The following is a 72089-nucleotide window of genomic DNA, read 5'->3' as shown; positions in this document are numbered from 1 at the left end:
ACATTGAAGGGCTCGAGAGGAAACCGGAAGTTCCCCTTCCAACCCAAAGGGGACCTGACTTCCCTGAAGCAACCCCAGCGAGTTCCTGAGGTCCCCGTCGCAACTCGAGAAGCACCCCCAGCTTCCCGCCGCAACTCGAGAAACACCCCAAAATTATCCCCTCCATGCGGATGAGGAAATTTGGCGATGCAGCATCTCAAGACAAATACCTCATTCCCTCTGGAAAGGCACAAAGGTACTTGACACCCTTTATTCGACTCAGAAAGTTCCCTCACACAGCCGTCCCCTTTGGAGAGGAGAACACACTTACGGACTCAATTCGAGAGGAGCCCCTGTGCACATTAAAGGACTCGAGAGGAAACCGGAAGTTCCCCTTCCAACAACAAAGGGGACCTGACTTCCCTGAGGCAACCCCAGCGAGTTCCTGAGGTCCCCGTCGCAACTCGAGAAGCACCCCCAGCTTCCCGCGGCAACTCGACAAGCACCCCAAAATTATCCCCTCCATGCGAGATGAGGAAATTTGGCGATGCCGCATCTCAAGAGAAATACCACATTCCCTCTGGAAAGGCAAAAAGGTACTTGACACCCTTTATTCGACTCAGAAAGTTCCCTCACACAGCCGTCCCCTTTGGAGAGGAGAACACACAAAGCGGACTCAATTCGAGAGGAGCCCCTGTGCACATTGAAGGGCTCGAGAGGAAACCGGAAGATCCCCTTTCAACACCAAAGGGGACCTGACTTCCCTGAAGCAACCCCAGCGAGTTCCTAAGGTCCCCGTCGCAACTCGAGAAGCACCCCCAGCTTGCCGCCGCAACTCGAGAAACACCCCAAATTTATCCCCTCCATGCGAGATGAGAAAATTTGGCGATGCAGCATCTCACGAGAAATACCACATTCCCTCTGGAAAGGCAAAAAGGTACTTGACACCCTTTATTCGACTCAGAAAGTTCCCTCACACAGCCGTCCCCTTTGGAGAGGAGAACACACTATACGGACTCAATTCGAGAGGAGCCCCTGTGCACATTGAAGGGCTCCAGAGGAAACCGGAAGTTCCCCTTCCAACACCAAAGGGGACCTGACTTCCCTGAAGCAACCCCAGCGAGTTCCTGATGTCCCCGTCGCAACTCGAGAAGCACCCCCAGCTTCCCACCGCAACTCGAGAAACACCCCAAAATTATCCCCTCCATGCGAGATGAGGAAATTTGGCGATGCATCATCTCACGAGAAATACCACATTCCCTCTGGAAACGCAAAAAGGTACTTGACACCCTTTATTCGACTCAGAAAGTTCCCTCACACAGCCGTCCCCTTTGGAGAGGAGAACACACTTTACGGACTCAATTCGAGAGGAGCCCCTGTGCACATTAAGGGCTCGAGAGGAAACCGGAAGTTCCCCTTCCAACACCAAAGGGGACCTGACTTCCCTGAAGCAAACCCAGCGTGTTCCTGAGGTCCTCGTCGCAACTCGAGAAGCACCCCCAGCTCCCGCCGCAACTCGAGAAACACCCCAAAATTCTCCCCTCCATGCGAGATGAGGAAATTTGGCGATGCAGCATCTCACGAGAAATACCATATTCAATCTGGAAAGGCAAAAAGGTACTTGACACCCGGTATTTGACTCAGAAAGTTCCCTCACACAGCCGTCCTCTTTGGACAGAACACAAATTTCGGACTCAATTCGAGAGGAGCCCCTGTGCACATTGATGGGCTCGAGAGGAAACCGGAAGTTTCCCTTCGAACACCAAAGGGGACCTGACTTCCCCGAAGCAACCACAGCGAGTTCCTGAGGTCCCCGTCGCAACTCGAGAAGCACACCCAGCTTCCCGCCGCAACTCGAGAAACACCCCAAAATTATCCCCTCAATGCGAAATGAGGAATTTGGGCGATGCAGCATCTCACGAGAAATGCCACATTCCCTCTGGAAAGGCAAAAAGGTACTTGACACCCTTTATTCGAATCAGAAAGTTCTCTCACACAGCCGTCCCCTTTGGAGAGGATAACACTTTACGGACTCAATTCGAGAGGAGCCCCTGTGCACATTGAAGGGCTCGAGAGGAAACCGGAAGTTCCCCTTCCAACACCAAAGGGGACCTGACTTCCCTGAAGCAACCCCAGCGAGTTCCTGAGGTCCGCGTCGCAACTCGAGAAGCACCCCCAGCTTCCCGCCGCAACTCGAGAAACACACCAAAATTATCCCCTTCATGCGAGATGAGGAAATTTGGCGATGCAGCATCTCAAGACAAATACCACATTCCCTCTTAAAGGCAAAAAGGTACTTGACACCCTTTATTCGACTCAGAAAGTTCCCTCACACAGCCGTCCCCTTTGAGAGGAGAACACACTTTTCGGACTCAATTCGAGAGGAGCCCCTGTGCACATTGAAGGGCTCGAGAGGAAACCGGAAGTTCCCCTTCCAACCCAAAGGGGACCTGACTTCCCTGAAGCAACCCCAGCGAGTTCCTGAGGTCCCCGTCGCAACTCGAGAAGCACCCCCAGCTTCCCGCCGCAACTCGAGAAACACCCCAAAATTATCCCCTCCATGCGAGATGAGGAAATTTGGCGATGCAGCATCTCAAGACAAATACCTCATTCCCTCTGGAAAGGCACAAAGGTACTTGACACCCTTTATTCGACTCAGAAAGTTCCCTCACACAGCCGTCCCCTTTGGAGAGGAGAACACACTTTACGGACTCAATTCGAGAGGAGCCCCTGTGCACATTAAAGGACTCGAGAGGAAAACGGAAGTTCCCCTTCCAACAACAAAGGGGACCTGACTTCCCTGAGGCAACCCCAGCGAGTTCCTGAGGTCCCCGTCGCAACTCGAGAAGCACCCCCAGCTTCCCGCGGCAACTCGACAAGCACCCCAAAATTATCCCCTCCATGCGAGATGAGGAAATTTGGCGATGCCGCATCTCAAGAGAAATACCACATTCCCTCTGGAAAGGCAAAAAGGTACTTGACACCCTTTATTCGACTCAGAAAGGTCCCTCACACAGCCGTCCCCTTTGGAAAGGAGAACACACAAAGCGGACTCAATTCGAGAGGAGCCCCTGTGCACATTGAAGGGCTCGAGAGGAAACCGGAAGATCCCCTTTCAACACCAAAGGGGACCTGACTTCCCTGAAGCAACCCCAGCGAGTTCCTAAGGTCCCCGTCGCAACTCGAGAAGCACCCCCAGCTTGCCGCCGCAACTCGAGAAACACCCCAAATTTATCCCCTCCATGCGAGATGAGAAAATTTGGCGATGCAGCATCTCACGAGAAATACCACATTCCCTCTGGAAAGGCAAAAAGGTACTTGACACCCTTTATTCGACTCAGAAAGTTCCCTCACACAGCCGTCCCCTTTGGAGAGGAGAACACACTATACGGACTCAATTCGAGAGGAGCCCCTGTGCACATTGAAGGGCTCCAGAGGAAACCGGAAGTTCCCCTTCCAACACCAAAGGGGACCTGACTTCCCTGAAGCAACCCCAGCGAGTTCCTGATGTCCCCGTCGCAACTCGAGAAGCACCCCCAGCTTCCCACCGCAACTCGAGAAACACCCCAAAATTATCCCCTCCATGCGAGATGAGGAAATTTGGCGATGCATCATCTCACGAGAAATACCACATTCCCTCTGGAAACGCAAAAAGGTACTTGACACCCTTTATTCGACTCAGAAAGTTCCCTCACACAGCCGTCCCCTTTGGAGAGGAGAACACACTTTACGGACTCAATTCGAGAGGAGCCCCTGTGCACATTAAGGGCTCGAGAGGAAACCGGAAGTTCCCCTTCCAACACCAAAGGGGACCTGACTTCCCTGAAGCAAACCCAGCGTGTTCCTGAGGTCCTCGTCGCAACTCGAGAAGCACCCCCAGCTCCCGCCGCAACTCGAGAAACACCCCAAAATTCTCCCCTCCATGCGAGATGAGGAAATTTTGCGATGCAGCATCTCACGAGAAATACCATATTCAATCTGGAAAGGCAAAAAGGTACTTGACACCCGGTATTTGACTCAGAAAGTTCCCTCACACAGCCGTCCTCTTTGGACAGAACACAAATTTCGGACTCAATTCGAGAGGAGCCCCTGTGCACATTGATGGGCTCGAGAGGAAACCGGAAGTTTCCCTTCCAACACCAAAGGGGACCTGACTTCCCCGAAGCAACCACAGCGAGTTCCTGAGGTCCCCGTCGCAACTCGAGAAGCACACCCAGCTTCCCGCCGCAACTCGAGAAACACCCCAAAATTATCCCCTCAATGCGAAATGAGGAATTTGGGCGATGCAGCATCTCACGAGAAATGCCACATTCCCTCTGGAAAGGCAAAAAGGTACTTGAAACCCTTTATTCGAATCAGAAAGTTCTCTCACACAGCCGTCCCCTTTGGAGAGGATAACACTTTACGGACTCAATTCGAGAGGAGCCCCTGTGCACATTGAAGGGCTCGAGAGGAAACCAGAAGTTCCCCTTCCAACACCAAAGGGGACCTGACTTCCCTGAAGCAACCCCAGCGAGTTCCTGAGGTCCGCGTCGCAACTCGAGAAGCACCCCCAGCTTCCCGCCGCAACTCGAGAAACACACCAAAATTATCCCCTTCATGCGAGATGAGGAAATTTGGCGATGCAGCATCTCAAGACAAATACCACATTCCCTCTTAAAGGCAAAAAGGTACTTGACACCCTTTATTCGACTCAGAAAGTTCCCTCACACAGCCGTCCCCTTTGAGAGGAGAACACACTTTTCGGACTCAATTCGAGAGGAGCCCCTGTGCACATTGAAGGGCTCGAGAGGAAACCGGAAGTTCCCCTTCCAACCCAAAGGGGACCTGACTTCCCTGAAGCAACCCCAGCGAGTTCCTGAGGTCCCCGTCGCAACTCGAGAAGCACCCCCAGCTTCCCGCCGCAACTCGAGAAACACCCCAAAATTATCCCCTCCATGCGAGATGAGGAAATTTGGCGATGCAGCATCTCAAGACAAATACCTCATTCCCTCTGGAAAGGCACAAAGGTACTTGACACCCTTTATTCGACTCAGAAAGTTCCCTCACACAGCCGTCCCCTTTGGAGAGGAGAACACACTTTACGGACTCAATTCGAGAGGAGCCCCTGTGCACATTAAAGGACTCGAGAGGAAACCGGAAGTTCCCCTTCCAACAACAAAGGGGACCTGACTTCCCTGAGGCAACCCCAGCGAGTTCCTGAGGTCCCCGTCGCAACTCGAGAAGCACCCCCAGCTTCCCGCGGCAACTCGACAAGCACCCCAAAATTATCCCCTCCATGCGAGATGAGGAAATTTGGCGATGCCGCATCTCAAGAGAAATACCACATTCCCTCTGGAAAGGCAAAAAGGTACTTGACACCCTTTATTCGACTCAGAAAGTTCCCTCACACAGCCGTCCCCTTTGGACAGGAGAACACACTTTACGGACTCAATTCGAGAGGAGCCCCTGTGCACATTGAAGGGCTCGAGAGGAAACCGGAAGTTCCACTTCCAACACCAAAGAGGACCTGACTTCCCTGAATCAACCCCAGCGAGTTTCTGAGGTGCCATCGCAACTCGAGAAGCACCCCCATCTTCCCGCCGCAACTCGAGAAACACCCCAAAATTATCCCCTCCATGCGAGATGAGGAAATTTGGCAATGCAGCATCTCACGAGAAATTCCACATTCCCTCTGGAAAGGCAAAATGGTACTTGACACCCTTTATTCGACTCAGAAAGTTCCCTGACACAGCCGTCCCCTTTGGAGAGGAGAACACACTTTAAGGACTCAATTCCAGAGGAGCCCCTGTGCACATTGAAGGGCTCGAGAGGAACCCGGAAGTTCCCCTTCCAACACCAAAGGGGAACTGACTTCCCTGAAGCAACCCCAGCGAGTTCCTGAGGTCCCCGTCGAAACTCGAGAAGCACCCCCAGCTTCCCGCCGCAACTCGAGAAACACCCCAAAATTATCCCCTCCATGCGAGATGAGGAAATTTGGCGATGCAGCATCTCAAGAGAAATACCACATTCCCTCTTGAAAGGCAAAACGGTACTTGACACCCTTTATTCGACTCAGAAAGTTCCCTCACACAGCCGTCGCCTTTGGGGAGGAGAACACACTTTACGGACTCAATTCGAGAGGAGCCCCGGTGCACATTGAAGGGCTCGAGAGGAAACCGGGAGTTCCCCTTCCAACACCAAAGTGGACCTCACTTCCCTGAAGCAACTCCAGCGAGTTCCTGGGGTCCCCGTCGCAACTCGAGAAACACCCCCAGCTTCCCGCCGCAACTCGAGAAACACCCCAAAATTATCCCCTCCTTGCGAGAAGAGGAAATTTGGCGATGCAGCATCTCAAGAGAAATACCACATTCCCTCGTGAAAGGCAAAAAGGTACTTGACACCCTTTATTCGACTCAGAAAGTTCCCTCACACAGCCGTCCACTTTCGAGAGGACAACACACTTTACGGACTCTATTCGAGAGGATACCCTGTGCATATTGAAGGGCTCCAGAGGAAACCGGAAGTTCCCCTTCCAACACCAAAGGGGACCTGACATCCCTGAAGCAACCCCAGTGAGTTCCTGAGGTTCCGGTCGGAACTCGAGAAGCACCCCCTGCTTCCCGCCGCAACTCGAGAAACACCCCTAAATTATCCCCTCCATGCGAGATGAGGAAATTTGTCGATGCATCATCTCAAGAGAAATACCACATTCTCTCTTGAAAGGCAAAAAGGTACTTGACACCCTTTATACGACTCAAAAAGTTACCTCACACAGCCGTCCCTTATGGAGAGAAGAACACATTTTACGGACTCAATTCGAGAGGGGCCCCTGTGCATATTAAAGGGCTCGAGAGGAAACCGGAAGTTCCCCTTCCAACACCAAAGGGGAGCTATCTTCCCTGAAGCAACCCCAGCGAGTTCCTGAAGTCCCCATCGCAACTCGAGAAGCACCCCCAGCTTCCTGCCGCAACTCGAGAATCAACCCAAAATTCTCCCCACCATGCGAGTTGAGGAAATTTGGCAATGCAGCATCTCACGAGAAATACCACATTCCCTCTGGAAAGGCAAAAAGGTACTTGACACCCTTTATTCGACTCAGAAAGTTCCCTCACACAGCCGTCCCCTCTGGAGAGGAGAACACACTTTACGGACTCAATTCGAGAGGAGCCACTGTGCACATTGAAGGGCTCGAGAGGAAACCAGAAGTTCCCCTTCCAACACCAAAGGGGACCTGACTTCTCTGAAGCAACCCCAGCGAGTTCCTGAGGTCCCCATCGCAACTCGAGAAGCACTTCCAGCTTCCCACCGCCACTCGAGAAAAAGCACAAAATTCTCCCCTCCATGCGAGATGAGGAAATTTGGCGATGCAGCATCTCACGAGAAATACCACATTCCCTCTGGAAAGGCAAAAAGGTACTTGACAACCTTTATTCGACACAGAAAGTTCCCTCACACAGCCGTCCCCTTTGGAGAGGAGAACACACTTTACGGACTCAATTCGAGAGGAGCCCCTGTGCACATTGAAGGGCTCGAGAGGAAACCGGAAGTTCCCCTTCCAACACCAAAGGGGACCTGACTTCCCTGAAGCAACCCCAGCGAGTTCCTGAGGTCCCCGTCGCAACGCGAGAAGCACCCCCAGATTCCCGCCGCAACTCGAGAAACACCCCAAAATTATCCCCTCCATGCGAGATGAGGAAATTTGGCGATGGAGCATCTCAAGAGAAATAGCACATTCCCTCTGGAAAGGCAAAAAGGTACTTGACACCCTTTATTCGACTCAGAAAGTTCCCTCACACAGCCGTCCCCTTTGGAGAGGAGAACACACTTTACGGACTCAATTCGAGAGGAGCCCCTGTGCACATTGAAGGGCTCGAGAGGAAACCGGAAGTTCCCCTTCCAACACCAAAGGGGACCTGACTTCCCTGAAGCAACCCCAGCGAGTTCCTGAGGTCCCCGTCGCAACTCGATAAGCACCCCAGCTTCCCGCCGCAGCTTGAGAAACACCCCAAAATTATTCGCTCCATGCGAGATGAGGAAATATGGCGATGCAGCATCTCAAGAGAAATACCACATTCCCTCTGGAAAGGCAAAAAGGTACTTGATACCCTTTATTCGACTCAGAAAGGTCCCTCACACAGCCGTCCCCTTTGGAGAGGAGAACACACTTTACGGACTCAATTCGAGAGGAGCCCCTGTGCACATTGAAGGGCTCGAGAGGAAACCGGAAGTCCCCTTCCAACACCAAAGGGGACCTGACTTCCCTGAAGCAACCCCAGCGAGTTTCTGAGGTCCCCGTCGCAACTCGAGAAGCACCCCCAGCTTCCCGCCGCAACTCGAGAAACACCCCAAAATTATCCCCTCCATGCGAGATGAGGAAATTTGGCGATGAAGCATCTCAAGAGAAATACCACATTCCCTCTGGAAAGGCAAAAGGTACTTGACACCCTTTATTCGACTCAGAAAGTTCCCTCACACAGCCGTCCCCTTTGAAGAGGAGAACACACTTTACGGACTCAATTCGAGAGGAGCCCCTGTGCACATTGAAGGGCTCGAGAGGAAACCGGAAGTTCCCCTTCCAACACCAAAGGGGACCTGACTTCCCTGAAGCAACCCCAGCGAGTTCCTGAGGTCCCCGTCGCAACTCGAGAAGCACCCCCAGCTTCCCGCCGCAACTCGAGAAACACCCCAAAATTATCCCCTCCATGCGAGATGAGGAAATTTGGCGAAGCAGCATCTCAAGAGAAATAGCACATTCCCTCTGGAAAGGCAAAAAGGTACTTGACACCCTTTATTCGACTCAGAAAGTTCCCTCACACAGCCGTCCCCTTTGGAGAGGAGAACACAATTTACGGACTCAATTCGAGAGGAGCCCCTGTGCACATTGAAGGGCTCGAGAGGAAACCGGAAGTTCCCCTTCCAACACCAAAGGGGACCTGACTTCCCTGAAGCAACACCAGCGATTTCCTGCTCTCCCCGTCGCAACTCGAGAAGCACCCCCAGCTTCCCGCCGCATCTCGAGAAACACCACACAATTATCCCCTCCATGCGAAATGAGGAAATTTGGCAATGCAGCATCTCACGAGAAATACCACATTCCTTCTGGAAAGGCAAAAAGATATTGACACCCTTTATTCGACTCACAAAGTTCCCTCACACAGCCGTCCCCTTTGGAGAGGAGAACACACTTTACGGACTCCATTCGAGAGGAGCCCCTGTGCACATTGAAGGGCTCGAGAGGAAACCAGAAGTTCCCCTTCCAACACCAAAGGGGAACTGCCTTCCCTGAAGCAACCCCAGCGAGTTCCTGAGGTCCCCGTCTCAACTCGAGAAGCACCCCCAGCTTCCCGCCGCAACTCGATAAACAGCCCAAATTTATCCCCTCCATGCGAGATGAGGAAATTTGGCGATGCAGCATCTCAAGAGAAATAGCACATTCCCTCTGGAAAGGCAAAAAGGTACTTGACACCTTTATTCGACTCAGAAAGTTCCCTGACACAGCCGTCCCCTTTGGAGAGGGGAACACACTTCAGGGACTCAATTCGAGAGGAGCCCCTGTGCACATTGAAGGGCTCGAGAGGAAACAGGAAGTTCCCCTTCCAACACCAAAGGGGACCTGACTTCCCTGAAGCAACCCCAGCGAGTTCCTGAGGTCCCCGTCGCAACTCGAGAAGCACGCCCAGCTTCCCGCCGCAACTCGAGAAACATCCCAAAATTATCCCCTCCATGCGAGATGAGGAAATTGGGCGATGCAGCATCTCAAGAGAAATAGCACATTCCCTCTGGAAAGGCAAAAAGGTAATTGACACCCTTTATTCGACTCAGAAAGTTCCCTCACACAGCCGTCCCCTTTGGAGAGTAGAACACACTTTACGGACTCAATTCGAGAGGAGCCCCTGTGCACATTGAAGGGCTCGAGAAGAAACCGGAAGATCCCCTTCCAACACCAAAGGGGACCTGACTTCCCTGAAGCAACCCCAGCGAGTTCCTGAGGTCCCCGTCGCAACTCGAGAAGCACCCCCAGCTTCCCGCCACAACTCGAGAATCACCCCAAAATTATCCTCTCCATGCGAGATGAGGAAATTGGTCAATGAGGCATCTCAAGAGAAATACCACATTCCCTTTGGAAAGGCAAAAAGGTACTTGACATCCTTTATTCGACTAAGAAAGTTCCCTCACACAGCCGTCCCCTTTGGAGAGGAGAACACACTTTACGGACTCAATTCGAAAGGAGCCCCTGTGCACATTGAAGGGCTCGAGAGGAAACCGGAAGTTCCCCTTCCAACACCAAAGGGGACCTGACTTCCCTGAAGCAACCCCAGCGAGTTCCTGAGGTCCCCGTCGCAACTTGAGAAGCACCCCCAGCTTCCCGCCGCAAGTCGAGAAACACCCCAAAATTATCCCCTCCATGCGAGATGAGGAAATTTGGCGATGGAGCATCTCAAGAGAAATACCACATTCCCTCTGGAAAGGCAAAAAGGTACTTGACACCCTTTATTCGACTCAGAAAGTTCCCTCACACAGCCGTCCCCTTTGGAGAGGAGAACACACTTTACGGACTCAATTCGAGAGGAGCCCCTGTGCACATTGAAGGGCTCGAGAGGAAACCGGAAGTTCCCCTTCCAACACCAAAGGGGACCTGACTTCCCTGAAGCAACCCCAGCGAGTTCCTGAGGTCCCCGTCGCAACTCGATAAGCACCCCAGCTTCCCGCCGCAGCTTGAGAAACACCCCAAAATTATTCGCTCCATGCGAGATGAGGAAATATGGCGATGCAGCATCTCAAGAGAAATACCACATTCCCTCTGGAAAGGCAAAAAGGTACTTGATACCCTTTATTCGACTCAGAAAGATCCCTCACACAGCCGTCCCCTTTGGAGAGGAGAACACACTTTACGGACTCAATTCGAGAGGAGCCCCTGTGCACATTGAAGGGCTCGAGAGGAAACCGGAAGTCCCCTTCCAACACCAAAGGGGACCTGACTTCCCTGAAGCAACCCCAGCGAGTTTCTGAGGTCCACGTCGCAACTCGAGAAGCACCCCCAGCTTCCCACCGCAACTCGAGAAACACCCCAAAATTATTCGCTCCATGCGAGATGAGGAATTTGGTCGATGCAGCATCTCAAGAGAAATACCACATTCCCTTTGGAAAGGCAAAAAGGTACTTGACATCCTTTATTCGACTAAGAAAGTTCCCTCACACAGCCGTCCCCTTTGGAGAGGAGAACACACTTTACGGACTCAATTCGAAAGGAGCCCCTGTGCACATTGAAGGGCTCGAGAGGAAACCGGAAGTTCCCCTTCCAACACCAAAGGGGAGCTGACTTCCCTGAAGCAACCCCAGCGAGTTCCTGAGGTCCCCGTCGCAACTCGAGAAGCACCCCCAGCTTCCCGCCGCAACTGGAGAAACACCCCAAAATTATCCCCTCCATGCGAGATGAGGAAATTTGGCGATGGAGCATCTCAAGAGAAATACCACATTCCCTCTGGAAAGGCAAAAAGGTACTTGACACCCTTTTTTCGACTCAGAAAGTTCCCTCACACAGCCGTCCACTTTGGAGAGGAGAACACACTTTACGGACTCAATTCGAGAGGAGCCCCTGTGCACATTGAAGGGCTCGAGAGGAAACCGGAAGTTCCCCTTCCAACACCAAAGGGGACCTGACTTCCCTGAAGCAACCCCAGCGAGTTCCGGAGGTCCCCGTCGCAACTCGATAAGCACCCCAGCTTCCCGCCGCAGCTTGAGAAACACCCCAAAATTATTCGCTCCATGCGAGATGAGGAAATATGGCGATGCAGCATCTCAAGAGAAATACCACATTCCCTCTGGAAAGTCAAAAAGGTACTTGACACCCTTTATTCGACTCAGAAAGTTCCCTCACACAGCCGTCCCCTTTGGAGAGTAGAACACACTTTACGGACTCAATTCGAGAGGAGCCTCTGTGCACATTGAAGGGCTCGAGAGGAAACCGGAAGATCCCCTTCCAACACCAAAGGGGACCTGACTTCCCTGAAGCAACCCCAGCGAGTTCCTGAGGTCCCCGTCGCAACTCGAGAAGCAACCCAGCTTCCCGCCACAACTCGAGAATCACCCCAAAATTATCCTCTCCATGCGAGATGAGGAAATTGGTCGATGCAGCATCTCAAGAGAAATACCACATTCCCTTTGGAAAGGCAAAAAGGTACTTGACATCCTTTATTCGACTAAGAAAGTTCCCTCACACAGCCGTCCCCTTTGGAGAGGAGAACACACTTTAAGGACTCAATACGAAAGGAGCCCCTGTGCACATTGAAGGGCTCGAGAGGAAACCAGAAGTTCCCCTTCCAACACCAAAGGGGACCTGACTTCCATGAAGCAACCCCAGCGAGTTCCTGAGGTCCCCGTCGCAACTCGAAAAGCACCCCCAGCTTCCCGCCGCAAGTCGAGAAACACCCCAAAATTATCCCCTCCATGCGAGATGAGGAAATTTGGCGATGGAGCATCTCAAGAGAAATACCACATTCCCTCTGGAAAGGCAAAAAGGTACTTGACACCCTTTATTCGACTCAGAAATGTCCCTCACACAGCCGTCCCCTTTGGAGAGGAGAACACACTTTACGGACTCAATTCGAGAGGAGCCCCTGTGCATATTGAAGGGCTCGAGAGGAAACCGGAAGTCCCCTTCCAACACCAAAGGGGACCTGACTTCCCTTAAGCAACCCCAGCGAGTTTCTGAGGTCCCCGTCGCAACTCGAGAAGCACCACCAGCTTCCCGCCGCAACTCGAGAAACACCCCAAAATTATCCCCTCCATGCGAGATGAGGAAATTTGGCGATGAAGCATCTCAAGAGAAATACCACATTCCTTGTGGAAAGGCAAAAAGATATTGACACCCTTTATTCGACTCAGAAAGTTCCCTCACACAGCCGTCCCCTTTGGAGAGGAGAACACACTTTACGGACTCAATTCGAGAGGAGCCCCTGTGCACATTGAAGGGCTCGAGAGGAAACCGGAAGTTCCCCTTCCAACACCAAAGGGGAACTGCCTTCCCTGAAGCAACACCAGCGAGTTCCTGAGGTCCCCGTTGCAACTCGAGAAGCACCCCCAGCTTCCCGCCGCAACTCGATAAACAGCCCAAATTTATCCCCTCCATGCGAGATGAGGAAATTTGGCGATGCAGCATCTCAAGAGAAATAGCACATTCCCTCTGGAAAGGCAAAAAGGTACTTGACACCTTTATTCGACTCAGAAAGTTCCCTCACACAGCCGTCCCCTTTGGAGAGGGGAACACACTTCAGGGACTCAATTCGAGAGGAGCCCCTGTGCACATTGAAGGGCTCGAGAGGAAACCGGAAGTTCCCCTTCCAACAACAAAGGGGACCTGACTTCCCTGAAGCAACCCCAGCGAGTTCCAGAGGTCCCCGTCGCAACTCGAGAAGCACCCCCAGCTTCCCGCCACAACTCGAGAATCACCCCAAAATTATCCTCTCCATGCGAGATGAGGAAATTGGTCGATGCAGCATCTCAAGAGAAATACCACATTCCCTTTGGAAAGGCAAAAAGGTACTTGACATCCTTTATTCGACTAAGAAAGTTCCCTCACACAGCCGTCCCCTTTGGAGAGGAGAACACACTTTACGGACTCAATTCGAAAGGAGCCCCTGTGCACATTGAAGGGCTCGAGAGGAAACCGGAAGTTCCCCTTGCAACACCAAAGGGAACCTGACTTCCCTGAAGCAACCCCAGCGAGTTCCTGAGGTCCCCGTCGCAACTCGAGAAGCACCCCCAGCTTCCCGCCGCAAGTCGAGAAACACCCCAAAATTATCCCCTCCATGCGAGATGAGGAAATTTGACGATGGAGCATCTCAAGAGAAATACCACATTCCCTCTGGAAAGGCAAAAAGGTACTTGACACCCTTTATTCGACTCAGAAAGTTCCCTCACACAGCCGTCCCCTTTGGAGAGGAGAACACACTTTACGGACTCAATTCGAGAGGAGCCCCTGTGCACATTGAAGGGCTCGAGAGGAAACCGGAAGTTCCCCTTCCAACACCAAAGGGGACCTGACTTCCCTGAAGCAACCCCAGCGAGTTCCTTAGGTCCCCGTCGCAACTCGATAAGCACCCCAGCTTCCCGCCACAGCTTGAGAAACACCCCAAAATTATTCGCTCCATGCGAGATGAGGAAATATGGCGATGCAGCATCTCAAGAGAAATACCACATTCCCTCTGGAAAGGCAAAAAGGTACTTGATACCCTTTATTCGACTCAGAAAGGTCCCTCACACAGCCGTCCCCTTTGGAGAGGAGAACACACTTTACGGACTCAATTCGAGAGGAGCCCCTGTGCACTTTGAAGGGCTCGAGAGGAAACCGGAAGTCCCCTTCCAACACCAAAGGGGACCTGACTTCCCTGAAGCAACCCCAGCGAGTTTCTGAGGTCCCCGTCGCAACTCGAGAAGCACACCCAGCTTCCCGCCGCAACTCGAGAAACACCCCAAAATTATTCGCTCCATGCGAGATGAGGAAATTGGTCGATGCAGCATCTCAAGAGAAATACCACATTCCCTTTGGAAAGGGAAAAAGGTACTTGACATCCTTTATTCGACTAAGAAAGTTCCCTCACACAGCCGTCCCCTTTGGAGAGGAGAACACACTTTACGGACTCAATTCGAAAGGAGCCCCTGTGAACATTGAAGGGCTCGAGAGGAAACCGGAAGTTCCCCTTCCAACACCAAAGGGGACCTGACTTCCCTGAAGCAACCCCAGCGAGTTCCTGGGGTCCCCGTCGCAACTCGAGAAACACCCCCAGCTTCCCGCCGCAACTCGAGAAACACCCCAAAATTATCCCCTCCTTGCGAGAAGAGGAAATTTGGCGATGCAGCATCTCAAGAGAAATACCACATTCCCTCGTGAAAGGCAAAAAGGTACTTGACACCCTTTATTCGACTCAGAAAGTTCCCTCACACAGCCGTCCACTTTCGAGAGGACAACACACTTTACGGACTCTATTCGAGAGGATACCCTGTGCATATTGAAGGGCTCCAGAGGAAACCGGAAGTTCCCCTTCCAACACCAAAGGGGACCTGACATCCCTGAAGCAACCCCAGTGAGTTCCTGAGGTTCCGGTCGGAACTCGAGAAGCACCCCCTGCTTCCCGCCGCAACTCGAGAAACACCCCTAAATTATCCCCTCCATGCGAGATGAGGAAATTTGTCGATGCATCATCTCAAGAGAAATACCACATTCTCTCTTGAAAGGCAAAAAGGTACTTGACACCCTTTATACGACTCAAAAAGTTACCTCACACAGCCGTCCCTTATGGAGAGAAGAACACATTTTACGGACTCAATTCGAGAGGGGCCCCTGTGCATATTAAAGGGCTCGAGAGGAAACCGGAAGTTCCCCTTCCAACACCAAAGGGGAGCTATCTTCCCTGAAGCAACCCCAGCGAGTTCCTGAAGTCCCCATCGCAACTCGAGAAGCACCCCCAGCTTCCTGCCGCAACTCGAGAATCAACCCAAAATTCTCCCCACCATGCGAGTTGAGGAAATTTGGCAATGCAGCATCTCACGAGAAATACCACATTCCCTCTGGAAAGGCAAAAAGGTACTTGACACCCTTTATTCGACTCAGAAAGTTCCCTCACACAGCCGTCCCCTCTGGAGAGGAGAACACACTTTACGGACTCAATTCGAGAGGAGCCACTGTGCACATTGAAGGGCTCGAGAGGAAACCAGAAGTTCCCCTTCCAACACCAAAGGGGACCTGACTTCTCTGAAGCAACCCCAGCGAGTTCCTGAGGTCCCCATCGCAACTCGAGAAGCACTTCCAGCTTCCCACCGCCACTCGAGAAAAAGCACAAAATTCTCCCCTCCATGCGAGATGAGGAAATTTGGCGATGCAGCATCTCACGAGAAATACCACATTCCCTCTGGAAAGGCAAAAAGGTACTTGACAACCTTTATTCGACACAGAAAGTTCCCTCACACAGCCGTCCCCTTTGGAGAGGAGAACACACTTTACGGACTCAATTCGAGAGGAGCCCCTGTGCACATTGAAGGGCTCGAGAGGAAACCGGAAGTTCCCCTTCCAACACCAAAGGGGACCTGACTTCCCTGAAGCAACCCCAGCGAGTTCCTGAGGTCCCCGTCGCAACGCGAGAAGCACCCCCAGATTCCCGCCGCAACTCGAGAAACACCCCAAAATTATCCCCTCCATGCGAGATGAGGAAATTTGGCGATGGAGCATCTCAAGAGAAATAGCACATTCCCTCTGGAAAGGCAAAAAGGTACTTGACACCCTTTATTCGACTCAGAAAGTTCCCTCACACAGCCGTCCCCTTTGGAGAGGAGAACACACTTTACGGACTCAATTCGAGAGGAGCCCCTGTGCACATTGAAGGGCTCGAGAGGAAACCGGAAGTTCCCCTTCCAACACCAAAGGGGACCTGACTTCCCTGAAGCAACCCCAGCGAGTTCCTGAGGTCCCCGTCGCAACTCGATAAGCACCCCAGCTTCCCGCCGCAGCTTGAGAAACACCCCAAAATTATTCGCTCCATGCGAGATGAGGAAATATGGCGATGCAGCATCTCAAGAGAAATACCACATTCCCTCTGGAAAGGCAAAAAGGTACTTGATACCCTTTATTCGACTCAGAAAGGTCCCTCACACAGCCGTCCCCTTTGGAGAGGAGAACACACTTTACGGACTCAATTCGAGAGGAGCCCCTGTGCACATTGAAGGGCTCGAGAGGAAACCGGAAGTCCCCTTCCAACACCAAAGGGGACCTGACTTCCCTGAAGCAACCCCAGCGAGTTTCTGAGGTCCCCGTCGCAACTCGAGAAGCACCCCCAGCTTCCCGCCGCAACTCGAGAAACACCCCAAAATTATCCCCTCCATGCGAGATGAGGAAATTTGGCGATGAAGCATCTCAAGAGAAATACCACATTCCCTCTGGAAAGGCAAAAGGTACTTGACACCCTTTATTCGACTCAGAAAGTTCCCTCACACAGCCGTCCCCTTTGAAGAGGAGAACACACTTTACGGACTCAATTCGAGAGGAGCCCCTGTGCACATTGAAGGGCTCGAGAGGAAACCGGAAGTTCCCCTTCCAACACCAAAGGGGACCTGACTTCCCTGAAGCAACCCCAGCGAGTTCCTGAGGTCCCCGTCGCAACTCGAGAAGCACCCCCAGCTTCCCGCCGCAACTCGAGAAACACCCCAAAATTATCCCCTCCATGCGAGATGAGGAAATTTGGCGAAGCAGCATCTCAAGAGAAATAGCACATTCCCTCTGGAAAGGCAAAAAGGTACTTGACACCCTTTATTCGACTCAGAAAGTTCCCTCACACAGCCGTCCCCTTTGGAGAGGAGAACACAATTTACGGACTCAATTCGAGAGGAGCCCCTGTGCACATTGAAGGGCTCGAGAGGAAACCGGAAGTTCCCCTTCCAACACCAAAGGGGACCTGACTTCCCTGAAGCAACACCAGCGATTTCCTGCTCTCCCCGTCGCAACTCGAGAAGCACCCCCAGCTTCCCGCCGCATCTCGAGAAACACCACACAATTATCCCCTCCATGCGAAATGAGGAAATTTGGCAATGCAGCATCTCACGAGAAATACCACATTCCTTCTGGAAAGGCAAAAAGATATTGACACCCTTTATTCGACTCACAAAGTTCCCTCACACAGCCGTCCCCTTTGGAGAGGAGAACACACTTTACGGACTCCATTCGAGAGGAGCCCCTGTGCACATTGAAGGGCTCGAGAGGAAACCAGAAGTTCCCCTTCCAACACCAAAGGGGAACTGCCTTCCCTGAAGCAACCCCAGCGAGTTCCTGAGGTCCCCGTCTCAACTCGAGAAGCACCCCCAGCTTCCCGCCGCAACTCGATAAACAGCCCAAATTTATCCCCTCCATGCGAGATGAGGAAATTTGGCGATGCAGCATCTCAAGAGAAATAGCACATTCCCTCTGGAAAGGCAAAAAGGTACTTGACACCTTTATTCGACTCAGAAAGTTCCCTGACACAGCCGTCCCCTTTGGAGAGGGGAACACACTTCAGGGACTCAATTCGAGAGGAGCCCCTGTGCACATTGAAGGGCTCGAGAGGAAACAGGAAGTTCCCCTTCCAACACCAAAGGGGACCTGACTTCCCTGAAGCAACCCCAGCGAGTTCCTGAGGTCCCCGTCGCAACTCGAGAAGCACGCCCAGCTTCCCGCCGCAACTCGAGAAACATCCCAAAATTATCCCCTCCATGCGAGATGAGGAAATTGGGCGATGCAGCATCTCAAGAGAAATAGCACATTCCCTCTGGAAAGGCAAAAAGGTAATTGACACCCTTTATTCGACTCAGAAAGTTCCCTCACACAGCCGTCCCCTTTGGAGAGTAGAACACACTTTACGGACTCAATTCGAGAGGAGCCCCTGTGCACATTGAAGGGCTCGAGAAGAAACCGGAAGATCCCCTTCCAACACCAAAGGGGACCTGACTTCCCTGAAGCAACCCCAGCGAGTTCCTGAGGTCCCCGTCGCAACTCGAGAAGCACCCCCAGCTTCCCGCCACAACTCGAGAATCACCCCAAAATTATCCTCTCCATGCGAGATGAGGAAATTGGTCAATGAGGCATCTCAAGAGAAATACCACATTCCCTTTGGAAAGGCAAAAAGGTACTTGACATCCTTTATTCGACTAAGAAAGTTCCCTCACACAGCCGTCCCCTTTGGAGAGGAGAACACACTTTACGGACTCAATTCGAAAGGAGCCCCTGTGCACATTGAAGGGCTCGAGAGGAAACCGGAAGTTCCCCTTCCAACACCAAAGGGGACCTGACTTCCCTGAAGCAACCCCAGCGAGTTCCTGAGGTCCCCGTCGCAACTTGAGAAGCACCCCCAGCTTCCCGCCGCAAGTCGAGAAACACCCCAAAATTATCCCCTCCATGCGAGATGAGGAAATTTGGCGATGGAGCATCTCAAGAGAAATACCACATTCCCTCTGGAAAGGCAAAAAGGTACTTGACACCCTTTATTCGACTCAGAAAGTTCCCTCACACAGCCGTCCCCTTTGGAGAGGAGAACACACTTTACGGACTCAATTCGAGAGGAGCCCCTGTGCACATTGAAGGGCTCGAGAGGAAACCGGAAGTTCCCCTTCCAACACCAAAGGGGACCTGACTTCCCTGAAGCAACCCCAGCGAGTTCCTGAGGTCCCCGTCGCAACTCGATAAGCACCCCAGCTTCCCGCCGCAGCTTGAGAAACACCCCAAAATTATTCGCTCCATGCGAGATGAGGAAATATGGCGATGCAGCATCTCAAGAGAAATACCACATTCCCTCTGGAAAGGCAAAAAGGTACTTGATACCCTTTATTCGACTCAGAAAGATCCCTCACACAGCCGTCCCCTTTGGAGAGGAGAACACACTTTACGGACTCAATTCGAGAGGAGCCCCTGTGCACATTGAAGGGCTCGAGAGGAAACCGGAAGTCCCCTTCCAACACCAAAGGGGACCTGACTTCCCTGAAGCAACCCCAGCGAGTTTCTGAGGTCCACGTCGCAACTCGAGAAGCACCCCCAGCTTCCCACCGCAACTCGAGAAACACCCCAAAATTATTCGCTCCATGCGAGATGAGGAATTTGGTCGATGCAGCATCTCAAGAGAAATACCACATTCCCTTTGGAAAGGCAAAAAGGTACTTGACATCCTTTATTCGACTAAGAAAGTTCCCTCACACAGCCGTCCCCTTTGGAGAGGAGAACACACTTTACGGACTCAATTCGAAAGGAGCCCCTGTGCACATTGAAGGGCTCGAGAGGAAACCGGAAGTTCCCCTTCCAACACCAAAGGGGAGCTGACTTCCCTGAAGCAACCCCAGCGAGTTCCTGAGGTCCCCGTCGCAACTCGAGAAGCACCCCCAGCTTCCCGCCGCAACTGGAGAAACACCCCAAAATTATCCCCTCCATGCGAGATGAGGAAATTTGGCGATGGAGCATCTCAAGAGAAATACCACATTCCCTCTGGAAAGGCAAAAAGGTACTTGACACCCTTTTTTCGACTCAGAAAGTTCCCTCACACAGCCGTCCACTTTGGAGAGGAGAACACACTTTACGGACTCAATTCGAGAGGAGCCCCTGTGCACATTGAAGGGCTCGAGAGGAAACCGGAAGTTCCCCTTCCAACACCAAAGGGGACCTGACTTCCCTGAAGCAACCCCAGCGAGTTCCGGAGGTCCCCGTCGCAACTCGATAAGCACCCCAGCTTCCCGCCGCAGCTTGAGAAACACCCCAAAATTATTCGCTCCATGCGAGATGAGGAAATATGGCGATGCAGCATCTCAAGAGAAATACCACATTCCCTCTGGAAAGTCAAAAAGGTACTTGACACCCTTTATTCGACTCAGAAAGTTCCCTCACACAGCCGTCCCCTTTGGAGAGTAGAACACACTTTACGGACTCAATTCGAGAGGAGCCTCTGTGCACATTGAAGGGCTCGAGAGGAAACCGGAAGATCCCCTTCCAACACCAAAGGGGACCTGACTTCCCTGAAGCAACCCCAGCGAGTTCCTGAGGTCCCCGTCGCAACTCGAGAAGCAACCCAGCTTCCCGCCACAACTCGAGAATCACCCCAAAATTATCCTCTCCATGCGAGATGAGGAAATTGGTCGATGCAGCATCTCAAGAGAAATACCACATTCCCTTTGGAAAGGCAAAAAGGTACTTGACATCCTTTATTCGACTAAGAAAGTTCCCTCACACAGCCGTCCCCTTTGGAGAGGAGAACACACTTTAAGGACTCAATACGAAAGGAGCCCCTGTGCACATTGAAGGGCTCGAGAGGAAACCAGAAGTTCCCCTTCCAACACCAAAGGGGACCTGACTTCCATGAAGCAACCCCAGCGAGTTCCTGAGGTCCCCGTCGCAACTCGAAAAGCACCCCCAGCTTCCCGCCGCAAGTCGAGAAACACCCCAAAATTATCCCCTCCATGCGAGATGAGGAAATTTGGCGATGGAGCATCTCAAGAGAAATACCACATTCCCTCTGGAAAGGCAAAAAGGTACTTGACACCCTTTATTCGACTCAGAAATGTCCCTCACACAGCCGTCCCCTTTGGAGAGGAGAACACACTTTACGGACTCAATTCGAGAGGAGCCCCTGTGCATATTGAAGGGCTCGAGAGGAAACCGGAAGTCCCCTTCCAACACCAAAGGGGACCTGACTTCCCTTAAGCAACCCCAGCGAGTTTCTGAGGTCCCCGTCGCAACTCGAGAAGCACCACCAGCTTCCCGCCGCAACTCGAGAAACACCCCAAAATTATCCCCTCCATGCGAGATGAGGAAATTTGGCGATGAAGCATCTCAAGAGAAATACCACATTCCTTGTGGAAAGGCAAAAAGATATTGACACCCTTTATTCGACTCAGAAAGTTCCCTCACACAGCCGTCCCCTTTGGAGAGGAGAACACACTTTACGGACTCAATTCGAGAGGAGCCCCTGTGCACATTGAAGGGCTCGAGAGGAAACCGGAAGTTCCCCTTCCAACACCAAAGGGGAACTGCCTTCCCTGAAGCAACACCAGCGAGTTCCTGAGGTCCCCGTTGCAACTCGAGAAGCACCCCCAGCTTCCCGCCGCAACTCGATAAACAGCCCAAATTTATCCCCTCCATGCGAGATGAGGAAATTTGGCGATGCAGCATCTCAAGAGAAATAGCACATTCCCTCTGGAAAGGCAAAAAGGTACTTGACACCTTTATTCGACTCAGAAAGTTCCCTCACACAGCCGTCCCCTTTGGAGAGGGGAACACACTTCAGGGACTCAATTCGAGAGGAGCCCCTGTGCACATTGAAGGGCTCGAGAGGAAACCGGAAGTTCCCCTTCCAACAACAAAGGGGACCTGACTTCCCTGAAGCAACCCCAGCGAGTTCCAGAGGTCCCCGTCGCAACTCGAGAAGCACCCCCAGCTTCCCGCCACAACTCGAGAATCACCCCAAAATTATCCTCTCCATGCGAGATGAGGAAATTGGTCGATGCAGCATCTCAAGAGAAATACCACATTCCCTTTGGAAAGGCAAAAAGGTACTTGACATCCTTTATTCGACTAAGAAAGTTCCCTCACACAGCCGTCCCCTTTGGAGAGGAGAACACACTTTACGGACTCAATTCGAAAGGAGCCCCTGTGCACATTGAAGGGCTCGAGAGGAAACCGGAAGTTCCCCTTGCAACACCAAAGGGAACCTGACTTCCCTGAAGCAACCCCAGCGAGTTCCTGAGGTCCCCGTCGCAACTCGAGAAGCACCCCCAGCTTCCCGCCGCAAGTCGAGAAACACCCCAAAATTATCCCCTCCATGCGAGATGAGGAAATTTGACGATGGAGCATCTCAAGAGAAATACCACATTCCCTCTGGAAAGGCAAAAAGGTACTTGACACCCTTTATTCGACTCAGAAAGTTCCCTCACACAGCCGTCCCCTTTGGAGAGGAGAACACACTTTACGGACTCAATTCGAGAGGAGCCCCTGTGCACATTGAAGGGCTCGAGAGGAAACCGGAAGTTCCCCTTCCAACACCAAAGGGGACCTGACTTCCCTGAAGCAACCCCAGCGAGTTCCTTAGGTCCCCGTCGCAACTCGATAAGCACCCCAGCTTCCCGCCACAGCTTGAGAAACACCCCAAAATTATTCGCTCCATGCGAGATGAGGAAATATGGCGATGCAGCATCTCAAGAGAAATACCACATTCCCTCTGGAAAGGCAAAAAGGTACTTGATACCCTTTATTCGACTCAGAAAGGTCCCTCACACAGCCGTCCCCTTTGGAGAGGAGAACACACTTTACGGACTCAATTCGAGAGGAGCCCCTGTGCACTTTGAAGGGCTCGAGAGGAAACCGGAAGTCCCCTTCCAACACCAAAGGGGACCTGACTTCCCTGAAGCAACCCCAGCGAGTTTCTGAGGTCCCCGTCGCAACTCGAGAAGCACACCCAGCTTCCCGCCGCAACTCGAGAAACACCCCAAAATTATTCGCTCCATGCGAGATGAGGAAATTGGTCGATGCAGCATCTCAAGAGAAATACCACATTCCCTTTGGAAAGGGAAAAAGGTACTTGACATCCTTTATTCGACTAAGAAAGTTCCCTCACACAGCCGTCCCCTTTGGAGAGGAGAACACACTTTACGGACTCAATTCGAAAGGAGCCCCTGTGAACATTGAAGGGCTCGAGAGGAAACCGGAAGTTCCCCTTCCAACACCAAAGGGGACCTGACTTCCCTGAAGCAACCCCAGCGAGTTCCTGAGGTCCCCGTCGCAACTCGAGAAGCACCCCCAGCTTCCCGCCGCAAGTCGAGAAACACCCCAAAATTATCCCCTCCATGCGAGATGAGGAAATTTGGCGATGGAGCATCTCAAGAGAAATACCACATTCCCTCTGGAAAGGCAAAAAGGTACTTGACACCCTTTATTCGACTCAGAAAGTTCCCTCACACAGCCGTCCCCTTTGGAGAGGAGAACACACTTTACAGACTCAATTCGAGAGGAGCCCCTGTGCACATTGAAGGGCTCGAGAGGAAACCGGAAGTTCCCCTTCCAACACCAAAGGGGACCTGACTTCCCTGAAGAAACCCCAGCGAGTTCCTGAGGTCCCCGTCGCAACTCGATAAGCACCCCAGCTTCCCGCCGCAGCTTGAGAAACACCCCAAAATTATTCGCTCCATGCGAGATGAGGAAATATGGCGATGCAGCATCTGAAGAGAAATACCACATTCCCTCTGGAAAGGCAAAAAGGTACTTGATACCCTTTATTCGACTCAGAAAGGTCCCTCACACAGCCATCCCCTTTGGAGAGGAGAACACACTTTACGGACTCAATTCGAGAGGAGCCCCTGTGCACATTGAAGGGCTCGAGAGGAAACCGGAAGTCCCCTTCCAACACCAAAGGGGACCTGACTTCCCTGAAGCAACCCCAGCGAGTTTCTGAGGTCCCCGTCGCAACTCGAGAAGCACCCCCAGCTTCCCGCCGCAACTCGAGAAACACCCCAAAATTATCCCCTCCATGCGAGATGAGGAAATTTGGCGATGCAGCATCTCACGAGAAATACCACATTCCCTCTGGAAAGGCAAAAAGGTACTTGACACCCTTTATTCGACTCAGAAAGTTCCCTCACACAGCCGTCCCCTTTGAAGAGGAGAACACACTTTACAGACTCAATTCGAGAAGAGCCCCTGTGCACATTGAAGGGCTCGAGAGGAAACCAGAAGTTCCCCTTCCAACACCAAAGGGGACCTGACTTCCCTGAAGCAACCCCAGCGAGTTCCTGAGGTCCCCGTCGCAACTCGAGAAGCACCACCAGCTTCCCACCGCAACTCGAGAAACACCCCAAAATTATCCCCTCCATGCGAGATGAGGAAATTTGGCGAAGGAGCATCTCAAGAGAAATAGCACATTCCCTCTGGAAAGGCAAAAAGGTACTTGACACCCTTTATTCGACTCAGAAAGTTCCCTCACACAGCCGTCCCCTTTGGAGAGGAGAACACACTTTACGGACTCAATTCGAGAGGAGCCCCTGTGCACATTGAAGGGCTCGAGAGGAAACCGGAAGTTCCCCTTCCAACACCAAAGGGGACCTGACTTCCCTGAAGCAACCCCAGCGAGTTTCTGAGGTCCCCGTCGCAACTCGAGAAGCACCCCCAGCTTCCCGCCGCATCTCGAGAAACACCACACAATTATCCCCTCCATGCGAAATGAGGAAATTTGGCGATGCAGCATCTCACGAGAAATACCACATTCCTTCTGGAAAGGCAAAAAGATATTGACACCCTTTATTCGACTCACAAAGTTCCCTCACACAGCCGTCCCCTTTGGAGAGGAGAACACACTTTACGGACTCATTTCGACAGGAGCCCCTGTGCACATTGAAGGGCTCGAGTTCATTTCAGTTCAGTTCAGTTCAGTTGCTCAGTCGTGTCCGACTCTCCGCGACCCCATGAATCACACACAGCACGCAAGGCCTCCATGTCCATCACCAACTCCCGGAGTTCACTCAAACTCATGTCCACAGAGTCGGTGATGCCATCCAGCCATCTCATTCTCCGTCGTCCCCTTCTCCTCCCGCCCCCAACCTTTCCCAGCATCAGAGTCTTTTCCAGTGAGTCAGCTCGTCGCATGAGGTGGCCAAAGTATTGCAGTTTCAACTTTAGCATCAGTCCTTCCAATGAACATCCAGGATTGATCTCCTTTAGAATGGACTGGTTGGATCTCCTTGCAGTATAAGGGACTCTTTAGAGTCTTCTCCAACACCACAGTTCAAAAGCATCTATTCTTCGGCGGTCAGCCTTCTTCACAGTCCAACTCTCACATCCGTACATGACCACGGGAAAAACCATAGCCTTGACTAGACGGACCTTGGTTGGCAAAGTAATGTCCCTGCTTTTTAATATACTATCAAGTTTGGTCATAACTTTCCTTCCAAGGAGCAAGCGTCTTTTAATTTCATGGCTGCAATCAGCATCTGCAGTGATTTTGGAGCCCAAAAAAACAAAGTCTGACACTGTTTCCACTGTTTTTCCATCTATTTCCCATGAAGTGATGGGACCAGATGCCATGATCTTCGTTTTCTGAATGTTGAGCTTCAAGCCAACCTTTTCACTCTCCTCTTTCACTTTCATCAAGAGGCTTTTGAGTTCCTCTTCACTTTCTGCCATAAGGGTAGTGTCATCTGCATATCTGAGGTTATTGATATTTCTCCCGGCAATCTTGATTCCAGCTTGTGCTTCTTCCAGCCCAGCGTTCCTCATGATGTTCTCTGCCTATAAGTTAAATAAGCAACGTGACAATATACAACCTTGAAGTACACCTTTTCCTATTTGGAATCAGTCTGTTGTTCCATGTCCAGTTCCAGCAGTTGCTTCCTGACCTGCATACAGGTTTCTCAAGAGGCAGGTCAGGTGGTCTGGGATTCAAATCTCTTTCAGAATGTTCCACAGTTTATTGTGATCGACACAGTCAAAGGCTTTGGCATAGTCAATAAAGCAGAAATAGATGTTTTTCTGAAACTCTCTTGCTTTCTCCATGATACAGCGGATGTTGGCAATTTGATCTCTGGTGCCTCTGCCTTTTCTAAAACCTGCTTGAACATCTGGGAGTTCACGGTTTACATACTGCTGAAGCCTGGCTTGGAGAATTTTGAGCATGACTTTACTAGCGTGTGAGATGAGTGCAATTGTGCGGTAGTTGAAAGGCTCGAGAGGAAACCGGAAGTTCCCCTTCCAACACCAAAGGGGACCTGACTTCCCTGAAGCAACCCCAGCGAGTTCCTGAGGTCCCAGTCGCAACACGAGAGGCACCCCCAGCTTCCCGCCGCAACTCGAGAAACACCCAAAAATTATCCGCTCCATGCGAGATGAGGAAATTTGGCGATTCAGCATCTCAAGAGAAATACCACATTCCATCTTAAAAGGCAAAAAGGTATTAGACACCCTTTATTCGACTCAGAAAGTTCCCTCACACAGCCGTCCCCTTTGGAGAGGAGAACACACTTTACGGACTCAATTCGAGAGGAGCCCCTGTGCACATTGAAGGGCTCGAGAGGAAACCGGAAGTTCCCCTTCCAACAGCAAAGTGGACCTGATTTCCCTGAAGCAACGCGAGCGAGTTCCTGAGGTTCCCGCCGCAACTCGAGAAACACCCCAAAATTATCCCCTCCATGCGAGATGAGGAAATTTGGCAATGCAGCATGTCAAGAAAATACCACATTCCCTCTGGAAAGGCAAAAATGTACTTGACACCCTTTATTCGACTAAGAAATTTCCCTCACACAGCCGTCCCCTTTGGACAGGAGAACACACTTTACGGACTCAATTCGAGAGCATCCCCTGTGCACATTGAAGGGCTTGAGAGGAAACCGGAAGTTCCGCTTCCAACACCAAAGTGGACCTGACTTCCCTGAAGCAACCCCAGCGAGTTCCTGAAGTCCCCGTCGCAACTCGAGAAGCAACCCCAGCTTCCCGCCGCACTCGATCCACACCGCAAAATTATCCCCTCCATCCGAGATTAGGAAATTTTGCAATGCAGCATGTCAAGAGAAAAACCAAATTACTCTGGAAAGGCAAAAAGGTACTTGACACCCTTTATTCGACTCAGAAAGTTCCCTCACACAGCCGTCCCCTTTGGAGAGGAGAACACACTTTACGGACTCAATTCGAGAGGAACCCCTGTGCACATTGAAGGGCTCGAGAGGAAACCGGAAGTTCCCCTTCCAACACCAAAGGGGACCTGACTTCCCTGAAGCAAACCCAGCGAGTTCCTGAGGTCCCCGTCGCAACTCGAGAAGCACCCCAGCTTCCTGCCGCAACTCGAGAAACACCCAAAAATTATCCCCTCCATGCGAGATGAGGAAATTTGGCGATGCAGCTACTCAAGAGAAATACCACATGCCCTCTGGAAAGGCAAAAAGGTACTTGATACCCTTTATTCAACTCAGAAAGATCCCTCACACAGCCGTCCCCTTTGGAGAGGAGAACACAGTTTACGGACTCAATTCGAGACGAGCCCCTGTGCACATTGAAGGGCTCGAGAGGAAAATGGAAGTTCCCCTTCCAACACCAAAGGGGACCTTAATTCCCTGAAGAAACCCCAGCGAGTTCCTGAGGTCCCCGTCGCAACTCGAGAAGCACCCCCAGCTTCCCACCGCAACTCGAGAAACACCCCAAAATTATTCGCTCCATGCGAGATGAGGAAATTGGTCGATGCAGCATCTCAAGAGAAATACCACATTCCCTTTGGAAAGGCAAAAAGGTACTTGACATCCTTTATTCGACTAAGAAAGTTCCCTCACACAGCCGTCCCCTTTGGAGAGGAGAACACACTTTACGGACTCAATTCGAAATGAGCCCCTGTGCACATTGAAGGGCTCGAGAGGAAACCGGAAGTTCCCCTTCCAACACCAAAGGGGAGCTGACTTCCCTGAAGCAACCCCAGCGAGTTCCTGAGGTCCCCGTCGCAACTCGAGAAGCACCCCCAGCTTCCCGCCGCAACTGGAGAAACACCCCAAAATTATCCCCTCCATGCGAGATGAGGAAATTTGGCGATGGAGCATCTCAAGAGAAATACCACATTCCCTCTGGAAAGGCAAAAAGGTACTTGACACCCTTTTTTCGACTCAGAAAGTTCCCTCACACAGCCGTCCACTTTGGAGAGGAGAACACACTTTACGGACTCAATTCGAGAGGAGCCCCTGTGCACATTGAAGGGCTCGAGAGGAAACAGGAAGTTCCCCTTCCAACACCAAAGGGGACCTGACTTCCCTGAAGCAACCCCAGCGAGTTCCGGAGGTCCCCGTCGCAACTCGATAAGCACCCCAGCTTCCCGCCGCAGCTTGAGAAACACCCCAAAATTATTCGCTCCATGCGAGATGAGGAAATATGGCGATGCAGCATCTCAAGAGAAATACCACATTCCCTCTGGAAAGTCAAAAAGGTACTTGACACCCTTTATTCGACTCAGAAAGTTCCCTCACACAGCCGTCCCCTTTGGAGAGTAGAACACACTTTACGGACTCAATTCGAGAGGAGCCCCTGTGCACATTGAAGGGCTCGAGAAGAAACCGGAAGATCCCCTTCCAACACCAAAGGGGACCTGACTTCCCTGAAGCAACCCCAGCGAGTTCCTGAGGTCCCCGTCGCAACTCGAGAAGCACCCCCAGCTTCCCGCCACAACTCGAGAATCACCCCAAAATTATCCTCTCCATGCGAGATGAGGAAATTGGTCAATGAGGCATCTCAAGAGAAATACCACATTCCCTTTGGAAAGGCAAAAAGGTACTTGACATCCTTTATTCGACTAAGAAAGTTCCCTCACACAGCCGTCCCCTTTGGAGAGGAGAACACACTTTACGGACTCAATTCGAAAGGAGCCCCTGTGCACATTGAAGGGCTCGAGAGGAAACCGGAAGTTCCCCTTCCAACACCAAAGGGGACCTGACTTCCCTGAAGCAACCCCAGCGAGTTCCTGAGGTCCCCGTCGCAACTTGAGAAGCACCCCCAGCTTCCCGCCGCAAGTCGAGAAACACCCCAAAATTATCCCCTCCATGCGAGATGAGGAAATTTGGCGATGGAGCATCTCAAGAGAAATACCACATTCCCTCTGGAAAGGCAAAAAGGTACTTGACACCCTTTATTCGACTCAGAAATGTCCCTCACACAGCCGTCCCCTTTGGAGAGGAGAACACACTTTACGGACTCAATTCGAGAGGAGCCCCTGTGCATATTGAAGGGCTCGAGAGGAAACCGGAAGTCCCCTTCCAACACCAAAGGGGACCTGACTTCCCTTAAGCAACCCCAGCGAGTTTCTGAGGTCCCCGTCGCAACTCGAGAAGCACCACCAGCTTCCCGCCGCAACTCGAGAAACACCCCAAAATTATCCCCTCCATGCGAGATGAGGAAATTTGGCGATGAAGCATCTCAAGAGAAATACCACATTCCTTGTGGAAAGGCAAAAAGATATTGACACCCTTTATTCGACTCAGAAAGTTCCCTCACACAGCCGTCCCCTTTGGAGAGGAGAACACACTTTACGGACTCAATTCGAGAGGAGCCCCTGTGCACATTGAAGGGCTCGAGAGGAAACCGGAAGTTCCCCTTCCAACACCAAAGGGGAACTGCCTTCCCTGAAGCAACACCAGCGAGTTCCTGAGGTCCCCGTTGCAACTCGAGAAGCACCCCCAGCTTCCCGCCGCAACTCGATAAACAGCCCAAATTTATCCCCTCCATGCGAGATGAGGAAATTTGGCGATGCAGCATCTCAAGAGAAATAGCACATTCCCTCTGGAAAGGCAAAAAGGTACTTGACACCTTTATTCGACTCAGAAAGTTCCCTCACACAGCCGTCCCCTTTGGAGAGGGGAACACACTTCAGGGACTCAATTCGAGAGGAGCCCCTGTGAACATTGAAGGGCTCGAGAGGAAACCGGAAGTTCCCCTTCCAACAACAAAGGGGACCTGACTTCCCTGAAGCAACCCCAGCGAGTTCCAGAGGTCCCCGTCGCAACTCGAGAAGCACCCCCAGCTTCCCGCCACAACTCGAGAATCACCCCAAAATTATCCTCTCCATGCGAGATGAGGAAATTGGTCGATGCAGCATCTCAAGAGAAATACCACATTCCCTTTGGAAAGGCAAAAAGGTACTTGACATCCTTTATTCGACTAAGAAAGTTCCCTCACACAGCCGTCCCCTTTGGAGAGGAGAACACACTTTACGGACTCAATTCGAAAGGAGCCCCTGTGCACATTGAAGGGCTCGAGAGGAAACCGGAAGTTCCCCTTGCAACACCAAAGGGAACCTGACTTCCCTGAAGCAACCCCAGCGAGTTCCTGAGGTCCCCGTCGCAACTCGAGAAGCACCCCCAGCTTCCCGCCGCAAGTCGAGAAACACCCCAAAATTATCCCCTCCATGCGAGATGAGGAAATTTGACGATGGAGCATCTCAAGAGAAATACCACATTCCCTCTGGAAAGGCAAAAAGGTACTTGACACCCTTTATTCGACTCAGAAAGTTCCCTCACACAGCCGTCCCCTTTGGAGAGGAGAACACACTTTACGGACTCAATTCGAGAGGAGCCCCTGTGCACATTGAAGGGCTCGAGAGGAAACCGGAAGTTCCCCTTCCAACACCAAAGGGGACCTGACTTCCCTGAAGCAACCCCAGCGAGTTCCTTAGGTCCCCGTCGCAACTCGATAAGCACCCCAGCTTCCCGCCACAGCTTGAGAAACACCCCAAAATTATTCGCTCCATGCGAGATGAGGAAATATGGCGATGCAGCATCTCAAGAGAAATACCACATTCCCTCTGGAAAGGCAAAAAGGTACTTGATACCCTTTATTCGACTCAGAAAGGTCCCTCACACAGCCGTCCCCTTTGGAGAGGAGAACACACTTTACGGACTCAATTCGAGAGGAGCCCCTGTGCACTTTGAAGGGCTCGAGAGGAAACCGGAAGTCCCCTTCCAACACCAAAGGGGACCTGACTTCCCTGAAGCAACCCCAGCGAGTTTCTGAGGTCCCCGTCGCAACTCGAGAAGCACACCCAGCTTCCCGCCGCAACTCGAGAAACACCCCAAAATTATTCGCTCCATGCGAGATGAGGAAATTGGTCGATGCAGCATCTCAAGAGAAATACCACATTCCCTTTGGAAAGGGAAAAAGGTACTTGACATCCTTTATTCGACTAAGAAAGTTCCCTCACACAGCCGTCCCCTTTGGAGAGGAGAACACACTTTACGGACTCAATTCGAAAGGAGCCCCTGTGAACATTGAAGGGCTCGAGAGGAAACCGGAAGTTCCCCTTCCAACACCAAAGGGGACCTGACTTCCCTGAAGCAACCCCAGCGAGTTCCTGAGGTCCCCGTCGCAACTCGAGAAGCACCCCCAGCTTCCCGCCGCAAGTCGAGAAACACCCCAAAATTATCCCCTCCATGCGAGATGAGGAAATTTGGCGATGGAGCATCTCAAGAGAAATACCACATTCCCTCTGGAAAGGCAAAAAGGTACTTGACACCCTTTATTCGACTCAGAAAGTTCCCTCACACAGCCGTCCCCTTTGGAGAGGAGAACACACTTTACAGACTCAATTCGAGAGGAGCCCCTGTGCACATTGAAGGGCTCGAGAGGAAACCGGAAGTTCCCCTTCCAACACCAAAGGGGACCTGACTTCCCTGAAGAAACCCCAGCGAGTTCCTGAGGTCCCCGTCGCAACTCGATAAGCACCCCAGCTTCCCGCCGCAGCTTGAGAAACACCCCAAAATTATTCGCTCCATGCGAGATGAGGAAATATGGCGATGCAGCATCTGAAGAGAAATACCACATTCCCTCTGGAAAGGCAAAAAGGTACTTGATACCCTTTATTCGACTCAGAAAGGTCCCTCACACAGCCATCCCCTTTGGAGAGGAGAACACACTTTACGGACTCAATTCGAGAGGAGCCCCTGTGCACATTGAAGGGCTCGAGAGGAAACCGGAAGTCCCCTTCCAACACCAAAGGGGACCTGACTTCCCTGAAGCAACCCCAGCGAGTTTCTGAGGTCCCCGTCGCAACTCGAGAAGCACCCCCAGCTTCCCGCCGCAACTCGAGAAACACCCCAAAATTATCCCCTCCATGCGAGATGAGGAAATTTGGCGATGCAGCATCTCACGAGAAATACCACATTCCCTCTGGAAAGGCAAAAAGGTACTTGACACCCTTTATTCGACTCAGAAAGTTCCCTCACACAGCCGTCCCCTTTGAAGAGGAGAACACACTTTACAGACTCAATTCGAGAAGAGCCCCTGTGCACATTGAAGGGCTCGAGAGGAAACCAGAAGTTCCCCTTCCAACACCAAAGGGGACCTGACTTCCCTGAAGCAACCCCAGCGAGTTCCTGAGGTCCCCGTCGCAACTCGAGAAGCACCACCAGCTTCCCACCGCAACTCGAGAAACACCCCAAAATTATCCCCTCCATGCGAGATGAGGAAATTTGGCGAAGGAGCATCTCAAGAGAAATAGCACATTCCCTCTGGAAAGGCAAAAAGGTACTTGACACCCTTTATTCGACTCAGAAAGTTCCCTCACACAGCCGTCCCCTTTGGAGAGGAGAACACACTTTACGGACTCAATTCGAGAGGAGCCCCTGTGCACATTGAAGGGCTCGAGAGGAAACCGGAAGTTCCCCTTCCAACACCAAAGGGGACCTGACTTCCCTGAAGCAACCCCAGCGAGTTTCTGAGGTCCCCGTCGCAACTCGAGAAGCACCCCCAGCTTCCCGCCGCATCTCGAGAAACACCACACAATTATCCCCTCCATGCGAAATGAGGAAATTTGGCGATGCAGCATCTCACGAGAAATACCACATTCCTTCTGGAAAGGCAAAAAGATATTGACACCCTTTATTCGACTCACAAAGTTCCCTCACACAGCCGTCCCCTTTGGAGAGGAGAACACACTTTACGGACTCATTTCGACAGGAGCCCCTGTGCACATTGAAGGGCTCGAGTTCATTTCAGTTCAGTTCAGTTCAGTTGCTCAGTCGTGTCCGACTCTCCGCGACCCCATGAATCACACACAGCACGCAAGGCCTCCATGTCCATCACCAACTCCCGGAGTTCACTCAAACTCATGTCCACAGAGTCGGTGATGCCATCCAGCCATCTCATTCTCCGTCGTCCCCTTCTCCTCCCGCCCCCAACCTTTCCCAGCATCAGAGTCTTTTCCAGTGAGTCAGCTCGTCGCATGAGGTGGCCAAAGTATTGCAGTTTCAACTTTAGCATCAGTCCTTCCAATGAACATCCAGGATTGATCTCCTTTAGAATGGACTGGTTGGATCTCCTTGCAGTATAAGGGACTCTTTAGAGTCTTCTCCAACACCACAGTTCAAAAGCATCGATTCTTCGGCGGTCAGCCTTCTTCACAGTCCAACTCTCACATCCGTACATGACCACGGGAAAAACCATAGCCTTGACTAGACGGACCTTGGTTGGCAAAGTAATGTCCCTGCTTTTTAATATACTATCAAGTTTGGTCATAACTTTCCTTCCAAGGAGCAAGCGTCTTTTAATTTCATGGCTGCAATCAGCATCTGCAGTGATTTTGGAGCCCAAAAAAACAAAGTCTGACACTGTTTCCACTGTTTTTCCATCTATTTCCCATGAAGTGATGGGACCAGATGCCATGATCTTCGTTTTCTGAATGTTGAGCTTCAAGCCAACCTTTTCACTCTCCTCTTTCACTTTCATCAAGAGGCTTTTGAGTTCCTCTTCACTTTCTGCCATAAGGGTAGTGTCATCTGCATATCTGAGGTTATTGATATTTCTCCCGGCAATCTTGATTCCAGCTTGTGCTTCTTCCAGCCCAGCGTTCCTCATGATGTTCTCTGCCTATAAGTTAAATAAGCAACGTGACAATATACAACCTTGAAGTACACCTTTTCCTATTTGGAATCAGTCTGTTGTTCCATGTCCAGTTCCAGCAGTTGCTTCCTGACCTGCATACAGGTTTCTCAAGAGGCAGGTCAGGTGGTCTGGGATTCAAATCTCTTTCAGAATGTTCCACAGTTTATTGTGATCGACACAGTCAAAGGCTTTGGCATAGTCAATAAAGCAGAAATAGATGTTTTTCTGAAACTCTCTTGCTTTCTCCATGATACAGCGGATGTTGGCAATTTGATCTCTGGTGCCTCTGCCTTTTCTAAAACCTGCTTGAACATCTGGGAGTTCACGGTTTACATACTGCTGAAGCCTGGCTTGGAGAATTTTGAGCATGACTTTACTAGCGTGTGAGATGAGTGCAATTGTGCGGTAGTTGAAAGGCTCGAGAGGAAACCGGAAGTTCCCCTTCCAACACCAAAGGGGACCTGACTTCCCTGAAGCAACCCCAGCGAGTTCCTGAGGTCCCAGTCGCAACACGAGAGGCACCCCCAGCTTCCCGCCGCAACTCGAGAAACACCCAAAAATTATCCGCTCCATGCGAGATGAGGAAATTTGGCGATTCAGCATCTCAAGAGAAATACCACATTCCATCTTAAAAGGCAAAAAGGTATTAGACACCCTTTATTCGACTCAGAAAGTTCCCTCACACAGCCGTCCCCTTTGGAGAGGAGAACACACTTTACGGACTCAATTCGAGAGGAGCCCCTGTGCACATTGAAGGGCTCGAGAGGAAACCGGAAGTTCCCCTTCCAACAGCAAAGTGGACCTGATTTCCCTGAAGCAACGCGAGCGAGTTCCTGAGGTTCCCGCCGCAACTCGAGAAACACCCCAAAATTATCCCCTCCATGCGAGATGAGGAAATTTGGCAATGCAGCATGTCAAGAAAATACCACATTCCCTCTGGAAAGGCAAAAATGTACTTGACACCCTTTATTCGACTAAGAAATTTCCCTCACACAGCCGTCCCCTTTGGACAGGAGAACACACTTTACGGACTCAATTCGAGAGCATCCCCTGTGCACATTGAAGGGCTTGAGAGGAAACCGGAAGTTCCGCTTCCAACACCAAAGTGGACCTGACTTCCCTGAAGCAACCCCAGCGAGTTCCTGAAGTCCCCGTCGCAACTCGAGAAGCAACCCCAGCTTCCCGCCGCACTCGATCCACACCGCAAAATTATCCCCTCCATCCGAGATTAGGAAATTTTGCAATGCAGCATGTCAAGAGAAAAACCAAATTACTCTGGAAAGGCAAAAAGGTACTTGACACCCTTTATTCGACTCAGAAAGTTCCCTCACACAGCCGTCCCCTTTGGAGAGGAGAACACACTTTACGGACTCAATTCGAGAGGAACCCCTGTGCACATTGAAGGGCTCGAGAGGAAACCGGAAGTTCCCCTTCCAACACCAAAGGGGACCTGACTTCCCTGAAGCAAACCCAGCGAGTTCCTGAGGTCCCCGTCGCAACTCGAGAAGCACCCCAGCTTCCTGCCGCAACTCGAGAAACACCCAAAAATTATCCCCTCCATGCGAGATGAGGAAATTTGGCGATGCAGCTACTCAAGAGAAATACCACATGCCCTCTGGAAAGGCAAAAAGGTACTTGATACCCTTTATTCAACTCAGAAAGATCCCTCACACAGCCGTCCCCTTTGGAGAGGAGAACACAGTTTACGGACTCAATTCGAGACGAGCCCCTGTGCACATTGAAGGGCTCGAGAGGAAAATGGAAGTTCCCCTTCCAACACCAAAGGGGACCTTAATTCCCTGAAGAAACCCCAGCGAGTTCCTGAGGTCCCCGTCGCAACTCGAGAAGCACCCCTAACTTCCTGCCGCAACTCGAAAAACACCACCATATTAATCCCTTAATGCGAGATGAGGAAATTTGGCGATGCAGCATCTCAAGAGAAATACCACATTCTCTCTGGAAAGGCAAAATGGTACTTGACACCGTGTATTCGACTCAGAAAGTTCCCTCACACAGCCGTCCCCTTTGGAGAGGAGAACACACTTTACGGACTCAATTCGGGAGGAGCCCCTGTGCACATTGAAGGGCTCAAGAGGAAACCGGAAGTTCCCCTTCCAACACCAAAGGGGACCTGACTTCCCTGAATCCACCCCAGCGAGTTCCTGAGGTCCCCGTCGCAACTCGAGAAGCACCCCCAGCTTCCCGCCGCAACTCGAGAAACACCCCAAAATTATCCCCTCCATGCGAGATGAGGAAATTTCGCGATGCAGCATCTTAAGAGAAATACCACATTCCCTCTGGAAAGGCAAAAAGGTACTTGACACCCTTTATTCGTCTCAGAAAGTTCCCTAACACAGCCGTCCCCTTTGGAGAGGAGAACACACTTTACGGACTCAATTCGAGAGGAGCCCCTGTGCACATTGAAGGGCTCCAGAGGAAACCGGAAGTTCCCCTTCCAACACCAAAGGGGACCTGACTTCCCTGAAGCAACCCCAGCGAGTTGCTGAGGTCCCCGTCGCAACTCGAGAAGCACTCCCAGCTTCCCGCCGCAACTCGAGAAACACCCCAAAATTATCCCCTCCATGCGAGATGATTAAATTTGGCGATGCAGCATCTCAAGAGAAATACCACATTACCTCTGAAAGGCAAAAAGGTACTTGACACCCTGTATTCGACTCAGAAAGTTCCCTCACACAGGCATCACCTTTGGAGAGGAGAACACACTTTACGGACTCAATGCGAGAGGACCTCCTCTGCACACTGAAGGGCTCGAGAGGAAACCGGAAGTTCCCCTTCCAACACCAAAGGGGACCTGACTTCCCTGAAGAAACCCCAGCGAGTTCCTGAGGTCCCCGTCGCAACTCGAGAAGTACCCCGAGCTTCCCGCCGCAACTCGAGAAACACCCCGAAATTATCCCCTCATGCGAGATGAGGAAATTTGGCGATGCAGCATCTCAAGAGAAATCCCACATTCCCTCTGGAAAGGCAAAAAGGTACTTGACACCCTTTATTCGACTCAGAAAGTTCCCTCACACAGCCGTCCCCTTTGGAGAGGAGAACACACTTTACGGACTCAATTCGAGAGGAGCCCCTGTGCACTTTGAAGGGCTCGAGAGGAAACCGGAAGTTCCCCTTCCAACACCAAAGGGGACCTGACTTCCCTGCAGCAAACTCAGCGAGTTCCTGAAGTCCAGGTCGCAACTCGAGTAGTAACCCACCTTCCCGCCGAAACTCGAGAAACACCCCAAAATTATCCTCTCCATGCGAGATGAGGAAATTTGGCCATGCAGCATCTCAAGAGAAATACCACATTCCCTCTGGAAAGGCAAAAAGGTACTTGACACCTTTATTCGACTCAGAAAGTTCTCTCACACAGCCGTCCCCTTTGGAGAGGGGAACCCACTTCAGGGACTCAATTCGAGAGGAGCCCCTGTGCACATTGAAGGGCTCGAGAGGAAACAGGAAGTTCCCCTTCCAACACCAAAGGGGACCTGACTTCCCTGAAGCAACCCCAGCGAGTTCCTGAGGTCCCCGTCGCAACTCGAGAAGCACGCCCAGCTTCCCGCCGCAACTCGAGAAACATCCCAAAATTATCCCCTCCATGCGAGATGAGGAAATTGGGCGATGCAGCATCTCAAGAGAAATAGCACATTCCATCTGGAAAGGCAAAAAGGTACTTGACACCCTTTATTCAACTCAGAAAGTTCCCTCACACAGCCGTGCCCTTTGGAGAGTAGAACACACTTTACGGACTCAATTCGAGAGGAGCCCCTGTGCACATTGAAGGGCTCGAGAGGAAACCGGAAGATCCCCTTCCAACACCAAAGGGGACCTGACTTCCCTGAAGCAACCCCAGCGAGTTCCTGAGGTCCCCGTCGCAACTCGAGAAGCACCCCCAGCTTCCCGCCACAACTCGAGAATCACCCCAAAATTATCCTCTCCATGCGAGATGAGGAAATTGGTCAATGAGGCATCTCAAGAGAAATACCACATTCCCTTTGGAAAGGCAAAAAGGTACTTGACATCCTTTATTCGACTAAGAAAGTTCCCTCACACAGCCGTCCCCTTTGGAGAGGAGAACACACTTTACGGACTCAATTCGAAAGGAGCCCCTGTGCACATTGAAGGGCTCGAGAGGAAACCGGAAGTTCCCCTTCCAACACCAAAGGGGACCTGACTTCCCTGAAGCAACCCCAGCGAGTTCCTGAGGATCTCCGTCGCAACTTGAGAAGCACCCCCAGCTTCCCGCCGCAAGTCGAGAAACACCCCAAAATTATCCCCTCCATGCGAGATGAGGAAATTTGGCGATGGAGCATCTCAAGAGAAATACCACATTCCCTCTGAAAAGGCAAAAAGGTACTTGACACCCTTTATTCGACTCAGAAAGTTCCCTCACACAGCCGTCCCCTTTGGAGAGGAGAACACACTTTACGGACTCAATTCGACAGGAGCCCCTGTGCACATTGAAGGGCTCGAGAGGAAACCGGAAGTTCCCCTTCCAACACCAAAGGGGACCTGACTTCCCTGAAGCAACCCCAGCGAGTTCCTGAGGTCCCCGTCGCAACTCGATAAGCACCCCAGCTTCCCGACGCAGCTTGAGAAACACCCCAAAATTATTCGCTCCATGCGAGATGAGGAAATATGGCGATGCAGCATCTCAAGAGAAATACCACATTCCCTCTGGTAAGGCAAAAAGGTACTTGATACCCTTTATTCGACTCAGAAAGGTCCCTCACACAGCCGTCCCCTTTGGAGAGGAGAACACACTTTACGGACTCAATTCGAGAGGAGCCCCTGTGCACATTGAAGGGTTCGAGAGGAAACCGGAAGTCCCCTTCCAACACCAAAGGGGACCTGACTTCCCTGAAGCAACCCCAGCGAGTTTCTGAGGTCCCCGTCGCAACTCGAGAAGCACCCCCAGCTTCCCACCGCAACTCGAGAAACACCCCAAAATTATTCGCTCCATGCGAGATGAGGAAATTGGTCGATGCAGCATCTCAAGAGAAATACCACATTCCCTTTGGAAAGGCAAAAAGGTACTTGACATCCTTTATTCGACTAAGAAAGTTCCCTCACACAGCCGTCCCCTTTGGAGAGGAGAACACACTTTACGGACTCAATTCGAAAGGAGCCCCTGTGCACATTGAAGGGCTCGAGAGGAAACCGGAAGTTCCCCTTCCAACACCAAAGGGGACCTGACTTCCCTGAAGCAACCCCAGCGAGTTCCTGAGGTCCCCGTCGCAACTCGAGAAGCACCCCCAGCTTCCCGCCGCAAGTCGAGAAACACCCCAAAATTATCCCCTCCATGCGAGATGAGGAAATTTGGCGATGGAGCATCTCAAGAGAAGTACCTCATTCCTTCTGGAAAGGCAAAAAGGTACTTGACACCCTTTATACGACTCAGAAAGTTCCCTCACACAGCCGTCCACTTTGGAGAGGAGAACACACTTTACGGACTCAATTCGAGAGGAGCCCCTGTGCACATTGAAGGGCTCGAGAGGAAACCGGAAGTTCCCCTTCCAACACCAAAGGGGACCTGACTTCCCTGAAGCAACCCCAGCGAGTTCCTGAGGTCCCCGTCGCAACTCGATAAGCACCCCAGCTTCCCGACGCAGCTTGAGAAACACCCCAAAATTATTCGCTCCATGCGAGATGAGGAAATATGGCGATGCAGCATCTCAAGAGAAATACCACATTCCCTCTGGTAAGGCAAAAAGGTACTTGATACCCTTTATTCGACTCAGAAAGGTCCCTCACACAGCCGTCCCCTTTGGAGAGGAGAACACACTTTACGGACTCAATTCGAGAGGAGCCCCTGTGCACATTGAAGGGTTCGAGAGGAAACCGGAAGTCCCCTTCCAACACCAAAGGGGACCTGACTTCCCTGAAGCAACCCCAGCGAGTTTCTGAGGTCCCCGTCGCAACTCGAGAAGCACCCCCAGCTTCCCACCGCAACTCGAGAAACACCCCAAAATTATTCGCTCCATGCGAGATGAGGAAATTGGTCGATGCAGCATCTCAAGAGAAATACCACATTCCCTTTGGAAAGGCAAAAAGGTACTTGACATCCTTTATTCGACTAAGAAAGTTCCCTCACACAGCCGTCCCCTTTGGAGAGGAGAACACACTTTACGGACTCAATTCGAAAGGAGCCCCTGTGCACATTGAAGGGCTCGAGAGGAAACCGGAAGTTCCCCTTCCAACACCAAAGGGGACCTGACTTCCCTGAAGCAACCCCAGCGAGTTCCTGAGGTCCCCGTCGCAACTCGAGAAGCACCCCCAGCTTCCCGCCGCAAGTCGAGAAACACCCCAAAATTATCCCCTCCATGCGAGATGAGGAAATTTGGCGATGGAGCATCTCAAGAGAAGTACCACATTCCTTCTGGAAAGGCAAAAAGGTACTTGACACCCTTTATACGACTCAGAAAGTTCCCTCACACAGCCGTCCACTTTGGAGAGGAGAACACACTTTACGGACTCAATTCGAGAGGAGCCCCTGTGCACATTGAAGGGCTCGAGAGGAAACCGGAAGTTCCCCTTCCAACACCAAAGGGGACCTGACTTCCCTGAAGCAACCCCAGCGAGTTCCTGAGGTCCCCGTCGCAACTCGATAAGCACCCCAGCTTCCCGCCGCAGCTTGAGAAACACCCCAAAATTATTCGCTCCATGCGAGATGAGGAAATATGGCGATGCAGCATCTCAAGAGAAATACCACATTCCCTCTGGAAAGGCAAAAAGGTACTTGACACCCTTTATTCGACTCAGAAAGTTCCCTCACACAGCCGTCCCCTTTGGAGAGTAGAACACACTTTACGGACTCAATTCGAGAGGAGCCCCTGTGCACATTGAAGGGCTCGAGAGGAAACCGGAAGATCCCCTTCCAACACCAAAGGGGACCTGACTTCCCTGAAGCAACCCCAGCGAGTTCCTGAGGTCCCCGTCGCAACTCGAGAAGCACCCCCAGCTTCCCGCCACAACTCGAGAATCACCCCAAAATTATCCTCTCCATGCGAGATGAGGAAATTGGTCGATGCAGGATCTCAAGAGAAATACCACATTCCCTTTGGAAAGGCAAAAAGGTACTTGACATCCTTTATTCGACTAAGAAAGTTCCCTCACACAGCCGTCCCCTTTGGAGAGGAGAACACACTTTAAGGACTCAATTCGAAAGGAGCCCCTGTGCACATTGAAGGGCTCGAGAGGAAACCGGAAGTTCCCCTTCCAACACCAAAGGGGACCTGACTTCCCTGAAGCAACCCCAGCGAGTTCCTGAGGTCCCCGTCGCAACTCGAGAAGCACCCCCAGCTTCCCGCCGCAAGTCGAGAAACACCCCAAAATTATCCCCTCCATGCGAGATGAGGAAATTTGGCGATGCAGCATCTCAAGAGAAATACCACATTCCCTCTGGAAAGGCAAAAAGTACTTGACACCCTTTATTCGACTCAGAAATGTCCCTCACACAGCCGTCCCCTTTGGAGAGGAGAACACACTTTACGGACTCAATTCGAGAGGAGCCCCTGTGCACATTGAAGGGCTCGAGAGGAAACCGGAAGTCCCCTTCCAACACAAAAAGGGACCTGACTTCCCTGAAGCAACCCCAGCGAGTTTCTGAGGTCCCCGTCGCAACTCGAGAAGCACCCCCAGCTTCCCGCCCCAACTCGAGAAACACCCCAAAATTATCCCCTCCATGCGAGATGAGGAAATTTGGCGATGAAGCATCTCAAGAGAAATACCACATTCCTTCTGGAAAGGCAAAAAGATATTGACACCCTTTATTCGACTCAGAAAGTTCCCTCACACAGCCGTCCCCTTTGGAGAGGAGAACACACTTTACGGACTCAATTCGAGAGGAGCCCCTGTGCACATTGAAGGGCTCGAGAGGAAACCGGAAGTTCCCCTTCCAACACCAAAGGGGAACTGCCTTCCCTGAAGCAACCCCAGCGAGTTCCTGAGGTCCCCGTCGCAACTCGAGAAGCACCCCCAGCTTCCCGCCGCAACTCGATAAACAGCCCAAATTTATCCCCTCCATGCGAGATGAGGAAATTTGGCGATGCAGCATCTCAAGAGAAATAGCACATTCCCTCTGGAAAGGCAAAAAGGTACTTGACACCTTTATTCGACTCAGAAAGTTCCCTCACACAGCCGTCCCCTTTGGAGAGGGGAACACACTTCAGGGACTCAATTCGAGCGGAGCCCCTGTGCACATTGAAGGGCTCGAGAGGAAACCGGAAGTTCCCCTTCCAACAACAAAGGGGACCTCACTTCCCTGAAGCAACCCCAGCGAGTTCCTGAGGTCCCCGTCGCAACTCGAGAAGCACCCCCAGCTTCCGCCGCAAGTCGAGAAACACCCCAAAATTATCCCCTCCATGCGAGATGAGGAAATTTGGCGATGGAGCATCTCAAGAGAAATACCACATTCCCTCTGGAAAGGCAAAAAGGTACTTGACACCCTTTATTCGACTCAGAAAGTTCCCTCACACAGCCGTCCCCTTTGGAGAGGAGAACACACTTTACAGACTCAATTCGAGAGGAGCCCCTGTGCACATTGAAGGGCTCGAGAGGAAACCGGAAGTTCCCCTTCCAACACCAAAGGGGACCTGACATCCCTGAAGCAACCCCAGCGAGTTCCTGAGGTCCCCGTCGCAACACGATAAGCACCCCAGCTTCCCGCCGCAGCTTGAGAAACACCCCAAAATTATTCGCTCCATGCGAGATGAGGAAATATGGCGATGCAGCATCTGAAGAGAAATACCACATTCCCTCTGGAAAGGCAAAAAGGTACTTGATACCCTTTATTCGACTCAGAAAGGTCCCTCACACAGCCATCCCCTTTGGAGAGTAGAACACACTTTACGGACTCAATTCGAGAGGAGCCCCTGTGCACATTGAAGGGCTCGAGAGGAAACCGGAAGTCCCCTTCCAACACCAAAGGGGACCTGACTTCCCTGAAGCAACCCCAGCGAGTTTCTGAGGTCCCCGTCGCAACTCGAGAAGCACCCCCAGCTTCCCGCCGCAACTCGAGAAACACCCCAAAATTATCCCCTCCATGCGAGATGAGGAAATTTGGCGATGCAGCATCTCACGAGAAATACCACATTCCCTCTGGAAAGGCAAAAAGGTACTTGACACCCTTTATTCGACTCAGAAAGTTCCCTCACACAGCCGTCCCCTTTGAAGAGGAGAACACACTTTACGGACTCAATTCGAGAGGAGCCCCTGTGCACATTGAAGGGCTCGAGAGGAAACCAGAAGTTCCCCTTCCAACACCAAAGGGGACCTGACTTCCCTGAAGCAACCCCAGCGAGTTCCTGAGGTCCCCGTCGCAACTCGAGAAGCACCACCAGCTTCCCGCCGCAACTCGAGAAACACCCCAAAATTATCCCCTCCATGCGAGATGAGGAAATTTGGCGAAGGAGCATCTCAAGAGAAATAGCACATTCCCTCTGGAAAGGCAAAAAGGTACTTGACACCCTTTATTCGACTCAGAAAGTTCCCTCACACAGCCGTCCCCTTTGGAGAGGAGAACACACTTTACGGACTCAATTCGAGAGGAGCCCCTGTGCACATTGAAGGGCTCGAGAGGAAACCGGAAGTTCCCCTTCCAACACCAAAGGGGACCTGACTTCCCTGAAGCAACCCCAGCGAGTTTCTGTGGTCCCCGTCGCAACTCTAGAAGCACCCCCAGCTTCCCGCCGCATCTCGAGAAACACCACACAATTATCCCCTCCATGCGAAATGAGGAAATTTGGCGATGCAGCATCTCACGAGAAATACCACATTCCTTCTGGAAAGGCAAAAAGATATTGACACCCTTTATTCGACTCACAATGTTCCCTCACACAGCCGTCCCCTTTGGAGAGGAGAACACACTTTACGGACTCATTTCGACAGGAGCCCCTGTGCACATTGAAGGGCTCGAGTTCATTTCAGTTCAGTTCAGTTCAGTTGCTCAGTCGTGTCCGACTCTCCGCGACCCCATGAATCACACACAGCAAGCAAGGCCTCCCTGTCCATCACCAACTCCCGGAGTTCACTCAAACTCATGTCCACAGAGTCGGTGATGCCATCCAGCCATCTCATTCTCCGTCGTCCCCTTCTCCTCCCGCCCCCATCCTTTCCCAGCATCAGAGTCTTTTCCAGTGAGTCAGCTCGTCGCATGAGGTGGCCAAAGTATTGCAGTTTCAACTTTAGCATCAGTCCTTCCAATGAACATCCAGGATTGATCTCCTTTAGAATGGACTGGTTGGATCTCCTTGCAGTATAAGGGACTCTTTAGAGTCTTCTCCAACACCACAGTTCAAAAGCATCGATTCTTCGGCGGTCAGCCTTCTTCACAGTCCAACTCTCACATCCGTACATGACCACGGGAAAAACCATAGCCTTGACTAGACGGACCTTGGTTGGCAAAGTAATGTCCCTGCTTTTTAATATACTATCAAGTTTGGTCATAACTTTCCTTCCAAGGAGCAAGCGTCTTTTAATTTCATGGCTGCAATCAGCATCTGCAGTGATTTTGGAGCCCAAAAAAACAAAGTCTGACACTGTTTCCACTGTTTTTCCATCTATTTCCCATGAAGTGATGGGACCAGATGCCATGATCTTCGTTTTCTGAATGTTGAGCTTCAAGCCAACCTTTTCACTCTCCTCTTTCACTTTCATCAAGAGGCTTTTGAGTTCCTCTTCACTTTCTGCCATAAGGGTAGTGTCATCTGCATATCTGAGGTTATTGATATTTCTCCCGGCAATCTTGATTCCAGCTTGTGCTTCTTCCAGCCCAGCGTTCCTCATGATGTTCTCTGCCTATAAGTTAAATAAGCAACGTGACAATATACAACCTTGAAGTACACCTTTTCCTATTTGGAATCAGTCTGTTGTTCCATGTCCAGTTCCAGCAGTTGCTTCCTGACCTGCATACAGGTTTCTCAAGAGGCAGGTCAGGTGGTCTGGGATTCAAATCTCTTTCAGAATGTTCCACAGTTTATTGTGATCGACACAGTCAAAGGCTTTGGCATAGTCAATAAAGCAGAAATAGATGTTTTTCTGAAACTCTCTTGCTTTCTCCATGATACAGCGGATGTTGGCAATTTGATCTCTGGTGCCTCTGCCTTTTCTAAAACCTGCTTGAACATCTGGGAGTTCACGGTTTACATACTGCTGAAGCCTGGCTTGGAGAATTTTGAGCATGACTTTACTAGCGTGTGAGATGAGTGCAATTGTGCGGTAGTTGAAAGGCTCGAGAGGAAACCGGAAGTTCCCCTTCCAACACCAAAGGGGACCTGACTTCCCTGAAGCAACCCCAGCGAGTTCCTGAGGTCCCAACGCAACAGGAGAGGCACCCCCAGCTTCCCGCCGCAACTCGAGAAACACCCAAAAATTATCCGCTCCATGCGAGATGAGGAAATTTGGCGATTCAGCATCTCAAGAGAAATATCACATTCCATCTTAAAAGGCAAAAAGGTATTAGACACCCTTTATTCGACTCAGAAAGTTCCCTCACACAGCCGTCCCCTTTGGAGAGGAGAACACACTTTACGGACTCAATTCGAGAGGAGCCCCTGTGCACATTGAAGGGCTCGAGAGGAAACCGGAAGTTCCCCTTCCAACAGCAAAGTGGACCTAATTTCCCTGAAGCAATGCGAGCGAGTTCCTGAGGTTCCCGCCGCAACTCGAGAAACACCCCAAAATTATCCCCTCCATGCGAGATGAGGAAATTTGGCAATGCAGCATGTCAAGAAAATACCACATTCCCTGTTAAAAGGCAAAAAGGTACTTGTCACCCTTTATTCGACTGAGAATGTTCCCTCACACAGCCGACCCCTTTGGCGAGGAGAACACACTTTACGGACTCAATTCGAGAGGAGCCCCTGTGCACATTGAAGGGCTCGAGAGGAAACCGGAAGTTCCCCTTCCAACACCAAAGGGGACCTGACTTCCCTGAAGCAACCCCAGCGAGTTCCTGAGGTCCCCGTCGCAACTCGAGAAGCACCCAAAGCTTCCCGCCGCAACTCGAGAATCACCCCAAAATTATCCCCTCCATGCGAGATGAGGAAATTTGGCGATGCAGCATCTCAAGAGAAATACCACATTCCCTCTGGAAAGGCAAAAAGGTACTTGACACCCTTTATTCGACTCAGGAAGTTCCCTCACACAGCCGTCCCCTTTGGAGAGGAGAACACACTTTACGAACTCAATTCGAGAGGAGCCCCTGTGCACATTGAAGGGCTCGAGAGGAAACCAGAAGTTCCCCTTCAAACACCAAAGGGGACCTGACTTCCCTGAAGCAACCCCAGCGAGTTCCTGAGGTCCCCGTCGCAACTCGAGAAGCACCACAAAATTTTCCCCTCCATGCGAGATGAGGAAATTTGGCGATGCAGCATCTCAAGAGAAATACAACATTCCCTCTGGAAAGGCAAAAAGGTACTTGACACCCTTTATTCGACTCAGAAAGTTCCCTCACACTACCGTCCCCTTTGAGAGGAGAACACACTTCACGGACTCAATTCGAGAGGAGCCCCTGTGCACATTGAAGGGCTTGAGAGGAAACCGGAAGTTCCCCTTCCAACGCCAAAGGGGACCTGACTTCCCTGAAGCAACCCAAGCGAGTTCCTGAGGTCCCCGTCGCAACTCGAGAAGCACCCCCAGCTTCCCGCCGCAACTCGAGAAACACCACAAAATTATTCCCTCCATGCGAGATGAGGAAATTTGGCGATGCAGCATCTCTAGAGAAATACCACATTCCCTCTGTAAAGGCAAAAAGGTACTTGACACCTTTTAATCGACTCAGAAAGTTCCCTCACACAGTCGTCCCCTTTGGAGAGGAGAACACACTTTACGGACTCAATTCGAGAGGAGCCTCTGTGCACATTGAAGAGCTCGAGAGGAAACCGGAAGTTCCCCTTCCAACTCCAGAGGGGACCTGACTTCCCTGAAGTAACCCCAGCGAGTTCCTGAAGTCCCTGTCGCAACTCGAGAAACACCCCCACCTTCCAGCCGCAACACGAGAAACACCCCAAAATTCTCCCCTCCATGCGAGATGAGGAAATTTGGCGATGCAGCATCTCAAGAGAAAAACCACATTCCCTCTGGAAAGGCAAAAAGTACTTGACACCCTTTATTCGACTCAGAAAGTTCCCTCACACAGCCTTCCCCTTTGGAGAGGAGAACACACTTTACGGACTCAATTCGAGAGGAGCCCTTGTGCACATTGAAGGGCTCGAGAGGAAACCGGAAGTTCCCCTTCCAACACCAAAGGGGACCTGACTTCCCTGAAGCAACCCCAGCAAGTTCCTGAGGTCCACGTCGTTACTCGAGAAGCACCCCCAGCTTCCCGCCGCAACTCGAGAAACACCGCAAAATTATCCCCTCCATGCGAGATGAGGAAATTTGGCGATGCAGCATCTCAAGAGAAACACCACATTCCCTCTGGAAACGCAGAAAGGTGCTTGACACTCTTTATTCGACTCAGAAAGTTCCCTCACACAGCCGTCCCTATAGAGAGGAGAACACAATTTACGGACTCAATTCGAGAGGAGACCCTGTGCACATTGAAGGGCTCGAGAGGAAACCGGAAGTTCCTCTTCCAACACCAAAGGGGACCTGACTTCCCTGAAGCAACCCCAGCGAGATCCTGAGGTCCCCGTCGCAACTCGAGAAGCACCCCCAGCTTCCCTCCGCAACTCGAGAAACACACCAAAATTATCCCCTCCATGCGAGATGAGGAAATTTGGCGATGTAGCATCTCAAGAGTTATCCCACATTCCCTCTGGAAAGGCAAAAAGGTACTTGACACCCTTTATTCGACTCAGAAAGTTCCCTCACACAGCCGTCCCCTTTGGAGAGGAGAACACACTTTACGGACTCAATTCGAGAGGAGCCCCTGTGCACACTGAAGGGCTCGAGAGGAAACCGAAAGTTCCCCTTCCAACACCAAAGGGGACCTGACTTCCCTGAAGCAACCGCAGCGAGTTCCTGAGGTCCACGTCGCAACTGGAGAAGCACCCCAAGCTTCCCGCCGCAACTCGAGAAACACTCCAAAATTATTGCCTCCATGCGAGGTGAGGAAATTTGGCGATGCAGCATCTCAAGAGAAATCCCACATTCCCTCTGGAAAGGCAAAAAGGTACTTGACACCCTGTATTCGACTCAGAAAGTTCCCTCACTCAGCCGTCCCCTTTGAAGAGGAAAACACCCTTTACGGTCTCAATTCGTGAGGAGCCCCTGTGCACATTGAAGTGCTCGAGAGGAAACCGGAAGTTCCCCTTCCAAACCAAAGGGGACCTGACTTCCCTGAAGCATCCCCACCGAGTTCCTGAGGTCCCCGTCGCAACTCGAGAAACAGACCAAAATTCTCCCCTCCATGCGAGATGAGGAAATTTGGCGATACAGAATCTCAAGAGAAATACCACATTCCCTCTGGAAAGGCAAAGAGGTACTTGACACCCTTTTTTCGACTCACAAAGTTCCCTCACACTGCAGTCCACTTTGCAGAGGAGAACACACTTTACGGACTCAATTCGAGAGGAGCCCCTGTGCACATTGAAGGGCTCGAGAGGAAACCGGATGTTACCCTTCCAACACTAAAGGGGACCTGAATTCCCTGAAGCAACACCAGCGAGTTGCTGAGGTCCCCGTCGCAACTCGAGAAGCACCCCCAGCTTCCAGCCGCAACTCGAGAAACACGCCAAAATTATCCCCTCCATGCGAGATGAGGAAATTTCGCGATGCCGCCTCTCATGAGAAATACAACATTCCCTCTGGAAAGGCAAAAAGGTACTTGACACCCTTTATTCGACTCAGAAAGTTCCCTCACACAGCCGTCCCCTTTGGAGAGGAGAACACACTTTACGGACTCAATTCGAGAGGAGCCCCTGTTCACATTGAAGGGCTCGAGAGGAAACCGGAAGTTCCCCTTCCAACACCAAAGGGGACCTGACTTCCCTGAAGCAACCCCAGCGAGTTCCTGAGGTCTCCGTCGCAATTCGAGAAGCACCCCCAGCTTCCCGCCGCAACTCGAGAAACACCACAAAATTATCCCCTCCATGCGAGATGAGGAAATTTGGCGATGCAGCATCTCAAGAGAAATAGCACATTCCCTCAGGAAACACAAAAAGGTACTTGACACCCTTTATTCGACTCAGAAAGTTCCCTCACACAGCCGTCCCCTTTGGAGAGGAGAAAACACTTTACGGACTCAATTCGAGAGGAGCCCCTGTGCACATTGAAGGGCTCGAGAGGAAACCGAAAGTTCCCCTTCCAACACCAAAGGGGACCTCACTTCCCTGAAGCAATCCCAGCGAGTTCCTGAGGTCCACGTCGCAACTCGAGAAGCACCCCCAGCTTCCCGCCGCAACTCGAGAAACACCCCACAATTATCCCCTCCATGCGAGATGAGGAAATTTGGCGATGCAGCATCTGAAGCGAAATACCACATTCCCTTTTAAAAGGCAAAAAGGTACTTGTCACCCTTTATTCGACTGAGAATGTTCCCTCACACAGCCGACCCCTTTGGCGAGGAGAACACACTTTACGGACTCAATTCGAGAGGAGCCCCTGTGCACATTGAAGGGCTCGAGAGGAAACCGGAAGTTCCCCTTCCAACAACAAAGGGGACCTGACTTCCCTGAAGCAACCCCAGCGAGTTCCTGAGGTCCCCGTCGCAACTCGAGAAGCACCCAAAGCTTCCCGCCGCAACTCGAGAATCACCCCAAAATTATCCCCTCCATGCGAGATGAGGAAATTTGGCGATGCAGCATCTCAAGAGAAATACCACATTCCCTCTGGAAAGGCAAAAAGGTACTTGACACCCTTTATTCGACTCAGAAAGTTCCCTCACACAGCCCTCCCCTTTGGAGAGGAGAACACACTTTACGGACTCAATTCCGGAGGAGCCCCTGTGCACATTGAAGGGCTCAAGAGGAAACCGGAAGTTCCCCTTCCAACACCAAAGGGGACCTGACTTCCCTGAAGCAACCCCAGCGAGTTCCTAAGGTCCCCGTCGCAACTCGAGAAGCACCAACAGCTTCTCGTCGCAACTCGTGAAACACCCCAAAATTATCACCTCCATGCGAGATGAGGAAATTTGGCGATGCAGCATCTCAAGTGAAATACCACATTCCCTCTGGAAAGGCAAAAAGGTACTTGACACCCTTTATTCGACTCAGAAAGTTCCCTCACACAGCCGTCACTTTTGGAGAGGAGAACACACTTTACGTACTCAATTCGAGACGAGCCCCTGTGCACGTTGAAGGACTCGAGAGGAAACCGAAGTTCCCCTTCCAACAACAAAGGTGACCTGACTTCCCTGAAGCAACCCCAGCAAGTTCCTGAGGACCCCGTCGCAACTCGAGAAGCACCCCCATCATCGCGCCCCAACTCGAGAGAAACCCCAAAATTAGCCCCTCCATGCGAGATGAGGAAATTTGGCGATGCAGCATCTCAAGGGAACTACCACATTCCCTCTTGAAAGGCAAAAAGGTACTTGTCACCCTTTATTCGACTGAGAATGTTCCCTCACACAGCCGTCCCCTTTGGAGAGTAGAACACACTTTACGGATTCAATTCGAGAGGAGCCCCTGTGCACACTGAAAGTCTCGAGAGGAAACCAGAAGTTCCCCTTCCAACATCAAAGGGGACCAGACTAACCTGAAGCAACCCAGCGAGTTCCTGAGGTCCCCTTCGCAACTAGAAAAGCACTCCCAACGTCCCGCCGCATCTCGAGAAACACCCCAAAATTATCCCCTCCATGCGAGATGAGGAAATTTGGCGATGCAGCATCTCAAGAGAAATACCACATTCCCTCTGGAAAGGTAAAAAGTTACTTGACAGCCTTCATTCGACTCACAAAGTTCCCTCACACAGCCGTCCCCTTTGGAGAGGAGAACACACTTTACGGACTCAATTCGAGAGGAGCCCCTGTGCACATTGAAGGACTCGAGAGCAAACCGGAAGTTCCCCTTCCAACACCAAAGGGGACCTGACTTCCCTGAAGCAACCCCAGCCAGTTCCTGACGTCCTCGTCGCAACTCGAGAAGAACCCCCAGCTTCCGCCGCAACTCGAGAAACACCCCAAAATTATCCCCTCCATGCGAGATGAGCAAATTTGGCGATGCAGCATCTCAAGAGAAATACCACATTCCCTCTGGAAAGGCAAAAAGGTACTTGACACCCTTTATTCGACTCAGAAAGTTCCCTCACACAGCCGTCCCCTTTGGAGAGGAGAACACACTTTACGGACGCAATTCGTGATGAGCCCCTGTGCACTTTGAAGGGCTCGAGAGGAAACCGGAAGTTCCCCTTCCAACAGCAAAGGGGACCTGACTTCCTTGAAGCAACCCCAGCGCGTTCCTGAGGTCCCCGTCGCAACTCGAGAAGCACCCCCAGCTTCCCGCCGCAACTCGAGAATCACCCGAAAATTATCCCCTCCATGCAAGATGAGGAAATTTGGCGATGCAGCATCTCAAGATAAATACCACATTCCCTCTGAAAAGGCAAAAAGGTACTTGACACACTTTATTCGACTCAGATGTTCCCTCACACAGCCGTCCCCTTTGGAGGAGAACACACTTTACGGACTCAATTCGAGAGGAGGCCCTGTGCACATTGAAGGGCTCGAGAGGAAACCGGAAGTTCCCCTTCCAACACCATTCGTGACCTGACTTCCCTGAAGCAACCCCAGCGAGTTCCTGAGGTCCCCGTCGGGCTCGAGAAGCACACCCAGCTTGCCGCCGCAACTCGAGAAACACCCCAAAATTATCACCTCCATGCGAGATGAGGAAATTTGGCGATGCAGCATCTCAAGAGAAATACCACATGCACTCTGGAAAGGCAAAAAGTTACTTGACACCCTTTATTCGACTCAGAAAGTTCCCTCACACAGCCATCCCCTTTGGAGAGGAGAACACACTTTACAGACTCAATTCGAGAGGAGCCCCTGTGCACATTGATGTGCCCGAGAGGAAACCGGAAGTTCCCCTTCCAACACCAAAGGGGACCTGACTTCCCTGAAGCAACCCGTGCGAGTTCCTGAGTTCCCGTCGCAACTCGAGAAGTACGCCCAGCTTTCCGCCGCAACTCGTGAAACACCCCAAAATTATCCCCTCCATGCGAGATGAGGTAATTTGGCCATGCATCATCTCAAGAGAAATACCACCTTCCCTCTGGAAAGGTAAAAACATACATGACACCCTTTATTCGACTCAGAAAGTTCCCTCACACAGCCGTCCCCTTTGGAGAGGAGAACTCACTTTACGGACTCAATATGAGAGGAGCAACTGTGCACATTGAAGGGCTCGAGAGGAAACCGGAAGTTCCCCTTCCAACACCAAAGGGGACCTGACTTCCTTGAAGCAACCCCAGCGACTTCCTGAGGTCCCCGTCGGAACTCGAGAAGCACCCCCAGTTCCCGCCGGAACTCAAGAAACACACCAAAATTATCCCCTCCATGCGACATGAGGAAATTTTGCGATGCAGCATCTCAAGAGAAATACCACATTCCCTCTGGAAAGGGAAAAAGGTACTTGACACCCTTTATTCGACTCAGAAAGTTCCCTCACACAGCCGTCCCCTTTGGAGAGGAGAACACACTTTACGGACTCATTTCGAGAGGAGCCCCTGTGCCCATTGAAGGGCTCGAGAGGAAACCGGAAGTTCCCCTTCCAACACCAAAGGGGACCTGACTTCCCTGAAGCAACCCCAGCGAGTTCCTGAGGTCCCCGTCGCAACTCGAGAAGTACGCCCAGCTTTCCGCCGCAACTCGTGAAACACCCCAAAATTATCCCCTCCATGCGAGATGAGGTAATTTGGCCATGCAGCATCTCAAGAGAAATACCACCTTCCCTCTGGAAAGGCAAAAAGGTACTTGACACCCTTTATTCGACTCAGAAAGTTCCCTCACACAGCCGTCCCCTTTGGAGAGGAGAACACACTTTACGGACTCAATTCGAGAGGAGCCCCTGTGTACATTGATAGGCTCGAGAGGAAACTGGAAGTTCCCCTTCCAACACCAAAGGGGACCTGACTTCCCTGAAGCAACCCCAGCGAGTTCCTGAGGTCCCCGTCGCAACTCGAGAAGCACCCCCAGCTTCCCGCCGCAACTCGAGAAGCACCCCAAAATTATCCGCTCCATGCGAAATGAGGAAATTTGGCGATGCAGCATCTCAAAGGAAATACCACATTCCCTCTGGAAAGGCAAAAAGGTACTTGACACCCTTTATTCGACTCACAAAGTTCCCTCACACAGCCGTCCCCTTTGGAGAGGAGAACACACTTTACGGACTCAATTCGAGAGGAGCCCCTGTGCACATTGAAGGGCTCGAGAGGAAACCGGAAGTTCCCCTTCCAACTCCAAAGGGGACCTGACTTCCCTGAAGCAACCCCAGCGAGTTCCTGAGGTCCCCGTCGCAACTCGAGAAGCACCCCCAGCTTCCCGCCGCAACTCGAGAAACACCCCAAAATTATCCAGTCCATGCGAGATGAGGAAATTTGGTGATGCAGCATCTCAAGAGAAATACCACATTCCCTCTGGAAAGGCAAAAAGGTACTTGACATCCTTTATTCGACTCAGAAAGTTCCCTCACACAGCCGTCCCCTTTGAGAGGAGAACACACTTCACGGACTCAATTCGAGAGGAGCCCCTGTGCACATTGAAAGGCTCGAGAGGAAACCGGAAGTTCCCCTTCCAACACCAAAGGGGACCTGACTTCCCTGAAGCAACCCCAGCGAGTTTCTGAGGTCCCCGTCGCAACACGAGAAGTACGCCCAGCTTTCCGCCGCAACTCGTGAAACACCCCAAAATTATCCCCTCCATGCGAGATGAGGTAATTTGGCCATGCAGCATCTCAAGAGAAATACCACCTTCACTCTGGAAAGGCAAAAAGGTACTTGACACCCTTTATTCGACTCAGAAAGTTCCCTCACACAGCCGTCCCCTTTGGAGAGGAGAACACACTTTACGGACTCAATTCGAGAGGAGCCCCTGTGTACATTGATAGGCTCGAGAGGAAACCGGAAGTTCCCCTTCCAACACCAAAGGGGACCTGACTTCACTGAAGCAACCCCAGCGAGTTCCTGAGGTCCCCGTCGCAACTCGAGAAGCACCCCCAGCTTCCGGCCTCAACTCGAGAAGCACCCCAAAATTATCCCCTCCATGCGAGATGAGGAAATTTGGCGATGCAGCATCTCAAAGGAAATACCACATTCCCTCTGGAAAGGCAAAAAGGTACTTGACACCCTTTATTCGACTCACAAAGTTCCCTCACACAGCCGTCCCCTTTGGAGAGGAGAACACACTTTACGGACTCAATTCGAGAGGAGCCCCTGTGCACATTGAAGGGCTCGAGAGGAAACAGGAAGTTCCCCTTACAACACCAAAGGGGACCTGACTTCCCTGAAGCAACCCCAGCGAGTTCCTGAGGTCCCCGTCGCTACTCGAGAAGCACCCCCAGCTTCCCGCCGCAACTCGAGAAACACCCCAAAATTATCCCCTCCATGCGAGATGAGGAAATTTGGCGATGCAGCATCTCAAGAGAAATACCACATTCCCTCTGGAAAGGCAAAAAGGTACTTGACACCCTTTATTTGACTCAGAAAGTTCCCTCACACAGCCGTCCACCTTGGAGAGGAGAACACACTTTACGGACTCAATTCGAGAGGAGCCCCTGTGCACATTGAAGGGCTCGAGAGGAAACCGGAAGTTCCCCTTCCAACTCAAAAGGGGACCTGACTTCCCTGAAGCAACCCCAGCGAGTTCCTGAGGTCCTCGTCGCAACTATAGAAGCACCCCCAGCTTCCCGCCGCAATTCGAGAAACACCCCCAAATTATCCCCTCCATGCGAGATGAGGAAATTTGGCGATGCAGCATCTCAAGAGAAATACCACATTCCCTCTGTAAAGGCAAAAAGGTACTTGACACCCTTTATTCGACTCAGAAAGTTCCCTCAAACAACCGTCCGCTTTGGAGAGGAGAACACAGTTTACAGACTCAATTCGAGAGGAGCCCCTGTGCCCATTGAAGGGCTCGAGTGGAAACCGGAAGTTCCCCTTCCAACAGCAAAGGGGAGCTGATTTCCCTGAAGCAACGCCAGCTAGTTCCTGAGCTCCCCGTCGCAACTCGAGAAGCACCCCCAGCTTCCCGCCTCAACTCGAGAAACACCCCAAAATTATCCCCTCCATGCGAGATGAGGAAATTTGGCGATACAGCATCTCAAGAGGAATACCACATTCTCTCTGGAAAGGCAAAAAGGTACTTGACATCCTTTATTCGACTCAGAAAGTTCCCTCACACAGCCGTCCCCTTTGGAGAGGAGAACACACTTTACGGACTCAATTCGAGAGGAGCCCCTGTGCACATTGAAGGGCTCGAGAGGAAACCGGAAGTTCCCCTTCCAACAGCAAAGGGGACCTGACTTCCCTGAAGCAACCCCAGCGAGTTCCTGAGGTCCCCGTCGTAACTCGAGAAGCGCCCCCAGCTTCCCGCCGCAACTCGAGAAACACCCCAAAATTATCCCCTCCATGCGAGATGAGGAAATTTGGCGATGCAGCATCTCAAGGGTAATAGCACATTCCCTCTGGAAAGGCAAAAAGGTACTTGACACCCTTTATTCGACTCAGAAAGTTCCCTCACACAGCCGTCTCCTTTGGAGAGGAGAACACACTTTACGGACTCAATTCGAGAGGAGCCCCTGTGCTCATTGAAGGGCTCGAGAGGAAACCGGAAGTTCCCCTTAAAACAGCAAAGGGGAGCTGATTTCCCTGAAGCAACCCAAGCTAGTTACTGAGGTCCCCGTCGCAACTCGAGAAGCACCCCCAGCTTCCCGCCTCAACTCGAGATACATCCCAAAATTATCCCCTCCATGCGAGATGAGGAAATTTGGCGATGCAGCATCTCAAGAGAAATACCATATTCTCTCTGGAAAGGCAAAAAGGTACTTGACACCCTTTATTCGACTCAGAAAGTTCCCTCACACAGCCGTCCCCTTTGGAGAGGAGAACACACTTTACGGACTCAATTCGAGAGGAGCCCCTGTGCACATTGAAGGGCTCGAGAGGAAACCGGAAGTTCCCCTTCCAACACCAAAGGGGACCTGACTTCCCTGAAGCAACCTCAGCGAGTTCCTGAGGTCCCCGTCGCTACTCCAGAAGCACCCCCAGCTTCCCGCCGCAACTCGAGAAACACCCCAAAATTATCCCCTCCATGTGAGATGAGGAAATTTGGCGATGCAGCATCTCAAGAGAAATACCACATTCCCTCTGGAAAGGCAAAAAGGTACTTGACACCCTTTATTCGACTCAGAAAGTTCCCTCATACAGCCGTCCCCTTTGAGAGGAGAACACACTTCACGGACTCAATTCGAGAGGAGCCCCTGTGCACATTGAAGGGCTCGAGAGGAAATCGGAAGTTCCCCTTCCAAAAACAAAGGGGACCTAACTTCCCTGAAGCAACCCCAGCGAGTTCCTGAGGTCCCCTTCGCTACTCGAGAAGCACCCCCAGCTTCCCGCCGCAACTCGAGAAACACCCCAACATTATCCCCTCCATGCGAGATGAGGAAATTTGGCGATGCAGCATCTCAAGAGAAATACCACATTCCCTCTGGAAAGGCAAAAAGGTACTTCACACCCTTTATTCGACTCAGAAAGTTCCCTCACACAGCCGTCCCCTTTGGAGAGGAGAACACACTTAACAGACTCAATTCGAGAGGAGACCCTGTGCACATTGAAGGCCTCGAGAGGAAGACGGAAGTTCCCCTTCCAACACCAGAGGGGACCTGACTTCCCTGAAGCAACCCCAGCGAGTTTCTGAGGTCCCCGTCGCAACTCGAGAAGCACCCCCAGCTTCCCGCCGCAACTCGAGAAACACCCCCAAATTATCCCCTCCATGCGAGATGAGGAAATTTGGCGATGCAGCATCTCAAGAGAAATACCACATTCACTCTGGAAAGGCAAAAAGGTACTTGACACCCTTTATTCGACTCAGAAAGTTCCCTCACACAGCCGTCCCCTTTGGAGAGGAGAACACACTTTACGTACTCAATTCGAGAGGAGCCCCTGTGCACATTGAAGGGCTCGAGAGGAAACCGGAATTTCCCCTTCCAACAACAAAGGGGACCTGATTTCCGTGAAGCAACCCCAGCGAGTTCCTGAGGTCCCCGTCGCAACTCGAGAAGCACCCGCAGCTTCCCGCCGAAACTCGAGAAACACCCCAAAATTATCCCCTCCATGCGAGATGAGGAAATTTGGCGATGCAGCATCTCAAGAGAAATACCACATTCCCTCTGGAAAGGCAAAAAGGTACTTGACACCCTTTATTCGACTCAGAAAGTTCCCTCACACAGCCGTCCCCTTTGGAGAGGAGAACACACTTTACGGACTCAATTCGAGAGGAGCCCCTGTGCACATTGAAGCGCTGGAGAGGAAACCGGAAGTTCCCCTTCCAACAGCAAAGGGGACCTGACTTCCCTGAAGCAACACCAGCGAGTTCCTGAGGTCCCCGTCGCAACTCGAGAAGCACCCCCAGCTTCCCGCCGCAACTCGAGAAACACCCCAAAATTATCCCCTCCATGCGAGATGAGGAAATTTGGCGATGCAGCATCTCAAGAGAAATACCACATTCCCTCTGGAAAGGCAAAAAGGTACTTGACACCCTTTATTCGACTCAGAAAGTTCCCTCACACAGCCGTCCTCTTTGGAGAGGAGAACAAACTTTACGGACTCAATTCGAGAGGAGCTCCTGTGCACATTGAAGGGCTCGAGAGGAAACAGGAAGTTCCCCTTCCAACACCAAAGGGGACCTGACTTCCCTGAAGCAACCCCAGCGAATTCCATAGGTCCCCGTCTCAACTCGAGAAGCACCCCCAGCTTCCCGCCGCAACTCGAGAAACACCCCAAAATTATCCCCTCCATGCGAGATGAGGAAATTTAGCAATGCAGCATCTCAAGAGAAATACCACATTCGCTCTGGAAAGGCAAAAAGTTCCTTGACACCCTTTATTCGATTCAGAAAGTTCCCTCACACAGCCGTCCACTTTGGAGAGGAGAATACACTTCACGGACTCAATTCGAGAGGAGCCCCTGTGCACATTGAAGGGCTCGAGAGGAAACCGGAAGTTCCGCTTCCAACACCAAAGGGGACCTGACTTCCCTGAAGTAACCCCAACGAGTTCCTGAGGTCCCCGTCGCAACTCGAGAAGCACCCCGAGCTTCCCGCCGCAACTCGAGAAACACCCCAAAATTATCCCCTCCATGCGAGATGAGGAAATTTGGCGATGCAGCATCTCAAGAGAAATACCACATTCCCTCTGGAAAGGCAAAAAGGTACTTGACACCCTTTATTCGACTCAGAAAGTTCCCTCACACAGCCGTCCCCTTTAGAGAGGAGAACACACTTTACGGACTTAATTCGAGAGGAGCCCCTGTGCACATTGAAGGGCTCGAGAGGAAACCGGAAGTTCCCCTTCCAACACCAAAGGGGACCTGACTTCCCTGAAGCAACCTCAACGAGTTCCTGAGGTCCCCGTCGCTACTCCAGAAGCACCCCCAGCTTCCCGCCGCAACTCGAGAAACACCCCAAAATTATCCCCTCCATGTGAGATGAGGAAATTTGGCAATGCAGCATCTCAAGAGAAATACCACATTCCCTCTGGAAAGGCAAAAAGGTACTTGACACCCTTTATTCGACTCAGAAAGTTCCCTCATACAGCCGTCCCCTTTGAGAGGAGAACACACTTCACGGACTCAATTCGAGAGGAGCCCCTGTGCACATTGAAGGGCTCGAGAGGAAACCGGACGTTCCCCTCCAACAACAAAGGGGACCTGACTTCCCTGAAGCAACCCCAGCGAGTTCCTGAGGTCCCCGTCGCAACTCGAGAAGCAGCCCCAGCTTCCCACCGCAACTCGAGAAACACCCCAAAATTATCCCCTCCATGCGAGATGAGGAAATTTGGAGATGCAGCATCTCAAGAGACATAGCACATTCCCTCTGGATAGGCAAAAAGGTACTTGACACCCTTTATTCGACTCAGAAAGTTCCCTCACACAGCCGTCCTCTTTGGAGAGGAGAACACACTTTAGGGACTCAATTCGAGAGGAGCCCCTGTGCCCATTGAAGGGCCCGAGAAGAAACCGGAAGTTCCCTTTCAAACACCAAAGTGGACCTGACTTCCCTGAAGCAAACCCAGCGAGTTCCTGAGGTCCCCGTCGCAACTCGAGAAGCACCCCCTGCTTTCCGCCGCAACTCGAGAAACACCCCAAAATTCTCCGCTCCATGCGAGATGAGGAAACTTGGCGATGCAGCATCTCACGAGAAATACCACATTCCCTCTGGAAAGGCAAAAAGGTACTTGACACCCTTTATTCGACTCAGAAAGTTCCCTCACACAGCCGTCCCCTTTGGAGAGGAGAACACACTTTACGGACTCAATTCGAGAGGAGCCCCTGTGCACATTGAAGGGCTCGAGAGGAAACCAGAAGTTCCCCTTCGAACAACAAAGGGGACCTGACTTCCCTGAAGCAACCCCAGCGAGTTCCTGAGGTCCCCGTCGCAACTCGAGAAGCACCCCCAGCTTCCCGCCGCAACTCGAGAAACACCCCAAAATTATGCCCTCCATGCGAGATGAGGAAATTTGGCGATGCAGCATCTCAAGAGAAATACCACATTCCCTCTGGAAAGGCAAAAAGGTACTTGACACCCTTTATTCGACTCACAAAGTTCCCTCACACAGCCGTCCCCTTTGGAGAGGAGAACACACTTTAGGGAGTCAATTCGAGAGGAGCCACTGTGCCCATTGAAGGGCCCGAGAAGAAACCGGAAGTTCCCCTTCCAACACAAAAGGGGACCTGACTTCCATGAAGCAAACCCAGCGAGTTCCTGAGGTCCCCGTCGCAACTCGAGAAGCACCCCCAGCTTTCCGCCGCAACTCGAGAAACACCCCAAAATTCTCCGCTCCATGCGAGATGAGGAAATTTGGCGATGCTGCATCTCACGAGAAATACCACATTCCCTCTGGAAAGGAAAAAAGGTACTTGACACCCTTTTTTCGACTCAGAAAGTTCCGTCACACAGCCGTCCCCTTTGGAGAGGAGAACACATTTACGTACTCAATTCGAGAGGAGCCCCTGTGCACATTGAAGGGCTCGAGAGGAAACCGGAAGTTCCCCTTCCAACACCACAGTGGACTGAACTACCTGAAGCAACCCCTGCGAGTTCCTGAGGTCCCCGTCGCAACTCGAGAAGCACCCCCAGCTTCCCGCCGCAACTCGTGAAACCACCAAAATTCTCCCCTCCATGCGACAAGAGGAAATTTGACGATGCAGCATCTCACGAGAAATACCGCATTCTTTCTGGAAAGGCAAAAAAGGTACTTGACACCCTTTATTCGACTCAGAAAGTTCCCTCACACAGCCGTCCCCTTTGGAGAGCAGAACACACAAAGCGGACTCAATTCGAGAGGAGCCCCTGTGCACATTGAAGGGCTCGAGAGGAACCCGGAAGTTCCCCTTCCAACACCAAAGGGGACCTGACTTCCCTGAAGCAACCCCAGCGAGTTCCTGAGGTCCCCGTCGCGACTCGAGAAGCACCCCCAGCTTCCTGCCGCAACTCGAGAAACACCCCAAAATTATCCCCTCCATGCGAGATGAGGAAATTTGGAGATGCAGCATCTGAAGAGAAATACCACATTCCCTCTGGAAAGGCAAAAAGGTACTTGACACCCTTTATTCGACTCAGAAATTTCCCTCACACAGCCGTCCCCTTTGGAGAGGAGAACACACTTTAGGGACTCAATTCGAGAGGAGCAACTGTGCCCATTGAAGGGCCCGAGAAGAAACAGGAAGTTCCCCTTCATACACCAAAGTGGACCTGACTTCCCTGAAGCAAACCCAGCGTGTTCCTGAGGTCCCCGTCGCAACTCGAGAAGCACCCCCTGATTTCCGCCGCAACTCGAGAAACACCCCAAAATTCTCGGCTCCATGCGAGATGAAGAAACTTGGCGATGCAGCATCTCACGAGAAATACCACATTCCCTCTGGAAAGGCAAAAAGGTACTTGACACCCTTTATTCGACTCAGAAAGTTCCCTCACACAGCCGTCCCCTTTGGAGAGGAGAACACACTTTACGGACTCAATTCGAGAGGAGCCCCTGTGCACATTGAAGGGCTCGAGAGGAAACCGGAAGTTCCCCTTCCAACACCAAAGGGGACCTGACTACCCTGAAGCAACCCCAGCGAGTTCCTGAGGTCCCCGTCGCAACTCGAAAAGAACCCCCAGCTTCCTGGCGCAACCCGAGAAACAGCCCAAAATTCTCCCCTCCATGCGAGATTAGGAAATTTGGCGATGCAGCATCTCACGAGAAATACCACATTCCCTCTGGAAAGGCAAAAAGGTACTTGGCACCCTTTATTCGACTCAGAAAGTTCCCTCACACAGCCGTCCCCTTTGGAGAGGAGAACACAATTTACGGACTCAATTCGAGAGGAGCCTCTGTGCACATTGAAGTGCTCAAGAGGAAACCGGAAATTCCCCTTCCAACAACAAAGGGGAACTGACTTCCCAGAAGCAACCCCGCGACTTCCTGAGATCCCCGTCTCAACTCGAGAAGCACCCGCAGCTTCCCGCCGCAACTCGAGAAACACCCCAAAATTATCCCCTCCATGCGTGATGAGGAAATTTGGCGATGCAGCATCTCACGAGAAATACCACATTCCCTCTGGAAAGGCAAATAGGTACTTGACACCGAATATTCGACTCAGAAAGTTCCCCCACACAGCCGTCCCCTTTGGAGAGGAGAACACACTTTACGGACTCAATTCGAGAGGAGCCCCTGTGCACATTGAAGGGCTCGAGAGGAAACCAGAAGTTCCCCTTCGAACAACAAAGGGGACCTGACTTCCCTGAAGCAACCCCAGCGAGTTCCTGAGGTCCCCGTCGCAACTCGAGAAGCACCCCCAGCTTCCCGCCGCAACTCGAGAAACACCCCAAAATTATCCCCTCCATGCGAGATGAGGAAATTTGGCGATGCAGCATCTCAAGAGAAATACCACATTCCCTCTGGAAAGGCAAAAAGGTACTTGACACCCTTTATTCGACTCACAAAGTTCCCTCACACAGCCGTCCCCTTTGGAGAGGAGAACACACTTTAGGGAGTCAATTCGAGAGGAGCCACTGTGCCCATTGAAGGGCCCGAGAAGAAACCGGAAGTTCCCCTTCCAACACAAAAGGGGACGTGACTTCCATGAAGCAAACCCAGCGAGTTCCTGAGGTCCCCGTCGCAACTCGAGAAGCACCCCCAGCTTTCCGCCGCAACTCGAGAAACACCCCAAAATTCTCCGCTCCATGCGAGATGAGGAAATTTGGCGATGCAGCATCTCACGAGAAATACCACATTCCCTCTGGAAAGGAAAAAAGGTACATGACACCCTTTTTTCTACTCAGAAAGTTCCGTCACACAGCCGTCCCCTTTGGAGAGGAGAACACACTTTACGTACTCAATTCGAGAGGAGCCCCTGTGCACATTGAAGGGCTCGAGAGAAAACCGGAAGTTCCCCTTCCAACACCACAGTGGACCGAACTACCTGAAGCAACCCCTGCGAGTTCCTGAGGTCCCCGTCGCAACTCGAGAAGCACCCCCAGCTTCCCGCCGCAACTCGTGAAACCACCAAAATTCTCCCCTCCATGCGAGAAGAGGAAATTTGACGATGCAGCATCTCACGAGAAATACCGCATTCCCTCTGGAAAGGCAAAAAAGGTACTTGACACCCTTTATTCGACTCAGAAAGTTCCCTCACACAGCCGGCCCCTTTGGAGAGGAGAACACACTTTACGGACTCAATTCGAGAGGAGCCCCTGTGCACATTGAAGGGCTCGAGAGGAAACCGGAAGTTCCCCTTCCAACACCAAAGGGGACCTGACTTCCCTGAAGCAACCCCAGGGAGTACCTGAGGTCGCCGTCGCAACTCGAGAAGCACCCCCAGCTTCCCGCCGCAACTCGTGAAACCACCTAAATTCTCCCCTCCATGCGAGAAGAGGAAATTTGACGATGCAGCATATCAAGAGAAATACCACAGTCCCTCTGGAAAGGCAAAAAGGTACTTGACACCCTTTATTCGACTCAGAAAGTTCCCTCACACAGCCGTCCCCTTTGGAGAGGAGAACACACTTTACGGACTCAATTCGAGAGGAACCCCTGTGCACATTGAAGGGCTCGAGAGGAAAACGGAAGTTCCCCTTCCAACACCAAAGGGGACCCAACTTCCCTGAATCAACCCCAGCGAGTTCCTGAGGTCCCCGTCGCAACTCGAGAAGCACCCCCAGCTTCCTGCCGCAACTCGAGAAACACACCAAAATTATCCCCTCCATGCGAGATGAGAAATTTGGCGATGCAGCATCTCAAGAGTAATACCACATTCCCTCTGGAAAGGCAAAAAGGTACTTGACACCCTTTCTTCGACTCAGAAAGTTCCCTCACACAGCCGTCCCCTTTGGAGTGGAGAACACAATTTACGGACTCAATTCGAGGGGAGCCTCTGTGCACATTGAAGGGCTGGAGAGGAAACCGGAAATTCCCCTTCCAACAACAAAGGGGAACTGACTTCCCTGAAGCAACCCCAGCGACTTCCTGAGATCCCCGTCACAACTCGAGAAGCACCCCCAGCTTCAAGCCGCAACTCGAGAAACACCCCAAAATTATCCCCTCCATGAGTGATGAGGAAATTTGGCGATGCAGATTGTCACGAGAAATACCACATTCCCTCTGGAAAGGCAAAAAGGTACTTGACACCCTTTATTCGACTCAGAAAGTTCCCTGACACATCCGTCCCCTTTGGAGAGGAGAACCCACTTTACGGACTCAATATCGAGAGGAGCCCCTGTGCACATTGAAGGGCTCGAGAGGAAACCAGATGTTCCCCTTCCAACCCCAAGGGGACCTGACTTCCCTGAATCAACCCCAGCCTGTTCCTGAGGTCCCCGTCGCAACTCGAGAAGCACCCCCAGCTTCCCGCCGCAACTCGAGAAACAGCCCAAAATTCTCACCTCCATGCGAGATGAGGAAATTTCGCGATGCAGCATCTCACGAGAAATACCACATTCCCTCTGGAAAGGCAAAAAGGTACTTGACACCCTTTATTCGACTCAGAAAGTTCCCTCACACAGCCGTCCCCTTTGGAGAGGAGAACACACTTTACGGAATCAATTCGAGAGGAGCCCCTGTGCACATTTAAGGGCTCGAGAGGAAACCGGAAGTTCCCCTTCCAACCCCAAAGGGGAACTGACTTCCCTGAAGCAACCCCAGGGAATCCTGAGGTCCCCGTCGCAACTCGAGAAGAACCCCCAGCTTCCCGCCGCAACTCGAGAAACACCCCAAATTCTCCCCTCCATGCGAGATGAGGAAATTTGGCGATGCAGCATCTCACGAGAAATACCACATTCCCTCTGGAAAGGCAAAAAGGTACTTGACACGCTTTATTCGACTCAGAAAGTTCCCTCACACAGCCGTCCCCTTTGGAGAGGAGAACACAATTTACGGACTCAATTCGAGAGGAGCCTCTGTGCACATTGCAGGGCTCGAGAGGAAACCGGAAATTCCCCTTCCAACAACAAAGGGGAACTGACTTCCCTGAAGCAACCCCAGCGACTTTCTGAGATCCCCGTCACAACTCGAGAAGCACGCCCAGCTTCCCGCCGCAACTCGAGAAACACCCCAAAATTATCCCCTCCATGAGAGATGAGGAAACTTGGGGATGCAGCATCTCACGAGAAATACCACATTCCCTCTGGAAAGGCAAAAAGGTACTTGACACCCTTTATTCGACTCAGAAAGTTCCCTCACACAGCCGTCCACTTTGGAGAGGAGAACACACTTTACGGACTCAATTCGAGAGGAACCCCTGTGCACATTGAAGGGCTCGAGAGGAAATCGGAAGTTCCCCTTCCAACAAAAAAGGGGAACTGACTTTCCTGAAGCAACCCCAGCGAGTCCCTGAGGTCCCCGTCGCAACTCGAGAAGCACCCCCAGCTTCCCGCCACAACGCGAGAAACAGCCCAAAATTCTCCCTTCCATGCGAGGTGAGGAAATTTGGCGATGCAGCATCTCACGTGAAACACCGCATTCCCTCCGGAAAGGCAAAAAGGTACTTGACACCCCTTATTCGACTCAGAAAGTTCCCTCACACAGCCATCCCCTTTGGAGAGGAGAACACACAAAGCGGACTCAATTCGAGAGGAGCCCCTGTGCACAGTGAAGGGCTCGAGAGGAACCCGGAAGTTCCCCTTCCAACACCAAAGGGGACCTGACTTCCCTGAAGCAACCCCAGCGAGTTCCTGAGGTCCCCGTCGCAACTCGAGAAGCACCCCCAGCTTCCCGCCGCAACTCGAGGAACACCCCAAAATTCTCCCCCCATGCGAGATGAGGAAATTTGGCGATGCAGCATCTCAAGAGAAATACCACATTCCCTCTGGAAAGGCAAAAAGGTACTTGACACCCTTTATTCGACTCAGAAAGTTCCCTGTCACATCCGTCCCCTTTGGAGAGGAGAACCCACTTTACGGACTCAATATCGAGAGGAGCCCCTGTGCACATTGAAGGGCTCGAGAGGAAACCAGAAGTTCCCCTTCAAACACCAAAGGGGAACTGACTTCCCTGAAGCAACCCCAGCGAGTTCCTGAGGTCCCCGTCGCAACTCGAGAAGCACCCCCAGCTTCCCGCCGCAACTCGAGAAACAGCCGAAAATTCTCCCCTCCATGCGAGATGAGGAAATTTGGCGATGCAGCATCTCAAGAGAAACACCACATTCCCTCTGGAAAGGCAAAAAGGTACTTGACACCCTTTATTCGACTCAGAAAGTTCCCTCACACAGCCGTCCCCTTTGGAGAGGAGAACACACTTTACGCACTCAATTCGAGAGGAGCCCCTGTGCATATTGAAGGGCTCGAGAGGAAACCGGAAGTTCCCCTTCCAACACCAAAGGGGACCTGACTTCCCTGAAGCAACCCCAGCGAGTCCCTGAGGTCCCGGTCGCAACTCGAGAAGCTCCCCCAGCTTCCCGCCGCAACTCGAGAAACACCCCAAAATTATCCCCTCCATGCGAGATGAGGAAATTTGGCGATGCAGCATCTCAAGAGAAATACCACATTCCCTCTGGAAAGGCAAAAAGTTACTTGACACCCTTTATTCGACTCAGAAAGTTCCCTCACACAGCCGTCCCCTTTGGAGAGGAGAACACACTTTACGGACTCAATTCGAGAGGAGCCCCTGTGCACATTGAAGGGCTCGAGAGGAAACCGGAAGTTCCCCTTCCAACACCAAAGGGGACCTGACTTCCCTGCAGCAACCCCAGCGATTTCCTGAGGTCGCCGTCGCAACTCGAGAAGCACGCCCAACTTTCCGCCGCAACTCGAGAAACACCCCAAAATTATCCCCTCCATGGAGATGAGGAAATTTGGCGATGCAGCATCTCAAGAGAAATACCACATTCCCTCTGGAAAGGCAAAAAGGTACTTGACACCCTTTATTCGACTCAGAAAGTTCCCTCACACAGCCGTCCCCTTTGGAGAGGAGAACACACTTTACGCACTCAATTCGAGAGGAGCCCCTGTGCATTTTGAAGGGCTCGAGAGGAAACCGGAAGTTCCCCTTCCAACACCAAAGGAGACCTGACTTCCCTGAAGCAACCCCAGCGAGTCCCTGAGGTCCCCGTCGCAACTCGAGAAGCTCCCCCAGCTTCCCGCCGCAACTCGAGAAACACCCCAAAATTATCCCCTCCATGCGAGATGAGGAAATTTGGCGATGCAGCATCTCAAGAGAAATACCACATTCCCTCTGGAAAGGCAAAAAGGTACTTGACACCCTTTATTCGACTCAGAAAGTTCCCTCACACAGCCGTACCCTTTGGAGAGGAGAACACACTTTATGGACTCAATTCGAGAGGAGCCCCTGTGCACATTGAAGGGCTCGAGAGGAAACCGGAAGTTCCCCTTCCAACACCAAAGGGGACCTGACTTCCCTGAAGCAACCCCAGCGAGTTCCTGAGATCCCCGTCACAACTCGAGAAGCACACCCAGCTTCCCGCCGCAACTCGAGAAAAACCCCAAAATTATCCCCTCCATGCGAGATGAGGAAATTTGGCGATGCAGCATCTCAAGAGAAATACCACATTCCCTCTGGAAAGGCAAAAGGGTACTTGACACCCTTTATTCGACTCAGAAAGTTCCCTCACACAGCCGTCCCCTTTGGAGAGGAGAACACACTTTACGCACTCAATTCGAGAGGAGCCCCTGTGCATATTGAAGGGCTCGAGAGGAAACCGGAAGTTCCCCTTCCAACATCAAAGGGGACCTGACTTCCCTGAAGCAACCCCAGCGAGTCCCTGAGGTCCCCGTCGCAACTCGAGAAGCTCCCCCAGCTTCCGCCGCAACTCGAGAAACACGCCAAAATTATCCCCTCCATGCGAGATGAGGAAATTTGGCGATGCAGCATCTCACGAGAAATACCACATTCCCTCTGGAAAGGCAAAAAGGTACTTGACACCCTTTATTCGACTCAGAAAGTTCCCTCACACAGCCGTCCCCTTTGGAGAGGAGAACACAATTTACGGACTCAATTCGAGAGGAGCCTCTGTGCACATTGAAGGGCTCGAGAGGAAACTGGAAGTTCCCCTTCCAACACCAAAGGGGACCTGACTTCCCTGAAGCAACCACAGCGACTTCCTGAGATCCCCGTCGCAAGTCGAGAAGCAACCCCAGCTTCCCGCCGCAACTCGAGAAACACCCCAAAATTCTCCCCTCCATGCGAGATGAGGAAATTTGGCGATGCAGCATCTCACGAGAAATACCACATTCCCTCTGGAAAGGCAAAAAGGTACTTGACACCCTTTATTCGACTCAGAAAGTTGCCTGTCACATCCGTCACCTTTGGAGGGGAGAACCCTCTTTACAGACTCAATATCGAGAGGAGCCCCTGTGCACATTGAAGGGCTCGAGAGGAAACCAGAAGTTCCCCTTCAAACACCAAAGGGGAACTGACTTCCATGAAGCAACCCCAGCGAGTTCCTGAGGTCCCCGTCGCAACTCGAGAAGCACCCCCAGCTTCCCGCCGCAACTCGAGAAACAGCCGAAAATTCTCCCCTCCATGCGAGATGAGGAAATTTGGCGATGCAGCATCTCACGAGAAATACCGCATTCCCTCTGGAAAGGCAAAAAGGTACTTGACACCCTTTATTCGACTCAGAAAGTTCACTCACACAGCCGTCCCCTTTGGAGAGGAGAACACACTTTACGGACTCAATTCGAGAGGAGCCCCTGAGCACATTGAAGGGCTCGAGATGAAACCGGAAGTTCCCCTTCCAACACCAAAGGGGACCTGACTTCCCTGAAGCAACACCAGGGAGTTCCTTAGGTCCCCGTCGCAACTCGAGAAGCACCCCGAGCTTCCCGACGCAACTCGAGAAACACCCCAAAATTCTCCCCTCCATGCGAGATGAGGAAATTTGCCGATGCAGCATCTCACGATAAATACCATATTCCCTCTGGAAATGCAAAAAGTTACTTGACACCCTTTATTCGACTCAGAAAGTTCCCTCACACAGCCGTCCCCTTTGGAGAGGAGAACACACTTTACGGACTCAATTCGAGAGGAGCCCCTGTGCACACTGAAGGGCTCGAGAGGAACCCGGAAGTACCCCTTCCAACACCAAAGGGGACCTGAATTCCCTGAAGCTACCCCAGCGAGTTCCTGAGGTCCCCGTCGCAAATCGAGACGCACTCTCAGCTTCCCACCGCAACTCGAGAAACACCCCAAATTATCCCCTCCATGCGAGATGAGGAAATTTGGCGATGCAGCATCTCAAGAGAAATAACACATTACCTCTGGAAAGGCAAGAAGGTACTTGACACCCTTTATTCGACTCAGAAAGTTCCCTCACGCAGCCGTCCCCTTTGGAGAGGAGAACACACTTTACGGACTCAATTCGAGAGGAGCCCCTGTGCACATTGAAGGGCTCGAGAGGAAACCGGAAGTTCCCCTTCCAACACCAAAGGGGACCTGACTTCCCTGAAGCAACCCCAGCGAGTTCCTGAGATCCCCGTCACAACTCGAGAAGCACACCCAGCTTCCTGCCGCAACTCGAGAAACACCCCAAAATTATCCCCTCCATGCGAGATGAGGAAATTTGGCGATGCAGCATCTCAAGAGAAATACCACATTCCATCTGGAAAGGCAAAAAGGTACTTGACACCCTTTATTCGACTCAGAAAGTTCCCTCACACAGCCGTCCCCTTTGGAGAGGAGAACACACTTTTCGGACTCAATTCGAGAGGAGCCCCTGTGCACATTGAAGGGCTCGAGAGGAAACCTGAAGTTCCCCTTCCAACACCAAAGGGGACCTGACTTCCCTGAAGCAACCCCAGCGAGTTCCTGAGGTCCCCGTCGCAACTCGAGAAGCACCCCTAGCTTCCCGCCGCAACTCGAGAAACACCCCAAAATTATCCCCTCCAAGCGAGATGAGGAAATTTGGCTATGCAGCATCTCAAGAGAAATGCCACATTCCCTCTGGAAAGGCAAAAGGTACTTGACAACCTATATTCGACTAAGAAAGTTCCCTCACACAGCCGTCCCCTTTGGAGAGGAGAACACACTTTACGGACTCAATTCGAGATGAGCCCTTGTGCACATTCAAGGGCTCGAGAGGAAACCGGAAGTACCCCTTCCAACACCAAAGGGGACCTGACTTCCCTGAAGCAACCCCAGCGAGTTCCTGAGGTCCCCGTCGCAAATCGAGACGCACACCCAGCTTCCCGCCGCAACTCGAGAAACACCCCAAAATTATCCCCTCCATGCCAGATGAGGAAATTTGGCGATGCAGCATCTCAAGAGAATTACCACATTCCCTCTGGAAAGGCAAAAAGGTACTTGACACCCTTTATTCGACTCAGAAAGTTCCCTCACCAGCCGTCCCCTTTGGAGAGGAGAACACACTTTACGGACTCAATTCGAGAGGAGTCCCTGTGCACATTGAATGGCTCGAGAGGAAACCGGAAGTACCCCTTCCAACACCAAAGGGGACCTGACTTCCCTGACGCAACCCCAGCGAGTTCCTGAGGTCCCCTTCGCAAGTCGAGAAGCACCCCCAGCTTCCCGCCGCAACTCGAGAAACATCCCAAAATTATCCCCTCCATGCGAGATGAGGAAATTTGGCGATGCATCATCTCAAGAGAAATACCACATTCCCTCTGGAAAGGCAAAAAGGTACTTGACACCCTTTATTCGACTCAGAAAGTTCCCTCACACAGCCGTACCCTTTGGAGAGGAGAACACACTTTACGGACTCAATTCGAGAGGAGCCCCTGTGCACATTGAAGGGCTCGAGAGGAAACCGGAAGTTCCCCTTCCAACACCAAAGGGGACCTGACTTCCCTGAAGCAACCCCAGCGAGTTCCTGAGGTCCCCGTCGCAACTCGAGAACCACACCCAGCTTCCCGCCGCAACTCGAGAAACACCCCAAAATTATCCCCTACATGCGAGATGAGGAAATTTGTCTATGCAGTATCTCAAGAGAAATACCACATTCCCTCTGGAAAGGCAAAAAGGCGCTTGACAACCTTTATTATACTCAGAAAGTTCCCTCACACAGCCGTCCCCTTTGGAGAGGAGAACACACTTTACGGACTCAATTCGAGAGGAGTCCCTGTGCACATTGAAGGGCTCGAGAGGAAACCGGAAGTACCCCTTCCAACACCAAAGGGGACCTGACTTCCCTGAAGCAACCCCAGCGAGTTCCTGAGGTCCCCGTCGCAAATCGAGAAGCACCCCCAGCTTCCCGCCGCAACTCGAGACACACCCCAAAATTATCCCCTCCATGCGAGATGAGGAAATTTGGCGATGCAGCATCTCAAGAGAAATACCACATTCCCTCTGGAAAGGCAAAAAGGTACTTGACACCCTTTATTCGATTCAGAAAGTTCCCTCACACAGCCGTCCCCTTTGGAGAGGAGAACACACTTTACGGACTCAATTCGAGAGGAGACCCTGTGCACATTGAAGGGCTCGATAGGAAACCGGAAGTACCCCTTCCAACAACAAAGGGGACCTGACTTCCCTGAATCAACCCCAGCCAGTTCCTGAGGTCCCCGTCGCAACTGGAGAAGCACCCCCAGCTCCCCGCCGCAACTCGAGAAACACCCCAAAATTATCCGCTCCATGCGAGATGAGGAAATTTTGCGATGCAGCATCTCAAGAGAAATACCACATTCCCTCTTGAAAGGCAGAAAGGTACTTGACACCCTTTATTCGACTCAGAAAGTTCCCTCACACAGCCGTCCCCTTTGGAGAGGGAACACACTTTATGGACTCAATTCGAGATGAGCCCCTGTGCACATTTAAGGGCTCGAGAGGAAACCGGAAGTTCCTCTTCCAACACCAAAGGGGACCTGACTTCCCTGAAGCAACCCCAGCGAGTTCCTTAGGTCCCCGTCGCAACTCGAGAAGAACCCCCAGCTTCCCGCCGCAACTCGAGAAACACACCCAAATTATGCCCTCCATGCGAGATGAGGAAATTTGGCGATGCAGCATCTCAAGAGTAATATCACATTCCCTCTTGAAAGGGAAAAAGGAACTTGACACCCTTTATTCGACTCAGAAGGTTACCTCACAGACCGCTCCCTTTGGAGAGGAGAACACACTGGATGGACTCAATTCGAGATGAGCCCCTGTGCACATTTAAGGGCTCGAGAGGAAACCGGTAGTTCCCCTTCCGACACCAAAGGGGACCTGACTTCCCTGAAGCAACCCAAGCGAGTTCCGGAGGTTCCCATCGCAACTCGAGAAGAACACCCAGCTTCGCGCCGTAACTCGATAAACACCCCAAAATTACCCCTCCATGCGAGATGAGGAAATTTGGCGATGCAGCATCTCAAGAGAAATACCACATTCCCTCTTGAAAGGCAAAAAGGTACTTGACACCCTTTATTCCACTCAGAAAGTTCCCTCACACAGCCATCCACTTTGGAGAGAACACACTTTAAGGACTCAACTGGATATGAGCCCCTGTGCACATTTAAGGGCTGGAGAGGAAACAGGAAGTTCCCCTTCCCACAGCAAAGGGGACCTGACTTCCCTGAAGCAACCCTGGCGATTTCCTGAGGTCCCCGTCGCAAGTCAAAAAGCACCCCCAGCTTCCCGCCGCAACTTGAGAAACACCCCAAAACTTTCATATATGCGAGATGAAGAAATTTTGCGATGCAGCATCTCAAGAGAAATGCCACATT

This window comes from Moschus berezovskii, unplaced genomic scaffold (assembly GCF_049115385.1).
Source record: "Moschus berezovskii isolate FMDL1 unplaced genomic scaffold, NW_MosBer_1.0 29, whole genome shotgun sequence".
Classification (NCBI taxonomy): Eukaryota; Metazoa; Chordata; class Mammalia; order Artiodactyla; family Moschidae; genus Moschus; species Moschus berezovskii.
Note: the sequence above shows the minus strand (reverse complement) of the source record.